General features: G+C 38.9%; 2 protein-coding genes across 2 annotated transcripts; one reads left to right on the top strand and one right to left on the bottom strand.

Moving 5' to 3' along the window:
- The first annotated feature begins 4,511 nt into the window (after window positions 1-4,511).
- LOC143018787 (uncharacterized) lies at window positions 4,512-5,947 on the top strand. The gene is made up of 2 exons (XM_076174366.1): window positions 4,512-4,902; window positions 5,786-5,947. The coding sequence occupies exons 1-2, from the start codon at window positions 4,740-4,742 to the stop codon at window positions 5,944-5,946; spliced, it is 324 nt and encodes a 107-aa protein (XP_076030481.1). The 5' UTR covers window positions 4,512-4,739; the 3' UTR covers window position 5,947.
- A 17,925-nt stretch (window positions 5,948-23,872) lies between these two features.
- On the bottom strand, window positions 23,873-49,288 carry LOC143018519 (putative oxidoreductase YjmC). The gene is made up of 11 exons (XM_076173937.1): window positions 49,196-49,288; window positions 48,392-48,748; window positions 44,447-44,588; window positions 43,047-43,235; window positions 41,083-41,144; window positions 40,860-40,913; window positions 36,433-36,528; window positions 36,074-36,266; window positions 32,831-32,985; window positions 30,532-30,642; window positions 23,873-26,212 (listed from the first exon to the last, which is right to left on the bottom strand). Exons 1-11 carry the CDS (start codon window positions 49,271-49,273, stop codon window positions 26,165-26,167), a joined length of 1,485 nt encoding a protein of 494 aa, XP_076030052.1. The 5' UTR covers window positions 49,274-49,288; the 3' UTR covers window positions 23,873-26,164.
- Between the last annotated feature and the right edge of the window lie 22,801 nt (window positions 49,289-72,089).

The raw sequence follows: 72,089 nt of genomic DNA, 5'->3' as shown, positions 1-72,089 counted from the left end.
GCTTGTTTCCAATGTTTCTAAAGCGTTTGTGCTAGCTTCTATTGTTTCTGAAGAGTTTGTTTCCATTGTTTCTGAAGAGTTTGTTTTCATTGTTTCTAAAGAGTTCGTTTCTAATGTTTCCAAAGCTTTTTTTTTTTCTTCCAATCAGTTTCTAAAGCATTTTTTCTTCCAATGTGTTTGTAAAATGTATGTTTTCAATGTTTCTAAATTGTTTCTAATGTTTCTGAAGTTTGTTATTGTTACTAAAAACATTTGTTTCTAAAAGTTTGCTTCTTCGGTTTCTAAGACGTTTGTTTGTTCCTAATGTTTCTCAAACTTTTCTAACGGGTTTCTAAAACTTTTGTTTCTAATGCATTTCTAAAGAGTTTTTCTAATTTCTAAACTGTTTGGTTTTAGTGTGTTTTAAATTGTGCTTCTAATGTTTCCAAAGTTTGTTTCTAACGTTTCTTATCAGTTTGTTTCTAAAGTTTCTTATCAGTTCGTTTCTAATGTTTCTAACGTTTGTTTCCAATGAGTCTCTAAAGCGTTTGTTTCCAACGTCTCTAAAGCGCTTGTTTATTTCCATTGTGTTTATAAAGAGTTTGTTTGCTTCCAGTGTTTCTAAAGCGTCTGTTTCTTTCCAATTTTATACAACGTTTTGTTTCCAATGAGTTTCTAAAGGTTTTGTTTTCTGTTTCTAAAGTTTGTTTTTCTAAAGAGTTTTCCAATTTGTTTCTAAAGCATTTGTTTCTAAAACATTTGTTTCTTTCAAACGTGTTTCTAAAACGATTGTTAGCTTCATGTGTTTATAAAGCGTTTGTTTCCAATGTTTCTAAAACTGTGTTTATTATCAATGTTTCTAAAGTTTGTTGGTTTCCAATGTGTTTATGAAGTTTGTTTTCAATGTGTTTCTAAAGCGTTTGTTTCCAGTGCGTTTGTTTCTAAGGCGTTTCTAAACAGTTTGTTTCCAATCATTTTATAAAACATTTGTTTCCAACGAGTTTCTAAAACGTTTGTGTTGGTTTCCATTGCATTTCTAAAGCGTTTGTTTGTTTCCAATGTTGCTAAGGCGTTTGTTTCCAATGCGTTTCTAATACTTTTGTTTCCAATGTATTTATACAACGTTTTCTTTCAAACGTGTTTCTAAAGAGTTTGTTTCTAATATATTTTAAAGTTTGTATTTGTTTCAAATGTGTTGCTAAAGCGTTTGTCTGTTTCTAAACCGGGTTTGTTTCTAACGAATTTCTTAAGCGTTTTTGTTTTAAGGTGTTTGTAAAGAGTTCGTTTCCAATGAGTTTCTAAAGAGTTTGTTTCCAATGTTTTCTAAAGTTTACAAATGTTTCTAAAGAGTTTTTATTTCCATTGAATTTTAAAGCGTTTACTTCTAATGCGTTTCTAAAGCGTTTGTTATTTTCCAACTTGTTTCTAAAGCGTTTGTTTCTTTCCAACGTATTTCTAAAGAGTTTTTGTATCTAATGTTTCTAAAGTGTTTGTTTACAAGGTGTTTCTGAAGCGTTTATTTCTTACAAGTTTCTAAAGTTTGTTTTTGTTTCCAATACGTTTCTAAAAATCTTTTCTAAATATTTTGTGTTTCTAAAGAGTCTGTTTCTGTTTCTAAAGCGTTTGTTTCTAAAGAGTTTATTTCTAATGTGTTTTAAAGAGTTTGTTTTTGTTTCTCGTGTTTCTAAAGCGTTTGTTTGTTTCTCGGAGTTTCTGAAGGAGTTTGTTTACAACGAGTTTCTGAAGGAGTTTGTTTCCAACGAGTTTATGATGGAGTTTGTTTCCAACGAGTTTCTGAAGGAGTTTGTTTCCAACGAGTTTCTGAAGGAGTTTGTTTCCAACGAGTTTCTGAAGGAGTTTGTTTCCAACGAGTTTCTGAAGGAGTTTGTTTCCAACGAGTTTCTGAAGGAGTTTGTTTCCAACGAGTTTCTGAAGGAGTTTGTTTCCAACGAGTTTCTGAAGGAGTTTGTTTCCAACGAGTTTCTGAAGGAGTTTGTTTCCAACGAGTTTCTGAAGGAGTTTGTTTCCAACGAGTTTCTGAAGGAGTTTGTTTCCAACGAGTTTCTGATGGAGTTTGTTTCCAACGAATTTCTGAAGGAGTTTGTTTCCAACGTGTTTCTGAAGGAGTTTGTTTCCAATGTGTTTCTGAAGGAGTTTGTTTCCAACGTGTTTCTGAAGGAGTTTGTTTCCAACGTGTTTCTGAAGGAGTTTGTTTCCAACGTGTTTCTGAAGGAGTTTGTTTCCAACGTGTTTCTGAAGGAGTTTGTTTCCAACGTGTTTCTGAAAGAGTTTGTTTCCAACCTGTTTCTACGCTGCTACGGCTCCGACGGCTGTCGACGATTGCTACCAAAGTAGTCTTTTTTTTTCAGGTCAAAGGTGGAATTGCCCCCCCCCCCGCACCACCCTAGCAGGAGTTCAGCCTAATTATCATAGACCAGGAAGAAGGACTTTGTACTGATTTTTTTTTTTTTTTCAGCTGTTACAAAGTGCCTGTGATGAATATTCACCTTCTGCAAGTACCAATACCAGTGAAATTAAGGTGGAATTTGAAAGTGACCATTATGACAGTGCCAGCCATATGATTGATGGCTTCTCTTCCCCGCAGCAACCACTACCTATATCAGAATTTTGTAGACATGTCTGAATATCTTTTGCCTTCCTCTCCCCTTCAGTCAAATGATTTCTCAATTGTCTTTGCTATACAAGTCTGTTTTATTGTACTTTACCATAGTTAATAATTTGAAATTCATGAATCCTTGAAACATTTGCTTGTAAATATGAAGCTTGGCATAGATCAGGAGATGATACATCTATGCACACTTTCTTGAAAGTTTGGGTGTTACTCATTTCAGCCTATAAAATCCACCTTTGTTGCAACTCGAACGTTTGTACTACTAAGTCCGAAGTTTCACAAACCTGCACAGGTTTCCGTAAGGCCAGGAGCGGTGAACAGAGGAACATAAATGAAGAGAGCCATGACCAATGATGTAGGTGTCCAAGTGAGTGGCTGCCCAGTTTGGTTGAAGGAGGTGGCGTCAACCCAGACTGAACCTGTCACAGATGTCTCTGCGTCCCTACCCGAGGCAGTTGCATTGTCTAGTAGTAAGGAGGATCAAGTAGTGGACGACATGGTGGATAACATTATGGACACCAATCCTTATTGGAAACCAGACATGCCAGATATTGGGCACATGAACTTTGAACCTGACAAGTAGGTTTTGACTACCACTTTGACCTTAAACAAACCAAAACAAGATAGTAAAACACGTTCTGTTTGGTCATCTCAAGTTAACTGGCACTGATGTCATTCATCTGAAATTTTCTTGCAGGTTTTTTAAGGTGTTCTTCCTTGATAAATAACTCGATACTTCATTATTTCGGTTTTGTTAATTTGGTTTGTTTCAGATAGTCTGTGACTTTTGAATCTGAGGCTTCACATCAGGAAGAAACTGGTAGTCCCCAAAGTGAAGGTAAATTTATAGTCTGAGTTATGCTTGAAGATCCTTTTTGAAATCTGTCGCATCTGCAGGTCTTCATGCAACGTGACAAGGACACTGAGGACAGCAATTTTTATTGCCGCTGTCTGTGAAGGTCACAAAAGAGAATAGACACCACAGCCTCTACATGGACAATTACCACTAGGAAATTTCTTACTCGCAGCAGGTAAATTGTTGTTTATGGAATGTTACATTGGTAAAGTTATTGTTACCTAAATATGGTAATCTTATAAAGTGAAATCATTCATGTCAGTACATTGTCATGCAATGCCAATAAACATACCAAATCGGCAAATTCCATTTGTAAAATTAGAATACATTTTTTTCAGGTATGGTTTTCCGTGGAGCAAGTCCAGTAAGAACGATCAACACACTTCAAAATACAGGTGTATCTGTGTTCCATTTGCGGACATATTTCACTCCTCTGCAGTCCCTGTACTCGGTCCCATGTGTGAACAATCTTTGGAAAGTGCATCAGGATGACATCCAAGAGAGACAAGTAGAGTACCTGACTCTGGCAGATGCAAGATACAAGATGTTGTTCTCAGGGACACTGCCAAATATGGGAGATAAGGCATATGGGTGTAACTGGATCTAGAAAACCTCAAATTCTGGATGTATCTTTAGTGCAGGGACAATAATTTGAAGAAGAAAAAAATACATGGTGAAAGAACCAGTGTTATTTAATGTTCAGAGTAGGAACTGACACATACCAAGCCAATGCAATTACAATGGCTGCCTAAACTATTGTCATCAAGCTAACTTCAGTTAGTAGTATTGTGTTACTGAGAGACTGTAGACAACCTAGGTCCAGGTGCAAAAAGTTAATAGGCAATTTAAATACATGTGATAAAACAAACCACCTGGCTTTGCAAGAGATTATAAAACATTTTTTCAAGTGGACAAAACATAAATGCTACCCAATTCCATGTAGACGTGACAGAATAGCAATGTTACAGTAATAACAATATTTAAATATTGTTCGTCAATATTATTATTCATGTCACCATGCATGAGCATGTATGTTTTGTCCACTTGAAACAACCGAATAAAGCTGAAGGAGAGGATTATGCTACTGTTAGCCAAATACGTGCCTGAGACAGACGTGTGAAAAACCTGCCATGAATTAAAATTAACATCAAAATACTTCCTTGCATGTAGTTGATAACAAGTTTTAAAGTTTTCATGTTATAATGATATGCGGACTTGTAATGCTTTATTTTTATTTTTCAGTCAAATGAGGTGAAAAAAAAATCTTATTGGATGGAATATGAAGGCTTGAACAGGTCTCTCAATTTCCTGGTCAATGTGAGAAATGTCATCGTGGGTGCACTAGTGACTGGTTTACATTCACAAATAAAGAAGTACAGGAAGACAAAATGGGCTGATATCAAGCATTGGTTCTATTGCTGGCATGTAGTTAAAGGTAATGGTATCAATAACGCAACTGATGGATACTGGTACAATGCACATGTAGACTGTTTTTCTCAAGTCTCCATTTCATTGTTTCACTCCAGCAACTGCTGTAAACAATAATACAATTTCACTGTAAACCCACTATCGGAGAAATAATAACGGAAATAAAGAGAAACTGTATATTTCGACTACTATCTGTAGTCCTCTTCTGCTGAAGAGGACTACAGATAGTAGTCGAAATATACAGTTTCTCTTTATTTCCGTTATTATTTCTCCGATAGTGGGTTTACAGTGAACTTTTATAAATGTGTTATAACATACCAATCTCCAAGAATACAATTATTTGGTCAGTAAGGTTTCTTATCAATATCAATTCAGCTTGAATATCTGTTATCTAGTTTAGGCACAAAGAAGATTGAAGCAGTAGCGGCCAAGAAAAAGAAACTGGTATGTTGTCTGCTTGGGTCCAGTCAATTTCAAATCGTGTGTACTGGATTGCCGCAAGCAGCAATGGGGATGGAAACCTTGTGAAAGCAAAGTAGTCATTATCAACAAGCACGAAGGCCATGGGGAAATGTATCCAACACGTCTGCACGAGCTGAAAGAAGATAGCCCGGTTCACACTGTCAAATATTTCATCAAATTTTCATAATCTCCCCTGTACAATTATATAAAATTTAAGTCTTTGACAGTGTGAACCTGGCGTTTCTTGTCAATTGTAATGCAAAGTGTAGTAAAGTGTTTGACAAGGGACTGGCATATAGAACTGGTTGACTGGGAATAGTAACTATTACCAACACTGTCATATTTTTAGCTTTGCACTTGCTTCATAGATGTACATCTGCTTAGCAATCTTGCACCACTTGACAGCCTGTTTATCATCTTGCTTTCAGGTTCAAAAGCACACAAAGAGCTTGAGCTCGTAGTAATGCAGAAAGAACTTCTCAGGGTTATCGATCAGCTCTCGCCTTGTCAACAAACATCAGCGCTGGAATCGTATCTCAAGGATGTGTGCTTCTTTGCTCCCAAGTCCCAGCACTTTATGAAGCAGTGAAAGGAAGGCAAGTATATCTGTAACTTCAAACATCTCTTGATATAATTTCACTCCAGTAATTCAGGCACAAGAGGGCTGAATTCATATTGAGAATAAAATGTATGGATGGTAATTGAAAATTATCATTGATTTCCACTTTCAGACTACTACTTCCTGCCCTTCATTTAAATGAAAATTCATGTAGAAAGCAGAAAACTGGGGAAAATGGAGAGGCGCAATGGGATGTATCTTATCCCAAACCCAAAACAGGTGTTGGAGTGGCGAAGGAGAAGGTTGATCTAACATGGTGAGTGTATGAAGCATTATTGTGCTACATATTGCATCCTAACTGTGAAACTTCATAGGACTTCCTACTGGAACAATGTGATAGATTAAAAATATTTAAATATTTGGTATTGTTCTGATATGACAAACTAAACAATAAAATGTACAAAACATAAAAATCCATTTTTTACTTACAGAATATGTAGAAATTTTACTTGGTGAATTACTGAGGTTGTGTTCTGAATATCCATCATACAAATTTGCAAGAGATGCCAAACTTCAGTCGGCTAAGAAAGTTACTGAACCAGTCTGTTCCAAGTATGAAAAACAAGAGAAGTCAGACATCCAGAAACAAAGGCCCAGGTTTACTCGTCCAACTCAGTGAATTATTTCATATACCAAGAACAAATGATACTCCGAATATATTTCCAAGAATCTGAATCATTGTTGAAGGGTACATGTATTTAAATATTGTGTAATGTCCATCTGGCGCAGGCCATTTTTTCCTAACTTGGTCTCTGGCACACCCTGGAAGTGGCAGGCAATTTCTTTTGCCCAATTGTTGCCAACACCACTCCAAAATTACGATAGGAAATATACCTGTACAGCCTGAAAGAAATAAAAGCACCAATTTATTATTCATTTTGCTGTAAAATTCATAAATATATGCATTTTTATATTTATTTTTCATACATATTCTAAGATATAATTTTGTACAAGATTAGTAGTATTTACTTCAAAACCCCACAATTTCAGGAAAATTGTTCAAATTAAAAGACCTGGACTAGTATGCAAGTGATTCAACAATGAACAGCATGGATGTAACTGAAATACTGCAATGCTACATGCACATGTAGAGGCCTACTCATTTGTGCGGAGGTTGGTCGTTCCCAATCGCCCCTTGTCATTAATGAATCTATACATAGTTCAAGAGCATATGGATTCGGACAGACCACTGAAAATCCTGGGTGCTTGGTGATGCACTGGCATCCGTTTGACTCGAGGCTTTCCTTTTCTTGGACTTCGCTGTAACCAAAGCAACACAAGCTCTCTCTACCCTTTCGCTGTGGAACACAATGTCCACAGCTGCACCTGAAATAGTCAAATTCATACATATACCAAAGGCTTTTTCCCCCTACATGGGCAGCCAAAAAGAAAAAGGCATAGAAACCACTCCCACCCATTCTATTTCCTATATATTCCACCACCCTCCTCCCTCCCTCCCTCTTATCTTGGCACCTAGATGACGGGTCATCCCTGCATCCTGTCCACTGCCCTGGGTCAGAAGCAGTGTCGCAAGACACAGCACATCCACAGCAAGGCCACTTCATAAATTCGGCGACCCCCCCCCCCTCTCTGTCCCCTCATGCAGAAAAGGAGAAGACGGGGAGAAATCCCTTCGGGCTGCGTCAAATAAAAAAAATTCTCATACTTCCTCACCCCCCATCCCCCACCCACTCCCCCTCATGCATCACAGCATCATCTATACACAACCCCTCTCCATTCACCCCTATCTTCTGTCCTCTCCCGTCCTTCCTCCAGACATTTCACCCCATCCATCAATCTCATCCTAGGGCGCCCCCTCATATTCACTCCTTCCACCTGTGCCTTCCACACTTCTTTTACTAATCTTTCTTCTCTCATTCTTTCCATGTGTCCAAACCATCCTAATACCCTTTCATCAACCCTATCTCCCAGCTCCTTTTCCACCCCTGTTCTCCTCCTCGCCTCCTCATTTCTCACTATCTAGCCTAGTAACCCCTATCATACTTCTCAGACATTTCATCTCAAACACATTCAAACTCCTCTCTTCCTCTCTCATGTTCCATGTTTCTGCCCCGTACAATGCTGTTGCCACAATCACTCCTTCATATAACTTCCTCTTAGCATCCATTCCCACTTTTCAATCCACCAAGGCATTTACTCGCTTCTCTCAATCTACATTCTACCTCCACCCCCACTCCTCCCTCTCCTGTCACATTCGCACCCAAGTATCTAAAACTATCCACTTCCTCCAGTATTTCAACCTTAATGCTCACCTCCAGCCTGCTGTCACTCTCTCCCCTTGTACATCTCATCACCTTACTTTTACCCACATTTATCTTCAGCTTCCTTCTTTCACACACCTCAAACTCTGTCACTAACTTCCTCAATCTTTCCTCTGATCCTGCTACAAGCACAGTGTCGTCAGCAAACAACAGCTGGCTCACCTCCCACTTTTCTCCATTTTCTTTATCATCTCCAACCCCTGACCCACTACCCTTGCACCACCCCATACATGTAAAGATTAAACAGCCAGGGCGACATAACACATCCCTGACGAAGTCCCACCTTTACCTCAAACCATTCACTCTCTCCATTTCTAATCCTAACACAAGCTCTACTACTCTTGACTGCTCTTAACAGCTTTCCTCCTATCCCACATATCTGCAGTACCTCCCACTGTGCCTTCCTGTCCACCCTGTCATAAGCCTTTTCCAGATCCATAAAAGCCCAAAAAAAAACATCCTTACCTTTTCCTATAGCTTTCTCACATATGTCTTACCACAAAGATCTGATCTACACAACCCCTACCTGTCCTAAACCCACACTATTCCTCACCAATTACTCCCTCTCTTCCTCTCCTAATCCTCTCAATCCAGACTCTCCCATAAGCCTTCCCAACTACACTCAACAAGCTAATCCCTCTGAAACTACTACACTCACACTTGTCCCCCTTTCCCTTGTAAAGTGGAACTATACAGGCACTTCTCCAGTCCTCCGGCACTCTACCCTCTCTCAAACAAACATTAAATAACCTCACCAGCCAGTCCACCATCACTGTACCTCCTTTCTTCAGACATTTTGCATGGCATCCATCCAGACCAGGTGCCTTGCCTGCTCTCATCATCTTAACAGCTGCCTTGCCTGCTCTCATCATCTTAACAGCTGCCTTGCCTGCTCTCATCATCTTAACAGCTGCCTTGCCTGCTCTCATCATCTTAACAGCTGCCTTGCCTGCTCTCATCATCTTAACAGCTGCCTTGCCTGCTCTCATCATCTTAACAGCTGCCTTGCCTGCTCTCATCATCTTAACAGCTGCCTTGCCTGCTCTCATCATCTTAACAGCTGCCTTGCCTGCTCTCATCATCTTAACAGCTGCCTTGCCTGCTCTCATCATCTTAACAGCTGCCTTCACTTCATCCTTCCCTATTTCTCCTCCATTTTCCTCACTCATCACTCTCATTTTCTTAGCGCTTCCCACTGCAACTACCTTAACCTCCCTATCCTCCTTCACATCTAGCAACTCCCTAAAATACTCTGCCCACCTTCCTCTCACTGCCTTCTCTTCCATTATCATCTCTCCATCTGCACCTTTTACCTTTTCTTCTCTACTTGATTCGCCTCCTTTTTCTCTTTTAATTTCCTTCCAAAACATCTTTTTATTGCTTTCAAAATTTTCTGTCATACTCTTACCCCATTTCACATCTGTTCTCCTCTTAGCTTCCTTTATCTTATGCTTAGCTTCCCTTCTCTTTATTTTGTACCTCTCATACGATTCCCTCGTCCTAATTTGCAGCCAATCTATGAATCCTGCTTCTTCTCTTCTACACATTTCTTTGCTTCCTCATCCCACCACTCACTACCCTTCCTTCTTTTTCCTTCCTCCTTGTTACACACAATCTTTGCACACCTTATGACTCCCTCCTTGAACCATCCCCATTCCTCCTCCACTCCTAGTTCTACTCTATCCTTTACTCCCTCCCACTCCTCTTTCAGTTTCTTCTTAAACTCACAATCCTTTTTTTCCTCATTTAAGCAGTTCACTCTAAGTACCTTCCTACCTTCTGCCCTTTTCCTCTTTCTCTACCTATTCTCCACTCTCATTTTACCTTCCACCAGAAAATGATCTGATATTCCCCCACTCTTTCCCCTTACAACATGTACATCCTTAACTCTCCCTACCATACTCCTGGTCACCACTATATAGTCCATCAACGCTCTATCTGCCACCCTTCCATCCACCACCCTCTCCCATGTGTACTTATGCTTGACTTTCTTCTTAAACACTGTATTTTCTATCATCAACTCTCTTTCAAGACACATCTCCATCATTTCTCCACTACGATTTTTACCTCGAACTCCATACTTCCCAATCACTCCGTCTATTGGCTCATTTCCTATCCTAGTATTAAGGTCTCTCAATACAACTACATTGACATTTCTCCCTAATCCCTCTATGCACTCATTTCTATCTACCCAAAAAGCCTCCCTTTCCTCTACGCTCTTCTCACTACCAGGTCCATACGCACTTACAAAAACCCACATCTCCCTTCCCAGCTTCACCTTCATCCACATCAACCTTGGTGAAACCTTCTTCCACTCCACTACCCGCTTACTTATCTGTTCACTTACTAATATAGCCACCCCTTCTCTCCCTCGTCCCCTCTTCACTCCTGAGTACCTCCCAGCTACACTCCCAAACTCAGTTGCCCTTTCCTTTCATTTTAGTTTCACTCAAAGCCAGCACATCCATCTTTCTTCTCACAAACATACTGCCTATCTCTTCCCTTTTACTCTCATCTGTACCACATCCATGCACATTAAATTACCCAAACCTTAGGGTACTGGTTGGAAAACTCCCAGACCCTCTTATGCCTTTTCTTTTCTTTTTAGGAGTGTCCCCTTTCGGGACTACAGGTAGTAGGACTCCTAATCCCATCCCCGTCCCGTTTTTTTGTCGCCTTTTACGACTCAAGTGGAAAGACTTGGTGGTAGCATTCTCTTCCCCCACCACAGGGTCGGCGAAAACAGAAAATGAATACTCAGAGAAATGGTACAGGACAGCAACAAGGGGTTGGGGGACAGTATAACGGAGGGACAGTCGTAGTATAAAAGTGTCATCATTTCTCTAAGAACAGAGTTTTCCTCTATCATAGACAAAATTATGTGTGACTCTGGTCCGTAAGGGCGCCCCATATAGACCCTAAAGTATCAACTGCATGCTACTTTGCCACAATAACATGCAGCCAATACCCCAGACGGGAATGTTAATAAAGCCATGCAATGGGATATGGGGGTGGGGGGGGGGTTAGCTGCTGCTTCTGCAAACTACAGGCTACATGGAATAAAGTAAGGGAGTAAAGTATTTTTTTTAGAAGTGCACACCTACACGATATAGCATTACAAAGTTAAATATAAATTTTGTAAATCATAATACATCAACATATACGTTTTTCTTGGCGGAAATTTAACGAGGCAAGTAGAGGAGAAAAGGAAAAATGTGCAGATGGAGAGATAATGGAAGAGACGGCAATAAGATGAGCAGAGTATTTTAGGGATTTTAAATGTGAAGGAGGATAGGGAGGGAAAGGTAGTTGCAGTGGGAAGCGCTAAGAAAACGACAGTGATGAATGAGGAAAATGTAGGAGAAATAAGGAAGGATGAGGTAAAAGCAGGTATTAAAATGAGAACGGGTAAGGCACCTGGGTTAGATGGGTGTCATGTGGATTGTCTAAAGGGTACAGTGTTGGTGGACTGGCTAGTGAGATTGTTTAATGTTTGTCTAAAAGATGGTAGAATGGCGGAGGACTGGAAGAGTGCATGTATAGTTCCGCTTTACAAGTGAAAAGGGGACAAGTGTGAATATAGTAGTTTCAGAGGGATCACTTTGAGCGTAGTTGGGAAGGCTTATGGGAGGGTTTTGATTGAGAGGATTAGGAGTGGAACAGAGGGAGTAATTGGTGAGGAACCGTTTGAGTTTAGGACAGGTAGGGGTTGCGTGGATCAGATTTTTGTGGTAAGACGTATGTGAGAAAGATCTAGGAAAAGGTAAGAATATTTTTTGGGCCTTTATGGGTGTAGAAAATATTTATAATAGGGTAGACCGGAAGGTACTGCGGGAGGTATTGCAGATATATGGGATAGCAAGAAAGGTGTTAAGAGCAATCGAGAGTTTTTATGAGAGTAGTAGAGCCTGTGTTAGAATTAGAAATGGAGTGTGAATGGTTTGAGGTAAAGGTGGGACTTCATCAGGGATGTGTCATGTCACCATGGCTGTTCAATTTATACATAGATGGGGTGGTGCAAGAGGTAAATGCAAGGGTAATGAACCGGAGATTAGAGAAGGGTAAAGAAAATGGAGAAAAGTGGAAAATAAGCCAGTTGTTGTTTGCTGACTACACTGCGTTTGTGGTAGGATCAGAGGAGGGATTAAGGAAGTTAGTGACAGAGTTTGGGAAGGGATGTGAAAGAAGGAAGTTGAAGACAAATGTGGGTAAAAGTAAGGTGATGAGATGTACAAGGGTAATAGGATGGCAGCAAATTGGAAACGAGTATTAAGGAATAAAGGCTGGAGGAAGTGGATAGCTTTAGATACTTGGGGGCGAATGTGGCGGGAAAAGGAAGAGTCGAAGTGGAGGTAGAATGTAGACTGAGAGGAGCAAGTAAATGCCTTGAGAAGTATTGGGGTGGTTTGGGCACATGGAAAGAATGAGTGAAAAGAGATTAGTAAAAGAGGTGTGGAAGGCAAAAGTGGAAGGAGTAAACATGAGGGGGTGACCAAAGATGAGATGGATGGATGGGGTAAAAGGGACATTGGGAAAGTTGGGGGGTGTCTGTTGATGGAGAAGACAAGATAGGGGGTGAATGGAGAATGGTTGTGTATGGATGATGCTGTGATGTATGGGAGTGGGTGGGGTAAGGGAGTATGTATGAAAAGTGAAGAGGCCAAACGCAGAGTATGGGAGTCCAATATATTTTATGTTTTCGCCCTGCTGGGCGAAACGTAAAATATATTGGACTCCCATACTGTGCGTTTGGCCTCTTCACTACAGAGCTGTTGCAGTCATTGCTGCTTTTACTCATATGTATGAATATTTTGATGCAGCCTGAAGGGATTTCTCCCCTTTTCTTTTTCTGCATGAGGGTACGGAGGAGAGGGGGGGTTGCCAATTAAACAAAGCGACCTTGCTGTGGATCTGCCATGTCTTGCTACATCGTTTCTGACCCAGGGTAGTGGGCAAGATGCAGGAGAAGATAGGAAGAAAGAGAAAGAAAAAAGAAAGAGAGAGAAAGAGAGAAAGAAAGAAAGAAGAGGGAGGGAGGGGTGGTGGTGGGTGGGGTTAGGGTGAGTGGGAGTGGATTTATGCCTAACTTTGGCTACCTCCCTTGTAAGTGGGAAAAAGCCCTTGGTATATGTATGCATTATCATTCATGCTACATTAAGGGTGACTTTCCTGGAAGTGACTCCTCAGCCAGGTTAGGTTTGGGAGGCTATGTCCAGTGTGGAAAGTGGAATGTTTATGCAGTTTGCTGCCCTTCTGGGATAAGGCTCAGGTTGCTTTTCATTCTATAAATTCTTCCAAGTTCTGACTCTGTAATGTAATAATTGTGGAGAGTTAATCATGCAACTACTCATTATCACTACACCAGCTTGTTGGAGTGCTGGTATAGTTTGCCTGCTAAGCACCCATGAGTTCAGTCCTTGCTCAGGACTGAAAAGCACCATATCACTGCAAACTGACACCCTGTTCTATTGGACAAAGAGTTGTACAAGTGTGTGTGCATGTGTTTACCTAGTATTTACCTAGTTGTATTATACAGGAAGGGAGCTATGCTCGTAGTGACCCGTCTTTGTATCTCTCAGCATCTACGGTAGTTCTTAAATTCTTGCGACACTGCTTCTGACCCAGGGCAGTGGACAAGGTGCAGGGATGACCCGTCATCCAGGAGGTGCTAAGATAAGAGGGAAGGTGGAGGGGTGTGGAGTGTATTCAGGGATGGAATGGGTGGGAATGATTTTATACCTTTTCCTTTTTGGCTACCTCCCTTGTAAGGGGGAAAGCCTTGGTATATGTATGTATTTACCTAGTTGTATTTTGCAGGAAGGGAAGCTATGCTCCTGGTGTCCTGCCTTTGTATCTCGCAGTGTCTAGTTTGCTCTTAAACTCATGAATGGTTTTTGTGCATATTATTTCATTGTCCAGTTTGTTCCAAGTGTCCACCACTCTATGTGGAAAACTATTTTTCTTCAGATCTCTTCTGTAGCTATGTTTTTTTATTTTCTTTCCATGTCCTCTTGTGCCTCTCCTGTCCCAGTTTAACAAGTCTTCTCTATCGAGTATTTCTGTGCCTTTCATGATTCTGTAGATGGTCAGTAGGTCACCTCTCTCTCTTCTTTGCTCCAGAGTTGGTAACTCCAGTTTAGCCAATCTCTCCTCATATGACAAGTTTGCAAGTGCAGATGCCATTTTTGTTGCTGCTCTCTGGATTCTTTCTATTTTCTTTACATTCTTTTTGGTACTGGGTGACCACAATGTTGCCGCATTTTCTAGTCTAGGCCTTATCAGTGTGACCAATATTTCTTTTAATAATTTCTTCGTCCAAATATGTGAATGCCACTTTTATTGACCTTAGCATGTTGTAGGATTCTACGACAATTTTGTTTATCTGTTTGTCATAGGACAAGTCGTTTGAGATAATTACACCCAAATATTTTTCATATCTCTCCTTCTTTACCTCCTTGATTCTAATCTTATATTGTCCTGATATTCTGTTTTTGCTTTTTCCAAACTCCATTATGCTACACTTCTTAATGTTGAAGTCCACTTCCCATTTCTGACTCCAGTTCCATACCTTATTCAGGTCTTCCTACAGTGATTCGCAATCCTTTTCAGTTTTTACTTTCCTTAACAGTTTAGCGTCGTCTGCAAAGAAGCTCATGTAACATTTCACATCATCATCCGTGTCATTCACATAAATAGCAAACATTATTGGAGCCAATACAGATCCTTGCGGTACTCCACTTATCACCTCTTTCCAGTCTGAATATTTTTCTCTGAGCACTACTCTCATCTTTCTACCATTCAGGAAGTCCTCCATCCATTTTAATAGGTTCCTATATGCTCCAGTTTTTCTAATAATTTTTTGTGTGGTACTTTGTCAAAATCTTTTTGTAAGTCCAGGAGGGCACAATCAGCCCATCTATTCCTTTCTTGCACTATGTCTATTACTCTTGAGTAGAAACATATTAAGTTAGTGGTACATGATCTTCCTTGTTTGAACTCAAATTGTCTTGGGTTTATTATATTGTTGTCTTCCAGGTTTTTTACCCATCTATACTTGATGATTTTCTCACAAATTTTGGGTATAGTGCTTGTTAGTGAGACTGGCCTATAGTTAGTTGGTTCTTCCTTGCTTCCTCCTTTATATATTGGCCCAATGTTAGCAATTTTCCAGTCTTTTGGTATTTTTCCTTCTTTGAGTGAGCGATTTATTGTTATGTATTTTGTCCGTTAGTTCTTCTTTGCATTCTTTTAGAATTCAATTTGCAATTCCATTCGGGCCATGTGATTTCCTGACGTCAAGGTTTAATAGGTGTTCTAATCTTTCTTTTTGTGTTATTGTTATCTCGCTCATGGGGGAGATCGTCTTTCATTACCTTCGTCCCAATATTGAATTGATTATTCATGACTTCAGCCATTTCTAATTCTTCTGTGTATTCTATATTCCCTTGGCGTAGTTTCACCATTTCTTGCTTGTTTTTAAGTTTGCCATTCATGTATCGATAGAATAGTTTAGGTTGCTCTTTGCATTTATCTATGATATCCTTTTCATGGTTACTTTTTTCCTCTCTTCTCACTTTAACATACTCATTTCTATAGTTTATTAAACTTGCCATTTTCCAGTATTTTTTATCTTTTCTCCACCTTTTCCAAGCTCTGTCCCTTCTGTCTTTTACCTCACTGCATCTTTTGTTGAACCAGCATTTAATGTACACTCTCTCTCGCTTCTATCTTGGTACATGCCTATTTACCCCTTCATTGTAATTATCCATCAAGATATTCCATTTCTCTTCCATGTAAAATTTTTCCCAGTTTGCATTCTGGAAGAATTTCTTTAGTTTTGTAAAGTCCATTTTGTTGTACATCAATCTTCTTTTCTTATGCTTTTAATTTCTCTCCATATATATTTCTTCTTTTAGTTCAGTTTCAATGAGTATATGGTCACTCTTTCCAATTGGTGTCTTGTATTGGATCTTATCCACAAATTCAGGTTCTGTTATAAATATTAAATCTAGTTTCAACAGCTCCTCGTTATTTCTGTATCTGGTGCTTTCACTGACCCACTGAGTCACTGTGTATTCCATGGGTCATATCCAGTAGTACATTACCCCCACAAATCGTCTCCTCCTCGCACTGTCATATTTTTCCAACAAATTTATTTGCAAATTGAAGTCCCCCATAATTACCAGATTACCCCCGCCCATTAGTATCTCATTTAATGATTGCCTTGTATCTTCTAACATTTTTGTATGCTCGTTCTCTTTTCAAGTGTTCGTTTTTGGGGGCACATAAGTCACCACAAACTTTCTACTTTTCATGTTCTTGTCTTCGACTTTTATCATGATCAGTTCTACATTGCCTTTGCCTTTGCCCTCCACAATTTTTGTCACATTCAAGTTTTTCTTGGCCAAGAACATGATTCCTCCTCCATGTTTCTAATCCAGTAATTGTATAGTCCATGTCCAACATCGATGGATGGTATTTCGCCCCTTAGTTTAGTCTCCACAATTCCCATTATGTCTGGTTTTTCTTCTATCAGGTAATCATTAAGTTTGTTCAGTCCTGAAATTAATCCATCGATGTTGGTATAGGCCACTTTCAATTTTCTTTCTCCATTTTTTTTTTTTTTATTCACCCATACTGATGTACCATTTCCTCACTTTCATGTCGATTACTCTCCAATGGAATTCCTTGCTTTCTGTCTCTGTTCTCTTTGCATTTTTTTTCCTTTGCTTCATCTCTGTGTCTTTTCTTTTTTTAATTCCTCAATACTCATTTTTCTTTTTATCTTTGTATGTGTGTGTGTGCACGTGATTAATCATGGTTTTAGGATCATGTGTTGGACTCATGATCAACAGCTATTTCCCTCCCGGAAGAGAGCTCAGATATAACCGATCTATGGGTAACGCTGTGACTTTGCATGCACACACACACCCAACTCCCCGCCCACTAGAGTTGGAGCAACAACTCGCAGTGCAGCGATACTTAAATCGTTTCAGCTCTGGCCAGGAATTGAACCTGGACCTGTGAAGTGGCAGCCAGAAATTCTACCAACTGCGCCACGAGTTGTATATATGTGTAAGTACGCGCGTTTAGCTAATTTTACATAATTGTAGTATACAAGAAAGAAACGATGCTTATGGGACCGTCTCTTCCTCCGATTTACCATACATAGCTTCAAATTCATATACAGTATAGTTGCAACTTAACTATATCCTTATTTTCCAATTATTGTATCTAGATTTGAATTCATCTATTGTTCTAGCTTGAGTTATATCACCTCCTCAGCTACAAGCATTTGTAAGGAAAATTGTATTTCCTCACATACTTTAGATGTTTTCTCAATTTATTCTCATGACTTCTTAAAGCCCTCCTATGCCTAATTAATATATTTCTTCTGAAAATTTAGTTTATCACCTTTAGCAACCTGAATACTGTCATCACATCACCTCTTTCTCTTCAATCTTTCAATGTTGGCAGATCCAGTACGTCTCTCCTCGTATAGTTTATCTACCAGACCATACCACTAATGCATACAGTGAAAATCCACTTTAATCTTCTTTTTTTATAGAAAAAAAGTCATGGAAATCCTGATCTATTCAAGACTAGAATGTGTTAGTGTTATGATTCCTATACAGAGAAAATGAGTAAAATCAAGAGAATACAAGAGTAGCAACCAAACTGGTTCCAAGCTTGGCAGATAAACAATATGAATTTTTAATGCAATAGCACTGCCAACTTTGAAATATTGAAGAGAAAGACGTGATATAATCACATTATTCAGGTTACTAATAGGGGATAGACTACATTGACAGAAGAGAGGTCTTGATTAGGGACAGGACTTTAAGAGGTCATGAGAACAGATTAAGAAAGACTACATGTCTAAAAGATGTAAAAAATACATTTTCCATATAGGTGCACAAATACTTGGAATGGCTTGGTGATACAGCCACCACTTTTAATCAGCCCTTAAGTTTTACTTCCCAGGTAGATTTCTTCAGCCCTGCCTTCACTTAGATTTGCTGCTTTCACCATTATATCATTTCTCACAACCATCACTCTACCACCCATTTTGTCCTCTCTTTCTTCTCCAGGTGGCATATCTATTATTCCCTAGCTGTAGATAAATATTTTTTGGAGAGTATGGTTTCTACTAAGCACAAAACATCAGGCTCATTTACCATCAAGTGATTTATTTCAAACCTGGCTGATAGTACACTACATTAGCATAGGCCATATTTACAGTAATACCCTCTTGTCTTTTTCGAAACCACCTCACTACTCCCCAACCAGGTGAAACAACAAGCTATCCTTACAGCACCTTTCCTATCTACCTTTGCATGTGGAGTGAAAAGAGTGGATCACAAAAATGGCTGCTCAGACATACTAGCAGCTGCCAAGCTGTACTACTGCCCTGTTCCAGTAGAGTGATCACTGGAACTGCACTGCCCACACATGTATTGTGACTTTGAACTTCCAAAGAGCACTTCCCGTTTCCACCGTCAGGCCCCATCAGGCCCCATCAGGCCCCATCAGGCCCCATCAGGCCCCATCACCATGAGGCTTTTCTTGGGTTAGTGTGAGGGAAGAATGAAGATATTGTTAGCATAGTCAGAGGGAAAAATGTAATAGTGACTAATTAAACTTTCAGTCATTCAGACACTACCTCACACTTAGCAATGATTTACCAAGTGGAAATAGATTCCAGGAGACCCTGCTTGAAGGAGAGGTAGCAGTTACCTTTTCCTCTAGTTAAAAAATAAAAAAATAAAAAAAATAAAAATTCTTTAATACCCTTTGATGGTCTTGTTTATGAGCTTAATGAAATTGGTGCATTAAAGTCTAGCTTAATAAATGTACCAAGTGGTGCCTACTTGTAGTTTGACTTACAGCAATATGCATTTTCCATCCTCATCTGTAAAGTATCAAAAAAAATTCTGTAGATGACAAATCAAGCTGATCATTGCTGTGACTATGTTACCCTTAAATGTTACAAACTAGTGCTGCTCACCTATTCATTTCCATGCCACTCTATAAAACTGTCCCAATAAGATGAATTTATTTCTTTTAAATGCTGGGTTATTTTCTAGACATCTGGGTAGCATCCAATTTTGAGAAATTTGTGGGAATTTAAATACTTCTCTTTACATGGGCAAAAGTAAGTTTGCAACTGTAAGTTTCCTGGGAACTGCCTTGAACTGTATAAAAAAATTATAACAGGAAATTCAGTTCATTTACACCAAATGAAAAATCTTAAAAAAAAAATTATATATATATATATATATATTATATATGCATATGGAGAAATAAAAGATTAAGTTTTAGGAACTTTTAATAAGCTATATTTGTCAGTGCATTCCTTATCACAAGAAACCATTTCCCTCTAATGTGCTTGAACTGGAATTCCCTTCTGATATGTAAAACAAAGCACCAATATCTAATGAAGGCAAGGATTTATTTAACACTTAAATAAAGCACCATATAAGTGAGCTAAAACACAAGTTAATTTGTACAAAGATTATTTTTCCTAGCTAAATCATGAGAGTTCAGTGATATGGTTGAATCACCTGTGCCTTGTGCTACGATGGCTGAACTATCTGTACTACTCATGCATTGAAATCTCACAATTATCAAAATAAGGACAGTCCACAAATCGATACACATTTTCTAGAAAACTTGGTTGTACAGTACTAAGAAACACAAACCCTTTCCTTACACAACCAAAAACATAATTTTGCTGGTAAGGTCTCACCATGCTGAAGGATTAACAATGTTTTTAATTAGATTCTAATAAGAGCCACATTTCTAGTCACATTTGGAGAGAGCAGATGTACAACCTGGCTCTAGAAGTCGAGAAAAATTACCTACCGGTAGTTCCGAGTGGCAAACAGCGTTGGAGGAGAATGCAAGGTCCTGATCAATGATAATAATACATTTGTATATTCAATATGAAAACTGTGGGAAGCCATACAACAGATCTACAAACTGGAAGGTAATTGGAACTGTAAAATGAAACATGGCAATTGGAGATCAAGGAAATAATTTATATAGTGATTAAAGAAAATTTATAAAGGAGATAGGTAATTTAGATCAACCATGAATGATCTAATAAAGACTAAAAACAGAATGAAAGCACACAAGAAACAGGTAACTGACCAGATAAAATGAGCAAATGGAGTGAAATGACAAAAAAAAAAATTGGGAGTTATAGGGCGATTATAATTCAAAAGAAGAGAAAATACAATGGTCAACAACCACAATGATCCCGAGCTTTAGTGATAAGACATGAGTAAAGACCAGGGGCATATATAGTGTTATGTGTGCACTGCACACCTTCTGCCAGAGAGAAATGTATGGTAGTTATAAATAAATTCAGCAGTAAGCGGGAAAGGGTATTTTATTGTTTTCAGCCCTTTTATAGTAGTTTGTACTATGTGTTGTATAGAAGCACTGCACACCCAATAATTAATTGTGTCATTATGCAGAATAGCATAAACGGTGACATGTGAGGGGAGACTTGAAAATATAGGACTTAGGTGTGCAGATCAACGAACACACACTACTCAAGTTCATCTTTGCTACTGAAATTTTATGCTGGCTAGAGGGTAAAAAGTGTTTGCCATTCATTATATGGGCATAATTAAGACTTGCAGGAATTATAGTACTTAACATGAAACCAAATTTCACTCGATCAAAAATAAAAGTAGTGTAACCTAAGTGACGGATGCTGTTATTGAATGAAACAAACAGAACTCTGACATTCATTCTTTCTATGATGAAGTCATAAACAAGTTTCTATCCCAAAGATGAAGAATAGTTTAATTATAAGTAACTAAGTATATCAACCATTCTACTTTGTAATTTAAGTAAGCTAATCAAAATTAATCAATTTCATTATTCTAAATTTACATATAATTTTCTTTATTATCTAATAATATATGTTCAAAGTTTAATTGCACACACACACATACCGGCAGCTAAATATGTTAATTATGGACAACCACTGTTCACCACACCCAGTGATAGAAACCACCATATGCCCCTGGTAAAGACTAGGACTTACCACACTAGAAGAGAGGGGAGAGGTGACTTGATAATGATATTTAGATTAGAAAAAAGTACAGAAAAAATGGAAAGAAGACATGCTGGTAAGGGATGAAAAATCAAGAAATCATAGTAAAAAAAAAAATAATAATAATAAAAAAGCATTTGTTCAAGCAAAATTTTAGGAAGTCTACATGTGGATTTATGTTGCATGAAAATATAATCCAGGCCAAAATCATAAAGTTAAAGTTTGATAGTAAAGGCAATGCAATGGGACTCCATGAGCAAAGCTCCAATCCTATGTACTACAAATACACAAATATTTGGACAGGACTTTAATCATGGTCACTGGTCACCAATCTTGAAATGTAATAAAATGTATATACTACCTTCACAACCACAATATCATTTCGCAAGGCAGTGCTGTACGGAGTAGCTTTTCATCTTTCTTTGTCCAAACATAATACAGTGGTACCTTGGATTTCAAACTTACTTCCTGAAGTTCTGAAAAGTTCAAGCTCAAAAGCAACTTTTTCTCTGAATTTGAACATCAGACAAATGCAGTAAACTCGTTTTTTCTTTCCTATCTATACAACCAAGAGCTTCCCCCCTTATAAGGGAGGTAGTCATGTAAAGGCATATACCTACTCCCACCCACCACCCTTTCCCTCCTCTCAGCTCCTCATGGATGATGGGTCATCCCCATATCACCCCACTACCCAGGTTCAGAAATAATGCAGCAAAGCACAATACATCCACAGCAAGGCTGCCTCACTTAATCAGCAACACTGCCCCCCACCCCCCACACACACACACGAGGGGGGACAGAGAGGAGGGTTGCCAATTAAGTGAAGAAGCCTTGCTGTGGATGTACTGCATCTTGCTGCATTGCTTTGACCCAGGGCAGTGGGCAGGATACAGGGATGACCCGTCATCCATAAGAGCTAAGATGAGAAGGGGAAAAGAATGGTGGATGGAGGTGGAATGGGTGGGAGTAGGTATGCGCCTTTGATTTAGCTACTTCCCTTATATGGGGGAAAAAAGCTCTTGGTATATAGATAAATAGGAAAATAAAAAAATTATAAAAATAAAAAAATCCTATATTCTTTAAATTTCAATTCTAAGAAAATAGTTAAATCCTTCTAGGATATCATATTTTCATTAAAGTATACATGCAGAATGTAGTACCATGTAATACAGCAATCTTTGTTTCAGTTCCCTAAAAAGTTTTACTATTGTGGGCAAAACTCTATAGATATTTCAGATTCCACATTGTTTGACCCTCCTAGGTTCTTTGAGTTCTATGGTACCACTGCACATCTCTAAAAACTATTCATAGAGGTACAAGGCACAATTTTGTCTTTAACTAATTTGATATGTATATGTACAAAGGCCTCAATTCCCTTTATATGGGGTTGGCCTACCCAGAGCAAACACTCACACCAAGAGTGACACTGCCCTCCCACCTCAGTAGCTTGGCAATAAATGGTTGCCTGCCCCTACCACACTAAATGGGTTAAATTTATTTTGACATGGCATTTCTCATTTACCACAGGGTCCAACAGCCAAAGCTAGTTTACCCCCATTTCATCATAATGCAACACTGTCTATATTCACTCAACTATAGGGTAAATACAGAGAACAACCATTCAGATTGCATTATTAATCCCCTTGCAATATTTCTCCATACAGTGATATCTTGAATTTTCCCTGCCCTAATGACCTTGTGTATCCAAAATTCTTTCCGCCCATACATCTCATTTAAAGTCTTCCTGCCAAGTTCACTCAACTTGTTCATACTTTCCACACTTTTCATAACTCATTTCTCATTCTTTCAATATGACCAAACATCTCAACACTTCCTGATCCACTTTACAGGACAGCATTTTCCAAATACCTCACCTCCCCATTTCTCACATTATCCATTCTGAAAACATCTATCAATTTTCTCAAATACCTCATCTTAAATACAATATTACTTTCAGCCACTCTTACATTCAGTCTTTCCTCCACTCAGTATAGTAGCAATATACATCTGTAATAAATCAACAAATCTGCCTCCTCTTCCACACTGGCTGCAACATAGCAACATCAATGAAACAGTGATGGTATACAACCATGGACACTGTTATCTATCTCTTCATATTTCCAAAACAAAAAAATTAAGCATACAAATAATGCTATATTATTTAATTGTCAATAGACTTATAAAATGCTTCAATTCTAATATCATCAATCAATCTACCTCTTCATTCTCTTACAGAAACCCATAGCCACTGAACTCTTTAATCATTTACATACGAAACTGTACTGTTCTCAATATTGTACAAATTCTTAACAGTATAAAATGGTACATTGTGTTTTCTATGTAGAGATTGTACCAGAGGCATATGTTACCATGCCACTTTTGTGCAGATATACATTCATAAGAATACACAAATTTATAATTATGGATATGGAGAGACCTATTAAAAAATATTTAAAGATGAGGCCACACACTATCCTACACTATAAATACGTACACATGTGCAAAAATTAGTGCACATCTGTCAAAGGATGAACAATATTCAGAGTACAATTCAGGTAATTTATTGAATTTCAAAGTATGCGAGGAGGGCAACTAATTGTAACTGGTTTTATGGATCTAGAGGTGTTTGATAAGAGCATGTAGGGAATATAATAGATAATATCACTGTGTTGAATAGGCAGTAGTAGTTTTGTGGCAGTGACAAATTTTTATAATGGTGTTGGGTCTTATGTTACACTAGAAAATACAGAAAGCAAGATGTTTGAGGTGAATATTGGTTCAAGGTAGGGGTGTGTAATATTACTTTGGCTATTTAAAAATAAAAGCTTTCAATATTACACACAAATTTAAGACTAGATCTATGGAAAATCAAATGTGTCACAATCCAAGTGACCAAGAGAAAATTCTGTGATTCTCATTAAAATATCAAGAAATTATGTATTCATTCATGACACACAGCGAGTACATTATACTTCCTCCTACCCTGCATAATGTACAGACTACACAAGTTTTAAGCAGTTGATATCCAAGGGATTGCAAAAATCCCTAGAAACCAGTGCTGCAACATTCTTTTATGAATGAAAACTAATATCCAATTAAATAAAGAAAGCAGACTACTTTAAGCTTCTACTATCTTTCCTTTATCAACTATGACCACCTCTTTGGTGCAATATTACCAGGGTAAAGAAAAGGAGAGGGAGAGAAAAACTATGCTTTTCCTAGAATCTTCCAATACCCTTAATTTGAGAAGTATTGGCATACATCATGCAGTTTCTGTTTCCCAATTAACAACTATGTACTTCCACACTAATTTCCTTCTTACTGTCAAAAAGGACAATATTTTAGTGTCGAACATTTTAGGATGCACTTTAGTGATATAATTCTTAAAATATGTTCATGATTAAAATTATATATTTAGCACTCTCCCTACAGTTCCTATACAACATACAATTCATAACTTAAGTTTCCTCATATAAAAGAAATTCAACCAATAAAAACTATTTGAGTACATTAAACATCTGACCTATACAAAACCAATAAAAAAAAATCCAGAACACACACTGTACAAGTTTACAGATGACCAAAATTTACATACATTTGTCAAATCAAAAACAATGTAATTAGTTTCAAACTTCACAAACAATGTACATCAAACTGATACATTTCTTCATCCTTACTTGGTTATGTAGGTAGTGACAGAATTTGAGCAACATAAGTCTATCAAGCAGCATTAATATCCAACTCAAAATTGTGTGTGCTATCTATACATAATACTGTGCTAATATAGTCCATATCAGTGCGCCACAAAATTTTATGATTTTTCTGTTACTTCATGTAGTGCAATCTTAGGAATACATTTTTTTACAATAATAAAGATATTTAATTATCCAATATAAGAGCTATTTTGTCCGAGCATTTCATGTACACACATCAATAAGTATCACTTAAACAAAATTATACCATGGTTGAAAATTGTGCATTATATCAATGGTAATGGTGTTCATGACATTGTATAAATGCTGTGGAGCATATTCATTTTGTACTGATACTTTACATAAGAAAAGTAAGTATGGAAATGGGATATTTACATATTTCTCTGCTAGTAATCCCCAAATATTTATTTTTTCAATGTTTAGAACAAAAAGTTCCAAAATCTAGAAAAATCCCTGATACCATAAGGACTTACTCTTGCATATTTTTTAAACATGTTTTCATTTCAAATACTGGAATTCTCACAATTCTTGAGGTTCCAACCAGAGAGAAATATCTGTCATTGTGATGAATGGATATTCTCTTTCCATTTCTCTCTCTCTGTCACTCAAAAGTATCTAAGGTGGGGGTAGAGGTGGGAGATAATGAGAAAGGGATGATTTGTCAAAAGAATGCCTAGGCATATACAGAAGGAAGGAGACTGAGTAATATTGAAAAAATGGATGGGTAAAGTTATGTCTGGAAAAAGAAAGTGGTGAAGGAAGCAGATGTGCTGGTGGCGCATGATTTGGGTTAGGTGACACTGTACATGGGAAAATGGAATGAAGGGAAGAGGAGCTACAGGTGAAGAAGAGGCACAGGATGAGGAGGAAAAATAGAACAAAGAGGAGAGCAAGGAGACCAAGAATGAGTTGAGGAAACTAGTCTTACTTTAACGATCTATTGATTGAAGTTTGGATAAGCCTATCAAGTTAAGCTGGCATCCCATTTCATGGGAAAAGTATGATACTTATACTGAACAATTTCTTGAGCAACAGAAAAAATCTTAAAATTTAATGTTTACATTAACTTCTAAACACCCAATTCAAACCATTTGTTCTTTTTGCAACCAGAACTTCTGACATCTTTAAACTGACTCCATGGGTTTCACTTGAAGAACTTCAGCCAGCTTCCACTGAAAAATAGAAATGACAACCTATCAGTAAAATACAGTAGAGTAATGAAGGTAGGAGCACATGATCTACTGGGCCAGAGGATCACTCTTTTCACTCTTCTGCATAACTCCTAAATATCTCCCTTTCATATATTCCAGTTTTTTTCACACAAGGTCAGTACACTGGCATCTGCCCTCCCACTTCTACTAGCCAGCAACACAGAAACCAACCCAAACCCTTGCAATTGCCCCACATGCTCTAAAACCATAAACTATGCACATGCAGCCATCAAATGCAACACATCCCACTTAATATGTGCAACACTTACCAACACAAACCAGTACATAAACAACTGGAGGTGAAACTAACACATGACAACACACACTCACAAACACACTAATTATCACAAACATGCACATCCTACCAACTACATCAACCCCCCACTAGGCTTCACCCTCAACTCAACAAACCACATACTGGTAGGTGATCTGAACACACATCATCCAATCTGGCTTAACACAAACAGCAGATCAAAGAGGTCACAAAATACTTCAACAACTCACCAACCTAAATATCATAAACTCCAGGAACAACCCCACTAGACAACCTCTATGTGCAACAAAGTTCCATAGATTTGGAAAAGGAACATATAACTGTAATAACTATATCAAAACCACATAAACTACAATAAAACCTAGCTTCCAATAGACCAATCTCACTACTATCTCCCATACAGAAGCTGATGGAAAGCCAAAAGACTACCTGCCGAAAGAAACTTACTGATAACCAATCTACCCACCTCCCCAAACCAACACAATTTCAATGAAGGTCACTCCACCAGCACACCACTCTCAAACATCACAAATGCTGGAAGGATTTATCAAAAAAGCACTACCAGAAAGAACAATAATGGTGGCACAAGGCAATTGCTGTAGGTCCCACTCACATACTCTAAAGATCACAAGAGACACATCTGCAACAATAACAAGACATGGTTAACTAGCTTACCTGACAGACAGTGTGTAACCCAAAATATCTAAATGTCTGTGCAATGGAGTCCCCCAAGGATCTCCCCATACTAGATCCATAGCACAATACCCAAGAACTCACCTATGCCTATGACCTAACAATAATCCAGTATAGCAGGTGCAAAATAGCTGCCAAGAATACCCAAACACACTTAGACAAGCTAGAAGAATAGCTGAGGAAAAACAGAATATGGGCCTCCCTTCAGATATCATTGGTCACATTGCTCACTCCAGACCACCATGAATCAAAAAAACATCTAATCATAAAATATGATGGTCAAACTCTTCCAGTGGAGAAAATCCCAAAAAAGCAAGGCCACTTTTTAGCCCATACATCAAAATTCTGACAGTGAAAATCAACAAGAAAATTAACATACTAAGACCAGTAGTAAGTACAGGCTTTGGACAGCAGAGGAAAATCAATTAGTCTACAATCAGTTCTTAAGAACCATATTCTACCACACTTCCAGTGTGGTTCTCAACAATCTGAAAATAAACACCATACAAACTATACAAAACTAGGCATTAAGAAAAACAATAGCTTGTGCCAAATCCACCCCAACAGATCTGCATACAGAAGCCAAAAATTTCCCAAAACATCAGATGAAAACAACAGGTACAGAAACCTATACAAGTGCTTTGAACCCTACTCACCCACCTCATATTACACAAGCAACTGAATGAGTAAAAAAAAAATAAAAAAAAATAAAAATAATAAAAAATTGCTGTACCATATTACTTGAACAGCCTACAACAACCTACCACATGCACAACACAACACATCCATACAAAAACATTTACACTAAGATAATAAAACAAGCACTTCAAGATCAACCATTAAACTCCTTACTCCATCAAACCCCTCATGACATTAGCTACAGAAAAAAACCCTCCCAAGAGAAGCAAAAACCAGTCTCGCACAACTACATTTAGGTCACCATCAAGCACTAAAACAATACAGTCGAACCTCGAAAGCCCAGACCCTCGTATGACCGGTCGAAATGAACAAAGGGCCGACTTTTCAAGCAAAGTTCCCTATTTGTCCGGTAGGTGGCAACGATGGCCGTACACATGTACTCAAACCCGGCCCAGTCAAGCCGCCACCAGGGCTGCCGTTTCGTAGAATTTTGTAACAAAACGTAGTAAAATAGCGGCATGTGGCAACTGCACAAGGACATGAGGAAATTTTTTCTACATAGCGGGCTGTTAAAAACATTCAAAAACTCAAACTTTTGTTTAAAAATCATAGAACTAGTTATCAAATAATAAATGGTACATCAAAATATGACTTTTATTAGTAATTGTGTTACTCATAATATATTATATTATACCCCAAAAGATACGTTTTTACGGTGTAGAAAAAAAATTCTACACTAAAGTTTCAGCTTTCTTTTAGAACCAGGGTTGCCGTTTCGTAGAATTTTGTACCAAAACGTAGTAAAATAGCGGCATGTGGCAACTGCACAAGGACATGAGGAATTTTTTTCTACATGTCAGCGGGCTGTTAAAAACATTCAAAAACTCAAACTTTTGTTTAAAAATCATAGAACTAGTTATCAAATAACAAATGGTACATCAAAATATGACTTATTGGTAATTGTGTTACTTATCAAATATCATACCCCAAAAGATACGTTTTTACAGTGTAGAAAAAAATTCTACACTAAAGTTTCAGCTTTATTTTAGCAATAAAAAAAAAAAAAAATTATATCTTACTGAATATGTTAGGGCATGGAGGCCTTATATACATACAAGAAAAAAAAAAAAACAACTAGAACCACCATTTTGTCATAGTTTGACAAGTATATCTTGCTATGAAAGTCTGCACACGCCCGAGAAAAATGTATGCCCCGGTATGGTAACACTCCCATTCTACACAGCAGTGTAGAAAACGCAGCAACCCTGGCTGCCGCCACTGTCCCGCATGCATACCTTCCGATATTTACAGTGTACGTAATAAAAAAATACAGTACAGTACACTGTATGTATAGTACATTTACATGCCTGTATTACAGTTATTATTACAGAATTATTAGTATTATAGTATTATTATTACAGTATTGTTATTATTACAGTGTTAGAGTATTATTCTTATGTGTTTCTATGCCATATACATTACCTATACATATACCGCTACGAAAATCTACGGGTGTTAGGGCGACATTTTCGATGACCGGACTTTTGGCATGACCGGACCGCCCTTCCCCCCAATTAGTCCAGGCTTTCGAGGTTCGACTGTACTATTGACACAAAACTAAAACAATAGACCTGACTACTCTGTCCCAGATGCAACCATTATAGAGAGGGTTCAAAACTCACCATCCTACATGCGACTCCAAATACAGATTGACCTCTCATTAATGGACGTTAATTAGCTGTTTGCGGTGTTTTCGCTGTGTTTTTGGTGCTGTTGTTTAGTGCGTGCAATCACTATGCCATGCAAAAATCACTCCAAATCAACGGATTATTCACATCAACGGACACCATTACCCCCTTTTTAGTCCGTTAATGAGAGGTAGTACTGTACTTATAACTATCCATTTCCTCCAGCCCCTTTCCTCTAAGACTTACTTCCAACTTGCTGTCACCCTCTCACCTTGTACATCTCATCACCCTCCTTTCACCCACATTTACTTTCAACTTCCTCCTATCACATACCTTCCCAAACTGTCACTAACTGCCTCAGACCCTCCTCCGACCCCACCACAGGCACTGTGTCATCTGCAATTAACAACTTCCCTCTATTATATCTAACCATCTCCAATCCTCTGCCCATCACCTTCCCATTTACCTCCCTTAACCATCCATGTACACCTTGAATAGCCATGGTGACCTAACACAGCCCCACCATCACCTCAAAAACTTGCTCTCTCCATTCCCAATCCTAACACTAGCTCTACTACTCTTGTAAAAACTCTTGACTGACATTAACAGCTTTCCCCAATCTCATATGCAAAGCCTTCCAAGATGCCTTCCTGTTTAACCTGTCATAAGCCTTCTCTAAATCCATAAAGGCCCAAAAAAACATCCTTAACTTTTGCCAAAAACTCACAAATCTGACAGGCAGTTGGTATTATCATCTATCCCTCAGACCCAATGCTGTGCCCAGTATACTAGTTTTTCTTGTGGTATGCTAAAACAAGTAAAATACATTCAAGCACCACAAACCACTAAATCTATTAACTTCAGCATTGTGGGTTGACTCTAAACTTAATTTTCTTGTCATACTTCTATTCTTCTATTCCAAGGTGAACTTAACCTACTAAATTACTACATAAACACACACATACACAAGTAAAGCTTATACTTACCGAGTCCTTTACTTGATTGATATGGTACTCAATGAACCCTTGTTTGTCCACCTTTGCCATATGACTCCTCTCAGGATCACCATGAATCAAGACAGGCTTTTCAGGGTCACTCTGAAAGATACAGAATAATATCACACTCAATACAAGAATTAGTTAAAGGGGTTTTGTCATACTTATCCAACAAATTATTACATACTATGCATGCATACACACAGAATGGATATTTTAGGAGTGCAAAGAATGACTGACAGACATGATTGATAACCTAATAATGTATTTATTTAAAGAAAGAAAAGTGTCACAACACTGGAAAAGGCTGATGTAGTGCCAATTCATAAAGGAGGAATTATGGAGAAACCATTTAACTACAGACCAGTATACCTGACCAGAATGATTGCAAAACTGTGAGAGAAATATTAACAATAAGAGGGTTAATTCCTTGAAGAGATTTATATTGTCGTAAAGGATGGAAGAAAATGGCAGTTTTTCTAAAAAGTTCTCTATCAGAACACGAAAATATGGTTTTGAAAAAGGCAAGATGGCAATATAGCACAGTAATCACTACAAGAAAATTAAAAGTAGACTGCTAATGTATATGGTTTACTATCAGCCAGGTTGGAGACAAATGATTATTTAATAGTATGAGCCAGATATTTTGAGCTTAGTAGAGACTAGACTCCTAAAAAGTGTTGATCTACAACTGTGTAGTCACAGCTATGCCACCTGGGGACAATTCAGAGAAGATAAAATGGGTGGTGGGGTAATGGTTCTGATAATTCAATCAACCTGGTCTCAATCAATCAATTCCTGGTCTCTCTCCCAGAAGAGCCACAACCTTCCAGTAACTGGCAACAGTATGGTTGTTACCATATTTTTTTCTATGGCACTTATGTCTGGGGGTTATTGGGGGTTGTGCTGTTATATTGTTGGGGTTGGGTTTGAGGAATGACTTAATGGTGGAAGCAAACCTGAGTAAAGGCAAGGATGAAACAATCCACCTAAACATTAGAACTAATGGGCTGTATGGAAGACCTCATGGAGGCATATGTCCTTTACAAGGGAGGTAGCCAAATCCAAAAGGCATAAATCCATTCCCACCCATTTTATCCCCACATACTCCACACCCATTTACCCCCCTTCCCTCACTCTTTTCTTGGCTCCTCCTGGATGACAGGTCATCCCTACATCTTACCCAGTGCCTTGGGTCAGAAGCAATGCAGCAAGACACCACATCCACAGCATGGTTGCTTCATTTAATTGGCAACCACCCCTCTCTGTCTCCTCATGCAAAATATCATTCACACATACTCCCTCACCCACTCCCAAGCATCACAGCATCATCTATAATCAACCATTCTACATTCATCCCTATCTTCTGTCCTTCTCCTTTCCTTCCTCAACAGACATCCCCCTCTTTCCCAATGCCCCTCTCATCCTTGGTCATCCCCTCATGTTCACTCCATCCAACTCTGCCTTCCGCATTTCTTTTATTATTCTTCCTTCATTCATTCTTTCCACGTGTCCAAACCATGCCAACACTCATCAACCCTATCTCCCAACTCCTTTTCCATCCCAATCTCCTCCTCACCTCTTCATTTCTCACTCTATCCAGTCTAGTAACCACTACCATACTTCTCAGACATTTCATTTAAACTCTTTCTCTCTTATGTTCCATGTTTCTGCCCCATACAGGGCTGTTGGCACAATTACCCCTTCATATATATATATATATATATATATATATATATATATATATATATATATATATATATATATATATATATATATATGAAAGGCAGAGGGAAAACACATAAGTAGAACAAGTGTTTTCCCTCTTCCTATCTTACAACCTGTTAGGATGTCTTCACAGTCTAGGGAATGACAACAACACAAATTTCTTCTTTCTGCCTCCCTTAGGCTCCAAATTTCTGCTTCATACAATGTTACTGGCACAATCACCCCTCCATATAATCTTCCCTTTGCATTCATCCCCAAATCCCTATTTCTCACGACACTTTCCAATTCCCAAGACACATTTACATGCTTCCCTCCTTCTACATTTCACCTCCACCTCCATTCCCTGGTACACGTGCCCATAAATAAATACATAAAACTATCCACTTCCTCTAGTCTCTCTCCTTTTAGACTTACCTCATCACCTTATTTCTACCCATAATTCCTCCTCTCAATACCCTTCAAATATTTATCACTAACTGCCTTAGACCCTGCTCTGATCCAGCCACAAAAGCAGTGTCATGGATATATATATATATATATACTTCTAAATAAAGAGCTTTACTGGTTCCAAGTTTCGGCAGTGATCCATGAGGTCACTCATGCGGTCCTCAAAGCCAGGAGCAAAGAAAGATGGGTCGATAGCCACAAAGCATTGGCCTAAATCAGCTTCTCGGCCTGTGTCCATCCACCGTCGTACATGTGGTCCATAGTGGCCACCTGGAGGAAACAATTATTTGCTTCTTTACTACATGACCTAAGATTTTATTGTGTAGTGGTCTGAGGATATTCAGAAATAGTCATATTTAGCTTTTACTCAAGGGTGATTGATGTGCTACAACAGTGACAATTGGGAAGACTGTTCCTAGGTCTGAAGAAAGCCTTTGACAAGGTACCTCACAAAAAACTTGTGGAAATTGAAATAAACAGGACTTAGAGGGAATCTCCTTGAATGAATGGTAAGACTTCCTTAAATACCTGGCACATCAGGATAATATTAAAGGGTAGAGGGAAATTCAAGCAGGAAATGCCGCTGGGCACCTGCTACATTTCTGATTTATGTAAAGGAGGTGATGAACCATTATATAAATCTGTTTGCAGACAAAGCAAAGATCATGAGGAGGAGATTAGGCATACTGAAAACTGCGACAGGAAAATCACTACAGGCTTTATGATTTGAGCCAAGCATCATCAATCATCATCATCATCATCATAATATTAAAGGGTAGAGGGAAATTCAAGCAGGAAATGCCGCTGGGCACCTGCTACATTTCTGATTTATGTAAAGGAGGTGATGAACCATTATATAAATCTGTTTGCAGACAAAGCAAAGATCATGAGGAGGAGATTAGGCATACTGAAAACTGCTACAGGAAAATCACTACAGGCTTTATGATTTGAGCCAATCATCGTCGTCGTCGTCGTCGTCATGATGATGATGATGATGATGATGATGATGATGATGATGATGATGATGATGATGATGATGATGATGATGATGATGATGATGATGATGATGATGATGATGATGATGATGATGATGATGATGATGATGATGATGATGATGATGATGATGATGATGATGATGATGATGATGATGATGATGATGAAGAAGAAGAAGAAGAAGAAGAAGAAGAAGAAGAAGAAGAAGAAGAAGAAGAAGAAGAAGAAGAAGAAGAAGAAGAAGAAGAAGAAGAAGAAGAAGAAGAAGAAGAAGAAGAAGAAGAAGAAAATCCATGGGAAGGAGGGAGATTGAATTGGGCAACAGGGGCTAACACCTGAGTTACTTAACCAGATTGTTAGAAAGACAAAATTCTGACAAACATAAGACTGACATTTCATTCCATAAATTTTTTTTATGAAAAAACTTGAGTAGCTAATTCACTCCAGATAAGTTGTAGGGGTGTAGTTTCCATACAAAAAGACAAAAAATTATACACTCAAACCCTGATTTAAGGAACTAACTGATGAATAAATTTGTCCATTACTTGAAAATACCCCTTGAAAAAATCATCTGCTTTACCATATATAAAGGTAATCTTATTGTGAAATGCAATAACTGTTTCATTTACATAGTCACTACATAGTCATATATGAATAAGACTTTTTCCACTTATAAATAAAAGAAATGATCAATGCTCATGGGGTCCTGTTTCTTACTCTCCAATTATCATATCTCGCTTCAAATTTATGTATGGTTCCAACTTGGAACATCCTTATTTCCCAATTATCATACTTTAATTTGAATTCATAGATTGTTTCAGCTTGGGCTGTATTGCCTTCCAAAATATTCCAAACATCCGTATGTCAAACTATTTTTACAATCTAGATTGGAGAAGACAGAAGATATGGGTGAATGGAGAATGGTTGTGTATGGATAATGCTGTGATGCATGAAAGGGAATGGCTGGGGGATGGGGAGTATGTGTGAATGATATTTTGACGTAACCCGAAGGGATTTTCCCCCGTCTTCTCCATTTCTGCATATGGGGACAAGAGGGGTAGAGGGATCACCGATTTAATGAAGCAGCCTTGCTGTAGATGTGCTGTGTCTTGTGACACTGCTTCTGACCCAGGGCAGTGAGCATGATGCAAAGATGATCCATAACCCAGGAGGATCCAAGATAAGAAGGAGGGAGGGGGGTGGCAGGAGTGGAGTATATGGGGATGGAATAGGTGGGAGTGGATTTTATGCCTTTGTTTTTTGGCTACCTTTCTTGTAAGGGGCCTTTGGTATATGTATGTAAATTACTTTTCATGACCTTTTATAGCCCTCCCATCCCTACTTATTAGCCCTCTCCTGCCAATGTAGTGTATCCCTTCTAGCAACCTAATACTGTCATAAAGTCATCTCTTTCTCTTTAATCTTTCAATGTTGCCAGATCCAGTGCCTTTAATCTCTCCTCATATAGCTTATCTGTCAGACTGGGAACTGGTCTTGTTGCTGCCCTTTGTATTTTTTCAATTTTGTTTATATCTTTTAACTGTATGATGACCATACCACTGATGTATATTTCAAGTCTGGGACAGATTAGGGTTCCTGAGTTTTTTCAACATATCTTTGTTCATATACTGAAAATCCACCTAAATATTCTGCAGCAGTATATACATCTCTCCCACAACAGACTGCTGCAAAACATTGTGTGTGTCTATAAGGTGCATTACCATAGATTATCCCAGTCATAAGCTTTGAGCTCTCATTCAGGATCACAAAATCAGCACATCGATTCAAGACCACAGTGAATCACTCCATTCACTATTTCTGTGTCAATGGCTTATGGAATAGGAGGGGACCAATTACTGGTTATGAGCTCTCTTCACATGTAAAGGTGGAGATAATACAAAGCAAACAGATCTTGGGCCTGGTCCAGAAAGCAAGTGTCAGCCTCTCACAGCTACCTCCAGTTGGAGGTGTGTTAACACGTTTTGAAGGCTAGTGGCAGAGAAATTATTCTCTACACCGTCCATCTTACAAGACAACCATTTCCAGATATCTATCATTGCCCCACTGGGGATGAGCTGACAGTATTGTCGAGAAAGCAATTAAGTGCAAACTTCATATGGTTGAAATACAAAGGAGAAAAAGGGATACGAGGAATAGGAATGAGAAGGTTGAAACTGTTCCTCTCCCATACCTAGCTATTCTGTTTTGTGGATAAAGACCAATTAGTTGGGGGAGGGGAGGTTACATACTTCATCCTTGGTCATGTATTGGGAGATAGATCATGACTTATAATTAAAACAATTTTCTTGGTAAAATAACTTCTAGCTTTGAAATAATAAATTATCAAATATTGAAATAAACTGACCAGAGAGGATTCCACAGAAGATTTCCACTAGCATGCCAAGACCATAACCTTTGTAGCCAGACTGGATCTCAGGACCACCCAAGGGCATGAGGGCACCATTCATCCCCTCAGCAGCATTTGTGGTCATTTGGCCTTTCTTGTCTATGGCCCAACCCTCTGGAATTGGTTCTTCTTTGCGTCTTTGAACTTCAATCTATAATAGACAAATGGCACTAGCTTATAAAAAGTATCATTTCATTCTACCTAATGCAACATCTCATTAAAAATATAAAAACTAATGTCATTGCAGATTTCTTTATAAATCAAGACTTCTAATATTGCAAAATTCCTAATATAATCAAATAAAAAACTAATCAAACCTTTCCAACAGCCACTACACAGGTAGCCATATCCAAAACGTAGTCATCTCCTTTTGATGGGGCAGCCAGGGAGATAGGATTTGTACCAAGGACAGCCTGGAGAGGAAAGAAAATGTAATCATTAGTAGAGTATAGGAGGCATATGGCCAAGTGGACTTAGGATGCCAGCATCTGGAAGCAAAAAGCTAGACAGATAGCAGTTCAAGTCCCACTAGTCAATGTGTAATAGCAGTAAGGAAAAAGGTCTTGATCCCAGAGATCCAACAAAGGCAATCATGCCAAACCATCTCACTGAATAGTTAAGTGCAATCATTCAAGTTCAAACCACCAAAGGAATGCGGAACCTTCTTACACCTGCATGATAGGATTTGTTCATTTACACAATGTGAACTCCACATATGTTTGGATTTCCACCTCTGTGGGTGGGAATATAATTTCTTAACAAATTAGATACCATTATTCATTTGTATATACAAAAATCTATTCATCCTTATGAAGGTGCCAAGTCAAAACACACATAGATCATAAACAAATGATATGGTTTAACATCACAAACTCCTCCCTATTGTAAGGTTAGGGCAGTGCTCCTCACGGAGGACTTTGTAGCGTGGAATTTAATAAACCATGCCCTTGGTTCAACTTCTCAGGTGGCAACATTCGAACCACCACCCCCTTGACCTTCGCCACAAGTAACAACGCCCTAACCCGCTCAGCCAGCGAGCTTTAGATATTTATATGTATGTTTGCATCTGTATGTATGTATGTTTACTGCCACTATGACTACTTTCTGGTTGTATATATATACATATACCAACAGCTTTTTCCCCTTTGCAAGGGAGGTAGCCAAAAAACAAAGGCATAAAATCCACTCCCACCTATTCCGTCCCCATATACTCCACTCCCATTCACCCCCTTCCCTCAACTCATATCTTGGTTCCTCCTGGATGATGGGTCATCCCTGCACTTCACCCACTGCCCTGGGTCAGAAGCAGTGTTGCAAGACACAGCACATCCACAGCAAGGCCACTTCATTTAATCAGTGACCCCCTCTGTCCCCTCATGCAGAAAAAGAGAAGACAGGAAGAAATCCTTTTGGGCTGCATCATATTATTTTTCACACATACTCCCTCACCCCCCTATCCCCCACCCACTCCCTTTCACACATCACAGCATCATCCATACATAACCATTCTCCACTCACCCCCGTCTTCTGCCTTCTCCCATCCTCCTTCAACAGACCTTCTAATTAATTCCTTCTACAATTTGTTGAGTAATGCCTGAAATTAGTATGATGGAGGAGTGGTCACCCTTGAAACCTTGTTGGTTAGGGGAGGTGGGCAATTTTGATTCATTTCCTTCTGCAATCAGTCTTTCCATCACTTTGGATATGGTGGATAGTAACAAGTTTGGTCTGTAGGATGACGAGTTTTCTAGTGATCCATTTGTTTTTATGATATAGATCACGTGTGCTCTTCTAGAAACATCCCAAGTTATGGACTGACTGAATAATATAACCACTTATTTTGTTGACACTCAGATCTATACAACCTCAGGAACCAGTGATGAGCAACATTCCCACTAAGCTGTGTGGATGTGCGTGTGCACATTTTACAACTAGCACACAAAGAAAAAATGTGCACACACAAGGTTTTCAAATTATATTAAAATCCATTCAATAAAGAAGATCCACCCAAACATTAACTTACAAATTTTCTAAAAATATGGTAACTTGGCAACAGTCAAACCAATAATTGCTTTGGTAGAGGTAATATGTAATACAAACTTACAAATTGTTCATATTTGCTCAAATGATCATATGGTAACTCACATGGGTGCACACATACTTTTCAGAGAAGGCAAAGTTTGCACACGTGAAAATTTCTACACACACTCACAGCAAAAAATTACAGGGAACATTGGTGATGAGTACCTGTAAGTGAGATGGAAATAGGAGAATCCACTCCCTGCCACCCACCTCCATCAGGCCCAAGATTATTTTATCAACTTCAACTAATTCTCTAATCATACGAGGGCCACTTACCCTTAAACTGACTAGTATCAGGTTTCCTTGTTCCCTCATCCATAGCCCTTCCAACAGTCACAGATGAGACCCCACATTGTTGTTTTGATACCAATCAATTCCCTCATTTCAACCATCAATATATTTGAAACTCGCTGTAAAGAAACACTAATATGGTCTGGGAAGCCATTAACAAATGTCAATTTCACCATGTTTTCCAAACCATTTGCACTAAACTTTGCTAAACCGGCCACCTAATTCCATTGGCAAAAACATTAACAGGTTCTTCCATCCATTTCACATAAACTAATTTCTTAAATCCAACCAATCCATCATCAATAAATGCAGTCTGTAATTTTTCCTGAATTTTCCCTGTATCTGCCTGATCTCCATCATTCAACTCTAAATATAATGCTAATGCTTCACCTTCTAGATACATACATATACCAAAGGCTTTTTTCCCCTTATATGGGGGGTAGCCAAAAAGAAAAAGGCATAGAAATCACTCCCACCCATTTCATTTCCCATATATTCCACTCCCCTCCACCCTCCTCCCTCCCTCCTATCTTGGCACCTCCTGGATGACGGGTCATCCCTGCATCCTGTCCACTGCCCTGGGTCAGAAGCAGTGTCGCAAGACAGCACATCCACAGCAAGGCCGCTTCATAAATTTAGCGACCCCACCTCTCCGTCCCCTCATGCAGGAAAGGAGAAGACAGGGAGAAATCCCTTTAGGCAGCATCAAATTTTTCTCATACATACTTCCTCACCCCCCATCCCCCCACCCATTCCCCCTCATGCATCACAGCCTCACCTATACACAACCCTTCTCCATTCACCCCTATCTTCTGTACTCTCCCGTCCTTCCTCTCTTTTGTAAAGCCTCTTTCACCCCATCCATCCATCTCATCCTAGGACGCCCCCTCATATTCACTCCTTCCACCTCTGCCTTCCACACTTCTTTTACTAATCTTTCTTCTCTCATTCTTTCCATGTGTCCAAACCATCCTAATACTCTTTCATCAACCCTATCTCCCAGCTCCCTTTCCACCCCTGTTCTTCTCCTCACCTCATTTCTCACTCTATCTAGCCTAGTAACCCCCATCATACTTCTCAGACATTTCATCTCAAACACATTCAACTACTCCTCTCTTCCTCTTTCATGTTCCATGTTTCTGCCTCATACATTGCTGTTGGCACAATCACTCCTTCATATAATCTCCTTTTAGCATCCATTCCGAGATGTCTATTTCTCATTACACTTTTTATTCCACCAAGGCATTGACTCACTTCTCTCAATCTACATTCTACCTCCACCCCCACTCCTCCCATTCCTGTCACATTCGCACCCAAGTATCTGAAACTATCCACTTCCTCCAGTTTCTCACCCTTAATGCTCACTTCAAGCCTACTGTCACTCTCTCCCCTTGTACATCTCATCACCTTACTTTTGCCCACATAAGGGAATAAAACTAGCCAAATCTGTTATCCCTGCAACTTTGTTACTAAAGTTATCCTTTTCAACCATGAAACTATGTTACCTTCATCAGTAAACAGGTTAATCATGTCCATAGTAATTTTAAAGACCATGGTTAATCTAACCTTCTAAAAAAAGGCCTAAAAAGCCTGTTCTAATGCTTGATTCACCTTGTCAATATATTGTTGTAATCAAGAGTCAATAAAGAGAGCCACATGCTCTCCCTCAACATGAAATTATGATAACTCACAACAAAACTACAACCTCTAATTCTGACAACACAACATGACAATACATTTCAGTGAGCACGACCACCCAAGAAAATAAACACTGCCGATAGTACTAATAAACTATTTAGTGCTAAATGCACTACAACTACTATAACCTGGTGATCCATACTGCCCAACACCATGGGGGTGCAGGCTTCCAGTAACTGAAACTTGAGGTATTCTTTTGAACACCTGTTTTCCATTCACTTCCGCTTTTCATTCTAGTTTCACTCATCGCCAGTACAGTGAGACCTCTCATTAATGGACGTTAATTAGCTGTGTTTGCTGTGTTTTCGGTGTGTTTTGGAGTGGTTTTTGGGTGCCATAGTGATTGCACGCACTAAACAACAGCACCAAAAACACCGAAAACACAGCAAAAACACCGCAAACACAGCTAATTAACATCCGTTAATGAGAGGTCTCACTGTATGTCCAACCTATTCTCTTATGTCACTGCAGTCTTTTTTCTTGAATCCATGCACATTCATACAGGATAGTACACTGGTAGCTGGCTTAGCTAGCCAAGCCTTACTACTTCAATCTTTTCTTCATATCTAGCCAAATGCCCTCTCATACCCTTTAACTGTCTTTTATGAGATGCAGGAAATACTGACACCAACCAACTTATACACTGACAAAATAATAATTTAAAGGTATTTACCTCTTTGGATCTGGTAGGAGCAACTAATGGCGAAGTGTTGGTAAAACTCATTCCCTGTCGAAGGAAAAGTCAGATTAAGGGTAACGAAATAATCCAGTTTTGTATCAGAAATGAAAAAAATATTCTCTTAATATGTGGCTTCTTAAATTCTTCTCAAACAATTCTATTTTATATTAACTCAAAATGGATCAAAACGGGCTGAATAAATCCATGATCACCGTACCAAGAGTCCTTGTTTGCTTGCCCTCATGGAGTACCAGCCTGCAATGCCATAATGGTTGCTTCCTGGAATATAATAGGATGCAACATTCACTTTCTTTTGATAGCAATGGGCAAGGATGCTTCACTCACAATACCTAGACACCTCATTTTGCAGGTAATGTAGTTGAGCAAGAGGCATGCTTCATCCACAAAAGCACTATTAGAAAACCATAATCAGACAGAATTATTGTGTGGTTATCAATCAACTAATTGTTGCCTCAAGTTGCACTGACTGGCAACCTGCAGCCATACAGCAGCTAGCAATAGTCCTCAAGCCCCCCCACAGATTTGTCTAGGAAGAAACCCGAGACTGATGTCTGACATCTCCAGTTGAAAGTAGTACAAGGGGAGTTGTTGCTAGTTATCAGCTCTCCTTGTGGGTGGAGGAAATACAAATGAAATTGAGGAGGACAGATTTTGGGCCCAGTCCAATGACCAAAAGTCAGCCCCTCGGGTTAGGCCTCCAAATCATAGAGAGGAAGATGATGGGGTCTGAAAACAGGGTAGCAGGAGGACGACTTTCTCCGACTTACGAGTTAAACACCAAATGAAGACGAAGCCTTTATTTGTACGTTTCGCTTATCACAGCTTTTTCAAGTACAAGTTGAGATACTTGACCACCTTATGCAGGTACATATTGTTCTTGTAAAGTTATATCCACTAACACAATCTATCCCACTCTGAAGTATCAGTAGATTTCCACGTTCACTACCAGCCTTGGTTCTCCTCATTCAGTGATCTAGCCAGTGAATCAGTCTAACTTTTCTATCCTAAATGACCTAAGGCAGCTGGTTTGGCTCCCTACCCATATTCCTGATCATCTTGGAGATATACACACCATCCTAGATCTCTTCCTTACTGCTTATTCATCTTAATATTATGTTAAGCTTTTTCTATCAGTGGGACAGCTCCAACCATAATCTCATTTCTCTCACTTCTATTGATTTACTACTGCCTTAAGATCCACATCAACACTGATATCTATAGCATTTTGGTGTTACCTGAAGCATTTCCATATCAATTTGTTCTGTTTTCTTTAATCCTTACTGCTTCCATTCTCATTATCTCCCACCCATTCCCCCCAATGGTTGCAGAACATATCACAGAGATCTTCATTTTGGATATGGAAACATATTCTGCACACTTTTTCTAAAACTAAATCTGACACCCTGATTTAACCAAATTCGCATGCTATCCAAGACAGAGGGCTTACAAATGATACCATGCCTTTCAAATTCCTGAAAATCATAAACTAATTACTTCCAGATACATGACTTCTGGTATCCCACAGGATCCTATCACCTTTGCCTTTTCTCTAATACAATTCTCATGATCACTGCTCTTCCAAACTCAATAACTGCATGCCTCACCTCGTAAAAGAATCACACACCACTAAATTTTCTGAAATACCTCACCATTTCTTCTGTAACATTACCTTTAGCAAAAATCAACCAGTATGCTCTTTCTTTCCTTCCACTGAAAGGCTCTGAAACTCCCTTCCCCCTGATGCTTTTTGTCCTGCATCTGCCTATGATTTGGACTCTTTCAAACAAGGAAACAAAGGACAGCACTTTCCCTACATAGCTACTTGACTAAAGAACTCTTAGTTCTCTTCTTCCTGGAGTAACCTCTGCGGTCTTTTTACTTTTGTACTTTGTTTTGGCCTTTCTTTGCCACTCTTTGAATTATGTAAACAAAAATATTATAATCACTGTTAAACAAGTTTACTAAACACGAGTTTCTGTAAAATAATTGTTGCAGACTGTGTGTTAGGGAAAAAGGTGGACAAGCATTATGCAGGCTGCTCTACTTGTTTGCTATTTTGTTGAAAAGTCCACTTTTATACTCATGTGTACAGGATGACACCTAGTTTTAAGAAAGATTTTTCTAAAGCTCAAATGTTGAATAGTAGGTTAATACACTCACCTCGAGCACACACCCAGCCTATTCCAGTCTCCTTGGCCTTTGCTATTGCCAGATCCATTGCAAAATTGCCAACAACAGGACCTAAACCATTCTGACCATTGACTAATGCTGTGGAGACACTTTCCTTTTCTATGACTGGATCTGCACCTGCTGCCATAATCTTTGTGTGGCCATCTCTCACATACATCTCTGCAAGACAACAACTTTGTTAGAGAAAGCATCCCCTGTAAAAGGATAATGACATCTTCCTTCAAAACAATACTGATCTACTTGACTTCACTAATACTTCTTTACTTACTCTCTTCCTTCGAAAATGGGTCTGTTAACTAATCACACCCTCCCATTTTGATTTTGATGGCTTAAAGGATTCCCCTGGTGATGGCACATAAAGACACAAATTAACTAGGTATGATAACTGGTAAGAGACAAGTCTCCATAAGCATTGCTCCTTTCTTAGATACTACAATCAGGTAAATAAAACACTTGTTGGTGCCACCAACTTGCTGGTGTAGTAGTAAACAGGGGGAGAGTGGAAAAAAAAAAGTGAGAAGATAGAAAAGAGTGTGGAGAGAGAGAAAAAAGAGTGTGGAGAGAGAGAAAAAAAGGGTGTGGAGAGAGAGAAAAAAAGAGTGTGGAGAGAGAGAAAAAAAGAGTGTGGAGAGAGAGAAAAAAAGAGTGTGGAGAGAGAGAAAAAAAGAGTGTGGAGAGAGAGAAAAAAAGAGTGTGGAGAGAGAGAAAAAAAGAGTGTGGAGAGAGAAAAAAAGAGTGTGGAGAGAGAGAAAAGAGTGTGGAGAGAGAGAAAAGAGTGTGGAGAGGAGAGAGAGAGAGAGGAGAGAGAGGGAGAGAGAGAGAGAGAGAGAGAGAGAGAGAGAGAGAGAGAGAGAGAGAGAGAGAGAGAGAGAGAGAGAGAGAGAGAGAGAGGAGAGAGAGAGAGGAGAGAGAGAGGAGAGAGAGAGAGAGAGAGAGAGAGAGAGAGAGAGAGAGAGAGAGAGAGAGAGAGAGAGAGAGAGAGAGAGAGAGAGAGAGAGAGGAGAGAGAGAGAGAGGAGAGAGAGAGAGAGAGAGAGAGGAGAGAGAGGAGAGAGAGAGAGGAGAGAGAGAGAGAGAGGAGAGAGAGAGAGAGAGGAGAGGAGAGAGAGAGAGAGCGGAGAGAGAGAGGAGAGAGAGAGAGAGGAGAGAGAGAGAGAGCGGAGAGAGAGAGGAGAGAGGAGAGAGAGGAGAGAGAGAGAGGAGAGAGAGAGAGGAGAGAGGAGAGAGAGAGAGGAGAGAGAGGAGAGAGAGAGAGAGAGAGGAGAGAGGAGAGAGAGAGAGAGAGGAGAGAGAGGAGAGAGAGGAGAGAGAGGAGAGAGAGGAGAGAGAGGAGAGAGAGGAGAGAGAGGAGAGTAGTCTTGTGTGAGTTACCAAGTCTGTTCATTCCATGGCTGTAGTGTCCTCGATAGTCAGCAGCCAAGAGCACATCTGCTAGACTGGTAGCATGAAACTTCGGAGTACCAACTGCAACCATGCAGTCTACCATGAATCGGTGAATCTCTTCCTTTTTAAACTGTAAGAGGAAAAAAGAAATGAATACCATATGCTGCCAGAGTGCAACCAGAAAACAGAAATTATACATTTCTTCTATTGAACCATCAACTGCAGCACACTGGTAGAGATGAATACTGAATCTAAGCAGCCAATAGTCAGAGTAAAGAGGTAACCTCTGCTCTATGAAAAAACTGAAATACTCAGCCTCGCACACAATATATACCCCATACACGTTAAAGACAACATGGTGAAGACATCATCATCTCTTCATCCATTCAGTGAAAACCCATTTTGATGATCTGCAACAGTCTACAAGTCTTCCCCAAAATCTTACTAAATCATCAGTCAAGTGATGGATTGTCTTTTATAAACAGTCCAAAATCGTTCTCCTCTTTTGTCACATGTAATTGATGTTTCCCAAAGAAGAGTTCCAAGACTATCTTTTTGAGCTATTGCCCTTTCCAATATTCTGCAACTTCTGGTACTGAAGTCTATTTTCCATTCTTGGTTCCATGTAAATATAATGTCTAAGATATTTTTATAACAACTGACAGTCCTCCTTGTCTTTCATTCTTCACATCATCTGCAAACATGTTGGCATAGCTTGTACCTTCTATCATGTTATGAACATAGATAAAAAACATAACAGGTACTAGCACCAAAACCTGAAGGTCTCAGCTGATCACTGTTCCCCATCCTGACATTTTATCCTCAACTACTGTCCTCATGTTCCTTCCCTTCAGAAAATCTTCTATGTATTTAACCTCCTCAATACAAATCAAATTCTCACGTGCAGCATCAGATGCCTAATGTATGATGCATCACACTACTCACGTTTTACAATACCAAGTCACTGCTGTATTACTTGTTCTCTTTCACTCTGAGTAATAATAAACACAGAACATGTGATCAGATCAGTCCATAGAATACGGGGGTTACTCAACTACAACTACAAAATAAATATAATCAAGACCCCAATGCCGGCATTTTCATATACAGTGAGTCCTCCTTATATGGTAAATCTTTATCCAGTAAATTCACAGTTACAGTATTTGGTAATTACTATCCTCGATTCTATTTACATTAAAAAAATTCACAGATACGGTATTCACTTGTGTTTTGAAGAGGAAAGAGCAGGGAGAAGGTACATCTGCCATATCCTATTATTACATGTTATAATGGGTTCAGTATACGGTAACCTAAATTTGCGGTAAGGTTTTCAGGAATGTATATGTACCGTATAACGAGGACTTACTGTACCCACTCGTGCCTCATGACACTTACACAGGTGTCATCATATCGAAGAGGTTAAGTAGTTTACCTAACTCCCCAATATGCTCCAGTTTCCACTATGATAACCGAGGTACTTTATTATGCACAGTCCACCCAACCCTCCCTTTCTTGCAGCATTCCATTCACTTTTGAGTAAAAGGTTTGATATACATGACCTTTCCAATCTAAAGTGATTGTCAAAAAGTTCATCTCTTCAAGACATTTGACCCATTGATCTTTTACAATCCTTTCACAATTTCATTTTTGTGCTAGTCAATGATACCGGTCTGTAATTTTGTCTCCCTACATCAACTTTTGTGACTCAGTACTACATTAGCCCTTTTCTAATCCTTTGGCACAATTTCTTTTTGTTAATGAACACACAATGACACTACAAAGCTCGTCTTCCAGTTGTTCAGTACATTCTTTAAGTATCCAGTGTGAGATCCTGTCAGATCCTGAAGCTTTCTTCACACCCAAGATTGAGCAATTCCCTCAAATTTACATTTCTATTTCCTAAACTAAAATTATTCTGTTGACCAAATGAGAATCACAGTATGGACTTGCAAACATACTAAAAGCTATCATTTATAACTGTAATGATTATGATTTACAGATAGATGAACTTTATAACACATAGCTTCCTGTCACTATATCAAGTAGAAGAGGTGAAGCAGCAATACCCAGATAAACCTTGACATGGAGATAATTTGGAAATTAAATCTAAACTACGTGCAACTACTAACTTCATTTGTAATGCAAATTATAACTTACTCATTACTTGCCCCATGAAAATAAAAAAAAAAGTACCATCTTGTTCCCCATTAGGCTTATTGTCAAGCTCTTAGCTGCATCACACATTCTACTGATGAAAAATAAAGCATTAGTTACCATAAGAATAAAAAAGTACTGTCTTGTTCCCCAGTAGGCTTATTGTCAAGCTCTAAGTTGCATTGTACATTCTACTGATGAAAAATAATTAAAGCAATGTATCTATACTAGCTAAAAACCAGCATTTACATATTTTCTGCTAAATCATTTCACGAGGGCAACTTTCTACATTAAAACATTTGGAAATCTACCAATTACAGTCCCTCAATCCAAAAAGTCATATGTTCTCTGTGCTGAAAAGTTAACGAGAAACATATTTACCGAGGTAGGGTTCAAGTTTATGTACTTGAACTTGGGCTTCGTACATAGTTTCAACTACATTCAAGTTTAAACAAGTACATTGTATTTAATCAAAAGTTTTATACTATATATAGATTCTAGTGAACTTTGTGACATTACTATTGGGTAAATGCACTTATGTTAATTTTAGTTATAAAACTACAAGGTGTATTAATATAGAACAAGGGACAAATCTTTAATGCCCATATATTTTGTATCAAATTTAGTTTTATTACTGATATGAGAGATATATGGATAGCCTTTTGCACTTGCAGCACAGGGAATATTATTGATTCAAGTAATTCATAAAGCATATGTCCTTGTTTTGCAATTCTGTGATAAAAGCAGTGATGTGCTAATAAAGGTAAAATTTCTATTTACTTTTCTATATCGAATCTCATTTTTTAACAATGTACTCATCAATGTGTATATATGAAAAAACTTTCATGCTTTTTGAATCTGTGACAGTAACTTTTTCTTATTGCATAAAGTACTTGTACTTAATTATAATGGCATGTACTTAGACTTGGACATAAATACCTAGCAAAATTACTATATTTGTACTTGAAAAATATCCAGATACTTAAGTACAGTCACCTGTACTTTTACTCAACACTACTATTTACTATGTGTCACATTAAAAAATTATACAATTACATAGGAACACCTCTCATACATGGTGAGAAATGTGGGTATTTGTTCAGATAGGCATAAGAAAAGGTCCTATTTGCAGACATCCCCCCTCCCATTCCTCCAGTGCTAAATACATTTCATTTGAAAATACAGTAATGACCCATGTCATCAAAAATACGACCTTCACTACCCAACCCAGCAAGAGGGTTTCCCTAACTTAACATAGCCATTACTACCATCTATTCAAACCATGCCGTGCCTGAGCCAAACATTGCTATGAAGTTCCAATTACAATTTGATGAAACAAAGTTGTTTTAGAATAAGCTGCTGATTACAAATATGGAAGAGTTCTCCATTATTTGTATATAATACCATGAAAAAATCCCAAAAATCCTAACCAAATTTATTTCTCATTCTGTCTGGAACACAATTACAATTGAGAATAGGTTCAGTGTCATCACTGTTGGGACTATTCTTCGTAGAGACCAAAGATTCCATTGTATAAATCCATTAATGGTAATCATGTCATTAGTATCTACAATTGGAACAAATAACCCTAAAAACAGTCGCTTATAACTTATTCAGTTTGCCTCGTCCCTCTACGATTTCTTTCGGTCACCAGAACTGGCAAACATCATATACCATATCAAATAGCAAAGAGCATAGGACTCCTTAATAACTTTGCTGAGCGTCGAACTGAATAACTATAATAATAATAATTGGAATTGCACAATCAAATGGACTTACCTGTGTACCCAAGTCTTCGGGTGCAGTGATGGCGTTTTTCTTCTCGAAATAATCTGCCATTTCGATATGATTACAACGGTGTTGAATCCTTAAAAATCCTTTGCTTGTTAGTGGGATGACTCGCTTGCAAAGTGGAACTCCGTTATACACAGAAACTTTGTTGCGAGGTTGGAGCGAGGACTCCGTGTTTATCCCTAGCCGACAGCTTGCGTGGTAACAACGTCGACTTCTGAGCGTCTCCCCCGTTTGTCCTGCTACGAGGATTTGCTGGTTGAGTGAAGAGGTTACCACACTCATGTAGCTACCACGCATTATAATTTGCTCCGCCCATCTCCATGTTGCAGGCAATAATGACATCTGTAAATAATTTCAATAGAGACGTGTATTCTTTGTTTACATTCAGTTCTGTTTCTTATGTGTCCGAATATATCCGAATTGTTTAGATTCATTCATACGTATATATAAAAGTGGACAAATAAGAATATGTAATACCAATAGTTAATTTCACACATTTATCATTTAAGTGTGATACACACCAAATATTTTACACATCTTTATACAGGAAAACAATGAAAAATGCAAAAGCCAGATTGTTTAAGTTTACTAACTAGTAAACAAATTCTATTTCTCAGACACCATAGATATTAATAAAAAATAAAAAAAATCGCTATTAGCATTATTTATCATCATGTGGGGACTGCAATAATTCAAACAGTTAATGGAAGTTCTAGGTTAAAACTATACTTATTCATGGGTTCACGAAAAACGAATAATTGATATTTTTGTAAAAACAATGGTACTTGCCGCGTATCTAAAACAAATGTTCCTATATGTTCCTGTTATCGCAACTTCTTTCAGGTATGACCCGGCAGTGCTTAGCATCCCTATCGTATACACCTGGAGGGGAGTTAGCCAAGGGGTTAACATGTAGGAAATATTCAATGTGTTAGTAACTTTAGTGTTTTTATTAGATATTTCTAATATTATTTTGTTGAACTCATATAAAGATAGATAACCCCCTGACCTTTCAATGTCTTACAAATATATTTTGTTGGTTAGTAATATTTGTTAAGAAATTATTAAGATGGTAGGGCATTTGTTTGACAGTATGCCAGAATTCTGCATATTGTATGTTTTGTTAGTGTTGGACAAATTATGTATTTTCAGACATTCTCTGACTGCGAAAGAAGTATAATTTATAAAGATAAATAAAATAGTATCGATATAATTATTTAATGAACTGTGAACTTGGTAACGCGTCCCAGGTATCAGTAAGATTTTGGCTCGACAAGAACGAATCAGTCCGACACACATTGCCGGTGTATCGTGCGTGCAGCTTTCTGTCGTATGTGACCGGATGTAGTCATTACCTGCGCTCGAGTGGCTAGACCTTCGGTTTTAGGAAGGACAGTCTTTTGCAATCTCACCTCAGGTGTTCATATAGATATAATAGAATTCCATCAAGCACACTTTAAGTAACACCGCTCCGTTACACACACACACACACACACTCAACCCTCGATTTAGCAGACCAAATAAAAGTGTGTCCGGTAGTAACAGTGAAATTCCGGACGAAGTCCGTAAAATAAAAAGTTGTCCGATAGGTGTCCAGTAGTAACGTATGTGCAGGCCGAAACCTAACGGCGTGGTTCAATTTCTTCTTTATATGCAATGTACATCATTATACATATGTACTGTAGCTTTTTATTACATATCTAATACGTATGTGAACGCCGAAACCTAACAAACAATTTGACTTATGTCCGGTATCCAGTATTGGTAACGGACGGACATTTTCAAATAATGGACAAGGATCTGCGGGCATTTGTCCGTTAAATCGAAGGTTAAGTGTACATACTTTTTTCGATTTCGGTATTCCCTGACCCCTGTGGTCAACTTCTTTCTAACACCCCTGTAATCAGGTGTAGGCAGTCCAACGGCTCATCACATTTGGCTACAGGGACTACAGCTGCTGCCTAACAACAAAAACACTTTTTCGGTTCCCTAAAAATTGTTTAATAAACTCTGAAGGTAATAGCACCCCAAGTTTAGAAACATGCAGTGGTGTTGTGAGCTCCGCATTAAGTGGAAGATTAAGAAGATGGGCAGGGCGGTGGGCAGGGTGCAGGGATGACCCGTCATCCAGGAGGTGCTCAGATGAGAGGGAGGGTGGGAGGGGTGTGGAGTGTATTTAGGGATGAAATGGGTGGGAGTGTTTTCATGCCTTTCCCTTTTTGGCTACCTCCCTTGTAAGGGGGAAAAAGCCTTGGTATATGTATATATATATATATATATATATATATATATATATATATATATATATATATATATATATATAATTAGTTCACAGCTTTGCGCATGAAAACAATTACAAGCCGTGGACTTGCTATTAGTGAACGTAAGAAAGAAGAGTAAGAGTTTATAGTGTTCTATAGGGAATGTTTGGGATAGGACAGTCTCGTGGTCATGGGAACAAACTGAAAAAAAAACAATAGGATGGGAATTGGGAAATAAACATAGGCATAGCTCCTCGAAGTCCTTGGAAGTGAAGTTATGAAGGATCCCCCTTTTCCAGACCATGTTGTTTTTTTACCGAATCATAGAACATGTAAGATATATGTTGTTTTCTTGCACATGCAATGGGGAATGTCTTTTCTGTTTGCATTAGAATGTTTGTAGTGCTGTGGCCAGTTCGGAAGTCTGTCAAACATTAGAGTTGGTATGGGAGCATTTTTTTTGGGGGGGGGGGTTACAGAAACAGTTTGTAAATCTGATTGGGCGGTCGTTGTTTGGAAAAGTTTTGTCTGGTTTGAGGAAGGGGACGAACATGGCCTCTCTTTAGGATGTATGTTGGGTGTCTGCCGTCCACATTCGATTGAAGAGGTTTATATGATAATAATAATAATAATAATAATAATAATAATGATAATAATAATTTGATACAAAGAAAGTCGCTGTTTGGATGTGTCATATCATGCCAGGGTGTATGCTATGGTAGGGTTACACTAGTCAACGGAATGCTTTAAGTCCAACCATTGCAATCGTGCATCCTATAACAAGTGGCTACACTCGCGTACAACCGTACCGTTTAGAGATGTTTCCACCATTTACGTAAAAGCAGCTACACCATGCCCAACCCTCTATCCAGAATGAGTAACTCTCGTTAGCAGAGTCTATGTTATGCCAGTTTCTCAAATATTTTACTCCAAATAACTTTGAACGACTTGCGATCTCTCTAAAAATGCATATTCAACAATCTTTACATCTCTTTTGTATATATACACATACGCGCGCACACATAAATTATCGAATATTAGGCAGAAGACTTGCCATCCACAGAAAACTGTAAATGGAGGTCTGACTCAGTGGGAGATTATATTATTAATTTTTCTTTATATAATCGAGATGCCTCATATCCCGAAGCGCCTCTTGCGGCTGTATCTTCTATATTAGATTATGAATAACTTCTGTATTCCACTCCATCACAGCAAAAGTTGTAGATAACAAGCAACTGGCGAGAAGAGTTTTCGTACGTAAAAAAACGAGCAATTTTTACAACAGCGGGAATGATTACTGCCACAATATATTTTCTATAATTTTTATTTTCTATTTCAAGACACTTTTATACTATTGAATAATTGTCACTTATTACTGAATAAGTTGTATGTATATATACATATATATATATATATATATATATATATATATATATATTTATATATATATGTATATATATATTTGCAGAAACCACCGGGAAATTGAAAAAAAAACAGATACCGAACGTTTTCGTCTATTTAGACATTTTCAAAATGTCTAAATAGACGATAACGTTCGGTATCTGTTTTTTTCAATTTCCCGGTGGTTTCTGCAAAAATAGTTTATCACGTGTGTTTTGTGATTTCTTTGCATATATATATATAATTCCACCATCTACATTTTATCAAATTTGGCAAAAATCAGTTTTGTCTTCATTTCACTGCGTCGTCTGCTATTCGAAACATTCCGCCCGTGCGCTTCGGGAAAGGTTCGGGGAATTCCGCGTTCGTGACGTCACAGTTGCCAAACAAACAATATTGTTATTCTGAATATCTAGACTTCGGAAAAGTGGTATGCGAGGCGCAATTAAAAGTGAATTTTCTGAATAAATTCTTCTGTAATAGGTAAAAACTTTATTTGTATGCTTTTAAAAAGTACTTTTTCGATGATTTTTAGTGAATGGTATATCTGTTGATATCTGACCTTTAAGGCGTAGTTTGGCTGTAGTGGCTTGGAGAAAAGTGTGGAGTGTATATTGCATTGATAAGATGCATAGGCAGACGAGGATTGCTGTACCTCATCGTTTGGATTGGGTAGGGAGAGGATGCCATATATGTGGTATACCTTCTAGGTAAGGGTATCCTCGTTCTTAGCTGTGTTTCTTGTAAACAAAAGCATCCGTGCTTGTATTGCTGGAGAAGAATGCACACATTTTCCTCGGCAATCTTATTGTATGATGGAGTGCATTGTTATTCGGTTTGGTATGATGTAATGGATGATTTGGATTGTGAATCAATGGGGAGTGGCATATATATCATTGACTGCTGGCTCGTTGCAGTCAAGGGTTCCTTAATGTACTTGGGTGTTGCTTGGGAAGCGAGGTGGGAATGGATGGGTGAATCTGAACCTGACATGTATTCATTCATTACAGTCGTGTCTGGTAGGTGGAGTGTGCGGTCGAAGAGGCTTGTATAAAGTTTGAAGTTGGTATCGAGAGAGTATGGACTTCTGTTCGTAACCAGTTTCGAAACTGCGTGTGCTCCAGTGAGTATTGTGGGTGGGTGCGATTTGCTTCGGTCGTTTGGAGAGGGAATGGTTTGACGGCGCATATCGGATGGGAGGTTTACTGGTGTGGTGTAATCTATATACGTACTCCATTACACCTCCTCCGGTTTCTTCTGGAAATCTGGGTCATTTCTTGGATTTTTAGGGTTGCGGATGCTGAGTTGGGTGAGGGAGGTGGTTGGATAAGTATCGGGGGGGGGGGTTGTAGTGGATGGAGGGGTTGTGGTTGCACAGAAGGTTCTTGTTCTTCACAAGGGCGAAAGGATGAGTTGAGGATTCTAGTGGTTCAGATGAGGCCGTGTAGGAATTTGTGTAAGGAGTTTTTGTATCATATAGGTGCTCCCTCTTGGTGTGGCCGTTCGGGTGGAATTATTGTAGGGGGTGGTCGTTTGACAGATTGTAGTGTTTCCGCGTATGTTACTCCAGGTTTGATCACCCTGGGTCGCATTTGTCTTCAGGCTTCTCTGAAACTGATATGTTCCGACTCTCCAAGACAGGACTTTTTACAAATTAGTATACTTTAAGGACTTAAAGGTGTTGCAAGATGATTTTGGTTGAATTTTGTACATTTGGCCAGCTTTGAGCACGGGATATGATGTGCGGGGGATGAGCAGTATACACAGCCACCTTCTAGGAGGCGACATCGTTGTCTAGTTTGTCCAAAGCACTGGGCAAAGTGGAGTGGCCGTGAATAGTACTTCTCCACTTAGGTAACCTACAGCTTCGCGTGTCTCCTTACCTTCTTCTGTGTGGTATCGTAGTGGTAGAGTGTGGACTACACCTGCACTGGTGTTAAATGTTTCATGTGCTTTCATCAAGGCTGGAGTATTTTCTAGGATTATTAAGGCTCTGACTTAGTCATATTGAGTTCTTGATGTTCTATTGTTTGGGTCCTTGGGACCACATATCGCGGGGGTTCCAATTTTGTCTTCAAATTCATCAAATAATTTTATGGGACATTTCTTTACTGATTCATTAGTCGATCCCAGGACCAAGAATTTTGAGTAGTCCAAATCAGGATCCATTTCGTCTCAATATGCTTCAAGTTGGTGGTTGGTAAGGATGTGTAGGTGCAGGAAAGCAAAGTCGCTTAGTGAGATCGGGGTTGCAGTTACTGAGTGTGGTGCTTGTGTCTGTTAACTAATAATGCCAACAGCGGCAATTTTATACCCTCTGTGGGGAGGGTGGGCAATTGCCTCTGTATTACCATTCTAGATTGTTCTTGAGTTTGGAGGAACGCTCTTCGTTCCGTTTACAGTTCAGTGTTGCGGGCGGAGAAGGAATAAACAGAGGTCCCGTTTTGGGAGGACCGTTGCTCCCTCCCTGTAATTGTTTAGTTATCATTATTCATGCCGCGTTTGGTTGGCATTGCTGGGGCAGCTCCCCAGCCAGGTTGGAGGTAGAGAGTTTAGGACACTTTCTCTAGCCCTTTCTCCGTGTGGGGTGAGAAGAGTTCATCGTGAATAGGGTTGCTTGGTCGTGTAGGCTGCTGCCCAGCTGGGCTGCTCTCTAGTCCCCACACAGGGTAACCACTGGGCTTACATTGCCTGCTATGTGGGTTGTGAGTAAAGGCTTCCAGAGATCGTCATCTCCTGTACTGTAATTCTCAGACATGACCTTACGTTCGGCATCAACTTCCGGGTGTGAATTAACTTTGGAGCATGATGAGGCCTTCTCAGTGACAGCAATGATAATGCAGAAGTTTGTTTCCCTTCAGCCTGCTCTTCAATCCCACTTCGAGATTTTGGCTCCCTCTTCTTAGGAGACCAGACGAAGTGGGCTGTAAGACCTCGAGACGGGATTCCTAGCAGGTAGAGGAAACCTTACCCTCAGAGTAGAATCGGGGAGTGTCAGGGATACATCGTTACTTGACAAACATAACCAAATTGTGGGTGAGACATACAAACTATTGAATGTCTTTTTACTCTGTAGACAAGGAGCTGATCAAATAAACACACACACACACACACACACACACACACACACACACACACACACACACACACACACACATATATATATATATATATAAATATATATATATACATATATATATATATATATATGCAGCCATGGCATCGTCTCCGCAAAAAAATGAAGAATATAAACAAGATCGAAAGGATACACAGACCAGCAACCAAATTGGTTATGATATATGTATAGACTACCACATACAATGCTGCAGTGGGAATCAGAAAACAGGGACATCAGTGGCAACTTACTGAAATGGAAAAAAGACTAAGAGGGGAGATTAATGAGACCAGAAATCCTCACGAGAAGTACTCAAGATGGGAAAAAGTGACAAGAGGTGCGCCAGATATGTTCTTTATGTAAATAAGTGACCTGGTACAAGGGATGTATTAGTAAAACAGATGTTTCCACAACATGCTAAAGTAGAAGTGCACTTGGGCCTACGAGGTTTGATAAGAAAAGGAAAAGGAATTCAAAGGCGGCGTATATTACGTGGTACAATTGGGAGAGAGGCAAGGCAGGATCCCCAAGTATGAGGAGAAATAAATGAGTAGGCAGAGCCAGAGAAGATCTCTGATGTAACATTCTAGAGGGATGTTCACTATAAACCCACTATCGGAGAAATAATAACGGAAGTACAGGGAAACTGTATATTTCGACTACTATCTGTAGTCCTCTTCAGCATTCTGCACAGTTTCCCTGTACTTCCGTTATTATTTCTCCGATAGTGTGTTTATAGTGAACATTTACAAATGTGTTATAACATACCAATTTCCAATTCTAGAGGGACATAAATCTTGAAGGTCACACAAAGAACACTTGAAAAAAGTGTTTCTGGGCAAGCCTACGAATTGCGTTTAATCACAATAATGTGGCTTGGGTGGAAATATTAATATCATATTACCTCGGACCTAGCTCAGAATGTTGCATGAGTTTAGAACCCCTACAGAAAGAGCTGAAGAAGGTCCGGATTCCAAACCACAAGGTTCACCATACATTGAGGAATGGGGGGGGGGGGCTATTGAAGATGACAATAATAGAGGAAAGAAGTATGGAGGGTGTATATGACCATTCAATACAAATGTATCCTAGGAAAGAAATAGAATAAAAAAGAATTGTTACACTATAGATGGGTAAAACCAGAAAGACGAGTTCAAAGAAGAAAGATAATAGGTGACGCGTAGTTTCAGAGTGACATAGTAAGAAGATAACTTCTAATTTGCTCAACAGCAACAAAGGCACAACTCGCACGCGTCATACAACATCTTCAAGCGGTGTGTGCCCAGAAGAAACGAACTTTCGCTATCAATTACAATCAATTGTTCAGATATAATGAGAATAGACTCACAATTACGATATAGGTTATATGAATATATCTATATTACACGTACATGAGTGTAAATTCTTAATATCTTTGTGTAGCATAATTTTCTTGTCTTCCTCACCTTGCAGTTAACAGAAGGGTCGTGTCGTCTGGGAGCGTGTGAAAACTGCAGATCGAATGCGTAGCATTTCGTCCGCAATAACCAGCGCTTCTATCCTTGGGGACAGTATCTCGCCGAACAGGTGGAACGATTAAGGTGGGCAAAGAAAACGGGAGCAGCAGAAAGGACCTGTAAAAATTCAAAGTGATGAGTATTCTAGGATTTCTTTTCTTGTGGGAATCGATTTTCAATCATAAAAGAACGATGTGTGACTAATGTGTTAAGGTGTCACAAAATCCTTGGTATATTGATTGCACCTGAAACTTGTGCATTTGGTAACCCAGCGCGCGAAGTGGAGATCGATGAGATTCGTGTTCGTCAATAATTTAATCAATTGTCCTTGGCTCGTGTCTCCTGCAATATCCACCAAACCATGACCACTCTTCTGGTGTTACTAGCATAGGCTCTCGCCAACGCAATGTCAGTTTTATTGGCCCTCTCATCGTGCCACAAATGAATCATAGCTCAAGTGAACTGAATCAACAAATCCCTAACTTTTTTATGGTTTAACGTCACACACTCCCCCCCCCCCTATCGGGAGGCTAGGACGGTGCCCCTTATAGAGGGCTTTGTAGCGAGGAATTTAATTAATCATGCCCTTGGTTGAAGTTCGCCGGTGGCAGGATTCGAACCGCCCTCACCTCGACCTTCGCCTAAAAAAAAAAAAAAAAAAGTGTTCGCTCGAACAAGTGGTAGGATCCCCCACTCCCAGTTTGGAAAGGGTTAATGTATCCAAGTACTTGACTTAACGTGATAAAAAGCTGTTTTAAGGTCTAGCTCTCCCTAGGGCCACTGAATGACAGCAGATAGGAGTGGCATGCAAGAGGCACTTTGGGAGTCTGGGCCCAGTGTTGTGTATTGCGTTAGGACCACGGGAGTTTCGCGTGGGCGCTCATAAGCCATGTCAGGCACCAATACAAGATGTTGTTGTGTTTGTTGAATATTACTAACATGAACTCCTCTTCTCACTTCAGTAAAATCACCGGGCGACAGGTAGAATAGATCCCACAGTCGAAACGCAGAAAAGTTACTAACGAACTGCCAATAAGCCGTGATCGACTTTGTGAATACAAGCTGGCCCCTATGACTGGATGGCACTCTTCAGAGATTTCGTCCTGGCTAAGCCGGACGTTTTTATTCAGGTAAAGGGTGGATCTTGCGTTGGAGGAGCCAAGAAATACAATATAGCCGTAATAAAGTTGATTACATACAACCTACATCGTACACTGACTTTACTTACTACATCAGAGCATGGATATGTTAGGTACATCACGTCACTAGATAAAGCTACTTAGAGAAAAAGCGCCCAATCAATATGAAGAGTTCCGCAGTGCCCCCGACAAGGAGCCCACCACTCTTTGATGCCGCGGTGGGCCACAACCCCAACCTATTTGTGGAAGTCTACAACAAGTAATGGGAAAAAATTGTAAAGGAAGTTTGCTTGGATAAGGGTCATGTAAGCAAACCTCATTTAGCCTTCTCATTAATACGATATATGCATCATGGCTGCCGCTAGGCAGTTTTATTCAGCCAGGGGAAACCACATACTCAGAGAAAAGAGGCTAACGCTATCTCGTTCAACAAATTCCGCTGCTATTCAAAGCCATTTCATTCATCCGAGAGAAACTCTTGTATAAAGAACGTGTTGATCATCTCTTAGTATGGTGAGTATTCCCACATTCTTCTACCGTATCATATAAAACCACAATATATAGAATAAGAAATCTAACTATACGATCAGTGCGACTGGAAGGTGCAGAGGGAAAAATAAATATCAGGTCCTGATATTCAACAAAATTACGGTTTGGTTTTCTCCACTAAGACGACGCAAGAAGGAGTTATCTGGGAAGTTATGCTAGCAACTATAGGGTCAATGTTATTTGAAAACGAAAATTCCTGGCTATGCTAGTGAGAGAGAAGTTTAAAGAAGTTTCAGCAACGTGATATTAGAAAGGAGTCAACCAAACACGACGCCTCAAGCAGAATGACTGTCTTCTGCCGACGACGCCTGCTGCATCTTGGATTAGACTAAAGCATACCGAGTTAGTCTGGCATCTGACCTTGAATGGCAGACGCGTTAGTGAGAGAAGTTGCCATATATCAAAGCTAAGCCACAATTATCTCGTCCCTGCACTTACTTCCGAGAAAAGAAAGGCACAAGTTTGGATGTATAGGACTAACAGTGCACATGATGCAACGGAAAGGTGAAGAAACCTAGGACCTTTTCTCCTGCTCTACGGTATTGATTTTGCCTAAAAGGGCAAAATACTGTAGCTGGGGTTCACCCGGATACACAACCGAGCGCTGACATCTTCATACATCAACCCCCTTGACAACCACCAACTCTAATTAGAGAAGCCAGCTTCTGTCTCACAGAAACACGAACATTGTACTGCAGAAAAGTGTTTAATGGGTAGTATTGATAGCCAATGGAATATGAAATTATAGATAACAAAATACACACACACACACACACACACACACACACACACACACACACACACACACACACATATATATATGTATATATGCACTGTACACACACATACACAAATGAACACAGATGCACATACACACAGATGCACACACACATACACACAGATGCACACAGATGCACACACACACACACACACACACACACACACACACACACACAAGACTTACACGCAAACACACACGAACAAATTAAGGTGTGCGTGTGCATATAAGGTCACAACATTATCAATAGACCAGGCAATATATGAGCTTTGAATTCTCACTCGGTAGTGTAATAGTTGTCGATCACTAGACCAACACATGATCCATGATAATGAATCACAAACACACACGCACGCGCGCGTACACATACACACACGCGCGCACACACACACACATACGCACACACACACCGACTCGGTGGCATAGTTGGTAAAGCGCTGAACTGGGAAGCAGAAGTGCTCCCAGCACCCAGTTCGAATCCTGCCCAGGGCCGAAATTATTTCGGTATCGCTGTGCCTCGGGTCGTTACTCTGACTCTCGTGGGCGGGGAGTTGGGGGTGTGTGTGTGTGCAAGGTCATAGCATTACCCATAGATCGGACCTACGAGCTCTGAGCTCTCTTCCAGGAGGGAAATAGCTGTCGATCACGAGTCCAACACGTGATCCAGAGACCAAGTGAATACACACACACACACACACACACACACACACACACACGCACACACACTTAGGTACTCGCACCCACACCTGCTTGTTGTAATGGTATCGTGCTCGCCTACTAACTCATCCTTAACCGTCCCCATAGTGTACAGTATTTCACTTCAATCAGCTTTATCACCCAAATTGTTCTCTTTCTGTCTTTCAGCGTTATCTAAAGCATACATCTCTCCATTTCCCTTTGCGAATTCCTTAGTTCTATCTCCATTATCTTCGTCAATTTCAAAGTCTTACACCCAATGTTATGTGGGATTCACCACGGTCTTGGATCACGTGTTGGACTCGTGATCGACAGCTATTTCCCTCTCGGAAGAGAACTCAGAGCCTTTGTAATTATGTACATTTGGTATTATACACTGTAACATTTGCGTTTGAGACATATAGGCAGAACTTCTTATGATGTTCTTATATTCACCAAACCTTTTCTAAGCAATTGTTATGCGCCTTCGTACTCTATTTTCGTAATTCTTTGCCAGTTTTAGCACCTGGCCTAAATAATTGTATCTTTATGCACTTGAATTACAGCAGTACTCTTCTTATAAATGTTTTCTATAACCCAAATGTGTTCGGTTGCACCCTGTTTGCAAATGCAATTTAGTATTGCCATTTATTCAACGGAATTAAAGGCCTTTTCATAATGTACAAACACTAAGAATATGTTTATTGTATCCTGTCTTTTTCTTGACCAATTAATTTATTGTTTGCAAATGGTCTATGATCGAGTATCCAATTCTAAAGCCTGTTTGTTCTCTTGCCTGGTTTTCATCTACAGTTTACTTAGTCTATTTATGAGAATATTGGAAAATTTATATACATTTGATAACAAATTATTCAGTCGATAGTTACTAAGATGTTTCTTGTCTCCTTTTTTGTGAAGTAAAATCACTATAATATTGCACCATGATTCACGAACGTTTCCATTTCGTATGCACTGGTAGTTCAACTAATCTACAATGAACTTTCTTCTCTACGCCTTTTAGAAGATCTCTCGATACGGCATCTTCTCCAGAAGCTTTTACTCTTTTCGTAGTTTTTAAAGCAAACACCTCTTAAATTGTGATTCCTGGTAAACTTCTAACGTCTGCAAATTTATTTACTGCCTCTGTCACAGTATTTGACGAATAAAGCTCTTGGTATTTTTTTACCATTCTGTTTCTGTATCTATAAATCTCTCCTCTGTTTTTCGAGTATATCATCTGCTGCCTCCCTCCTCATCTGCGCCATGCTTGTTCAATTCTCTTCCCTTCCCAAATAGTTCCTTCTATATGATCCAAGGTTCTCTTTATTTTCTTAGATTTCTGCCTTTTATTGATAAAATTGCTCAGATCAGCTATCTCTATTTCGTTCCTCCTGATATAACTCTGCATAATCCATCTTTCTTTTAAGTCAGTTGTAAATATGGAGTATATGTTTTTTATTATGACCTTTTAATCCGTTTTTAATGCCCAGATGAAATTCATTCTTGTTATTTTTAACTTTTGGAATGCTTATTTTTTCTTTAAAACTTTATTTCTCTCAGATCTGAAACTAAATTTAGCTATGCAACCTAATATTCTACTGTCACTACCTATACCCATTTTATTCATAACTAATATTGTTGATGTTATTACTCTTATATTTCAATATGAAGTCTATTTTGTTCTTTGTTATTTTATTTGGGTTTCTTCAAGTCCATTTACAACCTGCACACATTTGAATAATTTTTTCATTATGATGCAGTTCTCTGCAAAATTTACAAGCTAGTCGCCTCTGTCATTTATCTCATTAAATTTTCCATTGGATGAGTCACCTCTCATATTCATCCCCACTCACTGAATTCACCAGTTACCAACGTGTTTTTTCTTTTTTTCCATTACCCTATTTAGATAATTATAAAAGTACTCAATTTCATCACCTGAGCTCTATGAAGTTGAAGCATAGACTTGAATGTTTGTATAGTATACGTTTTACTTACTCGTAATCTGATAACAGTTCAAGTTATTCTATTTGATACACTGCTGAATTTTATTGTGATACCAACAACCTCTCCTTATTTGTCAAGATTGTTACGTCACCAGATCTTTCTTTCTCTTCACCTTTTTATTAGAATAGGTGTTGACTGTCTCGAAGCTGCATGAACCATTCTTCCTCCCTTCGGACTTCACTCAGTCCCACGATGTCTCAGTTAATGTTCTCCAGTTCTTCCATCAGATTCTCCAGCTTGCGGCCTTTGCAAGAAATTTCATGTTGTAAATGTAGATCTTCATATTGTCTAGGTTGCTTAATCCCAAAGACTTAGATCTGCTTGGACAATGCTTACATTAGGTGACACACTGCCCGTAAGCACAGGAGACAAATCGGTTGGAACTTTCGACAATGATCCAACAGGAACGCCCGTAAAATGTTGGTTGTGCTGTCATGGATGTTCTGAGACTGTGGCAGTAATCTCATTTCCTTACTACCCAGCTTCTGGTGATATATTATGTCATGTAACTGTTTACTGTGTTCAACTGTTTCCTCGTTAGATTGTAAAATTTATAATTCTGAAAATGTATCTCTCTAGTCGGAACGTCAAGTAGAATTAATAATATTGGAAAACTTGTTTTGCTCACTATCCTGAAGCAAGGTCTATCGTCAGGAAAATTGAGAGCATCAAAAAGATTAATAACTGTGAAAATGCTGTAGTGTTTGACACAGTGAATTTATATATATAAATATATATATATATATATATATATATATATGTGTGTGTGTGTGTGTGTGTGTGTGTGTGTGTGTGTGTGTGTGTGTGTGTGTGTGTGTGTGTGTGTGTGTGTGTGTGTGTGTGTGTGTGTGTGTGTGTGTGTGTGTGTGTGTGTGTGTGTGTATTGTATATGTGTGTGTATCTGTTGAGGAAGGGAGAAAAAAGAAGGTAGGGGTAAGTGGAGAATGGTTGTGTCTGGATAATGCTGTGACGCATGGAAGGGAATGGGTGTGAATGATATTTTGACGCAGCCAGCCCGAAAGGATTTCTTCCGTCTTCTCTTTTTCTGCATGAGGGGACGGAGTGAGGCGGGTCGCCGATTAAATGAAGCATCCTTGCTGTGGATGTGAGGTGGCTTGCTGCATTGCCTCTGACCCAGGGCGGTGGGCGAGATGTAGGGATGACCCGTCATCCAGGAGGAGCCAAGGAAAGAGAGAGGGAAGGGTAGTGAATGGGAGTAGAATATGTGGGGATGAAATGGGTGGGAGAGGATTTATGCCTTTGATTTTGGCTACTTCCTTTGTAAGGAGGAAAAAGCCATTTTGAACAATCAACTACACAGATCAGAACGTCAGGGCCTATCCAATTTAACAAAATTATTATTATCATCATCATCATCATCATCATCATCATCATCATCATCATCATTATTATTATTATTATTATTATTATTATTATTATTATTATTATTATTATTATTATTATTATTATTATTATTATTATTATTATTATTATTATTATTATTGTTATTATTACTTTTATTATTATAATTATTATCATTATTATTATTATTGATATTATTATAGATAAAAAAAATGTATACTGGGACTAGATTTCCTTTCTCTTACAACTTCTAATAATGACAAACATAAAAACTAACAGGTTTCCAAGAGCAATTAGAATTAATCAAGGCCTCCATTCCCATGCTTCTCGCAGCCGCCCCACGCCTCTTGACACCGAAAGCTGCCCAACAACAACAACGACAACGACGACGACGAAGACGCATCCTTCCCATCCCACCCCATCCTCGAACACATCCCCTGTCTGCAACCCACACAGTTCCTTGCCGACAACCCGACACTTCTGCTTGCATTTGAGCCCAGTTCTATCTCCCTTTCGGCCCCACCCAGGCCCGGCTTAGTTGCTCCCTGTCAGCTTGGGCTTCACCCGTCTCCATGCGTCTTGGCTAATGGTTCTCCCTCTTTCTCTCTCTCTCTCTCTCTCTCTCTCTCTCTCTCTCTCTCTCTCTCTCTCTCTCTCTCTCTCTCTCTCTCTCTCTCTCTCTCTCTCTCTCTCTCTCTCTCTCTCTCTCTCTCTCTCTCTCTCTCTCTCTCTCTCTCTCTCTCTCTCACTCACGATAGAATTCCCTCAAGTGATACGTTGAACAATTATGACTACCTGGTATGTAAACAAGGCAGCTTTCTAATCTACCGGAAATCGTGTTTCATATGTAGAATTCTTAGGCTCACTTAAGATAAAATCAATGGATACTTTGGAAAGTATACATCGAATGTTGTCGAAATTGTAGTTGCTGGGGTACATGCGCCAGAAGTCGTGCACATCGCCTGAGAGTTCGCATACCAGTTCGAGAACCATTGGTACAAACTACTATGCATAATCCACCGACCCCTCCTCTACGCTCACCCTGATCCTTATATTTTTACCCATGCAAGTGCTCGCTACCCAACTCATTCTCCCCAACCCTTTCGTCCCTTTTCCCCTCCGAGGTAATACTGTATTTCCGATGTCCACAACTCACTCCCATATAACAAGAGCGAATCCTCTCCAATCCATTTTTGACGAAAATCTTCCCTAATATCTAAACCCACTTCCTTAAACCTCACCGCCTTCTCACGCACGCACCGGTTTCTACCGGTTTATGTTCCACTCACACCCCCACCTACTTTCCCACTCCGACATCATCCAATCTACTTTTAATTTGATCGTCTACAGGCTCTTCGCCGGTTTTCATCATTCTTCTCGTCTTGTTCCCGCCGACAGTGGCCCTGCCCTAATTATATGCATCTACATAAACGATACCACTGACTCACACAACTCATCTTCATTGTCTTACACCAGTACAATTGTGTCGCCAAATGCCATGTTTCACGCATGCGCTCTCGTACACACACACACACACACATACACACACACACACACACACACACACACACACACACACACACACACACACACACTTCAGCGAATGGACGGCTTGGATGACGTTCTGAAGAAAACTGAAGTCTGTGGATCCCAACGCAAAGAGAAGTGCCTAGTGTTTTTACAGGGTGGGGGGGAAATTGCTCGTGGAGTAGTGGGAAAGTAGGGAAAGAGGAAAAGGGGAGGGATTACTGAGGGAAATGGAAGGAAATGAGGAGGGAGTAGACTTGGCCCAGCCAGACAAGCGAAAGGTAAACAAAAGACTGAGTGAGGATGAAATGTCTAATAAAAATGTAAAGATTAGAAGTATAGAGAGGAGCAATACAGTAGAAAGTGACGAGAATATGTTCCAGGGATTTAAAGAGGGTGGGGGGGACACAACCCCCCCCCCCCCGACTGATAAGACTAGAGGAGAGAGTTGATAAGGTGATCGAGGACTTGGAACGTAAGTTAGGTAATGTTGACTCAATTTTCCAGAGAATTGAAAGGTTGGAACAACTAGAGAAGGCTAACAGAAACTTAACTGAAGAAATAGAGGACCTAAAAAGACAGTTAGGAAATGTAAAGGAGGAGAATGAGAAATTGAAGAAGAATAGTAATGAAAACAGAGAGAAAATAGCTAAAGAAGCTAAAAATTGGAGAACAACCCAAGAAGGGAATAAGGTTTCATTCACTGACATAGTCAAACAGCAATTGAAAGAACATAATGAAGACTCAGTTATTAAAGTGATGAGACAGAAGGAGAATATAGTAAGAGAATTAGCTGACAAAAAGAAATGTATAATTATATTAGGAATGGAAGAGAAACATAACCCAGATAGAACCGCAAGAATCAAGGAGGAAAATGAAAGAGTAAGCAGTTTATTAAAATTAGTCCAGGAAGATGAACCAGAAATTATAAAGGAAATTGAGGAAAAATTCAGACTCGGAAAATATAGTACAGATAAGACCAGACCAATTAAGATTAAATTCAGGTCACAAACAACGGCAGAGAAAATTCTATCCAAAACAGGGAAACTAGCAACAAATGATCAATATAAAAAGGTATGGATAAAAAGAGAAATGAATAAGGAGGAAAGAGAGGCAGAAAAGCAGAAAAGACTTGAAGCTAAGGCAAAAAACGAGGAAAGAACGGAGTCAGAGAAAGAGAGATTCTATTGGAGAGTAGTGAACATGAAAATAAAGCAGTTCGACATACTAAAGAAAAACATAAGGGAAACAGAGAACACAATGGAAGTGGCAGAAAACTAAGAGCGTCTTACACAAATATAGATGGATTGATAACAGGATTGAATGAACTGAATGATTATTTGAAAGAAAAAGAACCGGACATAATGGGAATTGTAGAAACAAAATTAAAAGGCCCACTACCACCCAACAGTGTAGGACATGATGCATACAATTATTGGATTAGAAACAGAGAGAAAAAACAAGGGGGTGGAGTTATGTTCCTGACTAAGAAGGATATAAACGTGAAAGGTGTCATATATGGAAAGAATACAGTAGAGATGATTATGATAGAAGTGGAAGACCGAGATAAGAAGAGCAGAAAATTTGTGATCAATTATGTGCCTCCGAAAACAGCCTCATGGGAGGAGAGTGAACATAAAAGTATGTTAGAGGACACAAAGATAGCATTAACTAAAATAATGGAAGACGGAGGAAGAATAGTTATGATGGGCGACTTTAATTGCAAAGAAATCTGCTGGGAAGAAATGACAGTAAAGAGTGGTGATGACTCATGGGGAAATGCTCTACTTGAGATGATTACTGACCATTCAATGACACAATGGATACAAGAGAACACTAGGTATAGAAATGAAGAAGAACCATCGAGGCTAGACTTAATAATTACATCTGAACCTAGAATAGTGGACAAGATTGAATATAAAACACCAATAGGTAAAAGTGACCACATATTGATTGAACTGGAACTTAATGAAGAAAAATATATGAAAAGAAATGAACAATATAGAAAAGGAAGAATGATGTATAAAAAAACAAACTTTGATAAAATAAGAGAATTCTTCCAACAAGAAAACTGGGAAGAAATATACAAAGAAGAAACATCAGTGGAAGAGAAATGGAATATTTTGACAAAAATTTACAAAAAAGGAGTGGAAAAGTATGTCCCAAGACAAAAACAAGAAAAAGAATATGTAAAATGCTGGTACAACAAAAGTTGTAGGGAGTTAAAAGACAAAAGAGACAAAGCCTGGAACAGATGGAAAAAAGACAGAAGGCCTGAAAAATGGAAAATATATACTGGTTATAGAAATGAATATGTACAAAAGTGCAGAGAGGAAAAAAGAAAATATGAAAAAGATGTTATAGAAAAGTGTAAAGATCAACCAAAACTATTCTACAGATTTGTAAACAATAAACTGAAAAACAAACAAGACTTGGAGAAATTAAGACAAGGAGGAGTTGAATACACTGAGGAAATGGAATTGGCAGAAATTATGAACAAACATTTTAAATCAGTGTTTACAAGGGAAAATATACAACCTGAAGAGATTGAGTGGAAAGAAAAAGTCCCCCCTATGGAAGAAATAGAAGTAACAAAGAATGAAATATTGACACACTTGGGTAATTTTGATGTCAGAAAATCGCATGGGCCAGATGAAATAGCAAACTGGATTCTGAAAGAATGCAGGAATGAACTGGCAGACAAAATACATAGCATAATAAGCAGCTCCTTAAAAGAAGGAAAAGTTCCAGAAGATTGGAAAAAAGCAAATATAGTACCTATATATAAAGGAGGAAATAAAGAAGAACCTACCAACTATAGACCAGTCTCTCTAACAAGTACAATAGCAAAAATTTGTGAAAGAATTATCAAAAGTAGATGGGTAAAATACTTGGAAAAAAACAACGTACTAAATCCAAGGCAATTTGGATTCAGACAAGGACGATCATGCGTCACCAATTTAATATGTTTCTATTCAAGGCTAATAGATATAATACAAGAAAGAGATGGATGGGCTGATTGTGCATTTCTAGACCTAAAAAAAGCTTTTGACAAAGTACCACATAAGAAGTTGCTTAAGAAATTAGAATATGAAGGAGGAATACAAGGTAAATTGCTAAATTGGATGGAAGACTTTTTGCAAGAAAGAAAAATGAGAGTAGTGATAAGAGACCAGCACTCAAAATGGAATGAAGTAATAAGCGGTGTCCCGCAGGGAACAGTTCTGGCCCCAATAATGTTTGCTATATATATTAATGATATGGATGATGGAATTGAAAGCTATATGAGCTTCTTTGCAGATGATGCAAAACTACTGAAAAGAGTGAAAACTGAAGAAGATTGTGAATCACTACAGAGAGATCTAAATAAAGTACAAGAATGGAGTAGGAAGTGGGAGATGGAGTTCAATACAAAAAAGTGTAGTATAATGGAATTTGGAAAAAGCAAAAACAGAATAACAGGATCATATAATTTGGGAGAAGAAGGAATAAAAAAAGTAGAAAATGAGAAGGACCTGGGAGTCATTGTTATGAATAATATGTCACCTGAGAAACATATAAATAAGATTTTTGGAGAAACTTATAATTTAATAAGAACAATCAAAGTGGCATTTACATACCTGGATGAAGAAATGGTGAGGAAAATCCTAATCACCCTGATAAGACCAAGACTGGAATATGCAGCAACGATATGGTCACCAAGTACAAAAAAATGTATAAAAAAACTTGAAAGAATACAAAGAGCAATTACAAAATTGGCACCAACACTCTCAAAACTATCATATGAAGAGAGACTACAAAAACTTAAACTACAGACACTAGAGCAAAGAAGAGAGAGAGGAGATTTGATAGCTATTTACAGAATCATGAAAGGCATAGAAATTACTGATAGAGAGAATCTGATAAAATGGGATGACAGAAATACAAGAGGACACGGAAAGAAAATAAAAAAAGACAGCTATAGAAGAGATTTGAAAAAGAACAGCTTTCCTCACAGAGTAATAGACAGTTGGAACAAGTTAGATGAGAAAGTGGTGTGTGCAAAAACAATACATGAATTTAAAAATAGTTTAGATAAAATGAGATATGAAGACGGTACCCCACGAGCATAGCTCCCCTTCCCGTAAAATACAACTAGGTAAATACAACTAGGTAAATACACACACACACACACACACACACACACACACAGCAACCAAACAGGTACCCAGTCTGCCAGATAAGTCATACGAGGATCTGCCAATATTGAAAGATCGAAGAGAAAGAAGTCACTTGATTAGTGTTCAGGTTGCTGAAGGAGATAACCTACATTGGCAGAAGAACTCTCTTTATACGAGTTGGGAGAGCGTTAATAGATCATGAGAACAAAATTAGAAAGACTTTAAATGATGTAATGAAATATTTTTCCAAACATATGCATTGGAATATGTTAGAAGGCAATATAACCCAGGCTGGAACAATACATGAATTTGAATCTAAATATGACAATTGGAGAATACGGAGACCTAACGCAAGTTGGAACCATACATGAATACATGAACTAGGCACCATAATTTGAGAGTAAAAGACAAGATCCTCTGAGCGTTGCTCCTCTCGTGTATATTAGGTAAATACAAACATACATACACACCCTACCTCCTCATCCTATTTTCCAAAACTACCCCACTCTTAACAGTTCTGTCCCTTGTAAATCCTTGCCACGGGACAAGTTCTTAGGGTGACCTTCAGACTGCCATAAAGGAAGAAGAAAAAAAAAAAGATGAAAGCATCGGCGCTGTTGCTCATGCAGGACTCAGTCCACAATATTGGTAACCCGTTTTGCAGAAGCGGGACAAACAGTAAATCTACATTCTGAAGGTTCATTTACGCGAGTAGAATAAAGAAGAAAGTCAAGTATGTAGAAGTACGTATTACAACATGGGATGTGTGGTAAGTTGCTTGTCAGCATGGAGGATGTAAGCTGCCAAAAATAGAACCACTGCTTGCCTAACTATATAACTTGCCTGGCAACTTGGATTCTACTTACCTTAGCAATTATTTTAGTCAAATACGTGTTTATAAACGGCCATTACCATATAGGGACCTAGTTGCATACTTGATTTACTTCCTATCTTATTCCGTGTAAAAAATAATGATAAACCCTGGCAACGTTTCCAACGCAGTAGACCTCCTAAGCCCTAAGGGCATGTAACCCACCGGCAGCCTGAGTTCGAATGGCGGAGAAGGATGCCAGGGGTGGTGAGGGCAAATCTCTGGGGCTTCCTGCCACAGATGTGAGGTTCCCGTTGTGGAGGAAGCAATCAGAAGTGTCATGATTGCAGACAAGGGAATGCATCCGCAAGTCGTGCTGTACTCCACACTGCAACCTAGTGCAGTGAGTAGTGTAATAAAGCAATACAGAGGACACTGCATACAAATTGTATTGGCAAAAGGCAGTCAGTTTTATGCAGTCATGGACTGGACCTCGTCTCGAGAGTCAGGCTTGTAACCACGTTTTAGATCCCCCCGTATATAAGCCCCCCCCCCCTACAAAGGAATATAAGGGAGATGCAAACAGGTCCAGCCCTATACTCAGAAGCTACTGTAGTCAGAAGAAGCCCCATTAGTGAAAAGGTCCAGTAGTCAAAAGGCCCACTAGTAGGCCTACTAGTCAGAAAGTTGGTAAGATATACCGTTTTTTGTTTGTTTGTTTTTCTGAGGAAAATGTTCACTGTTTCATCCCTACGAATATAGAAAGTGTAGTTGAGCATGTTGAAATTCCAAGCAGAATATAGATGGTCTCTGATTTCAGTGAACCAATTTCTAAATATGAATACAAAGTACTTCCTTATTGTATACCCTGAACGCCATTTGAATTATGAAATATACTTCATATAGATATACTTCATAAAATGTACTAAATAAAATATACAAAATATACTTCATAGTATATACTAACCTAACAACCTAATCTAACCCAAAGTTTTGCAAATTGCCGCAGTCCTTTTTATACAATACCATAACTAACATTGAAAAAACTCTGACTACTGGGCCTTCTGACTAGAGGTACCTCCCCCATGTACCTCCCCCCCCCCATGCTATTTGCATGGGGGGGGGGGCCCATGCAAATAGCAACAGACCTATTGGTGTCCTTACGGGGCTCCTTGCAAATTGAGAGGGGGAGGTGTAAACAGTGGAAACGTTTTGCCATTGACTTAATTGAAGTGAAACAAGTTTGATTGGGGCTGGACTCCATATATGTATCTAACCTTTTTTATATGTGTTAGTTGTATTTGAACTTACAATGTGAACAGGTACTTTGATTCAAACATTTACAATGTTCATATTAACGTAGCCATGGAATATTATGAAGCCTCCAATTAAGCTACCCGCATTCTACGTTTGGATAAACTACATAAACTAAGTTTACTTATATGCTCTCCATAGGTTTATTACGTAAACAAGGTATCATTTTAATGATTATACAATGTACCCTTTCTAATTTGTGTATGTCTTTTATAATACGGGGACCAAAACTGAACACAGTATTTGAGATGAGGTCTTACAATAGAATGATATAGAGTGATTATTACTTTTTCAGTCTTGCGTTCAAATGTCTTTCCAATAAATTCTATTTGATGGGCAGTTTTTATACACTGGAAGGTCGGTTATTCTTAGATACTATGACGCCTAGGATTTTTTCTTTATCTGATTTCTGAAGCTGATTACCGTTCGTGAAATAATCATTACAATTGTTTATATGTAAAACTTTGCGTTTCTCCCTTGAAGTGTTAAGAAAGATTATGAAATAATACATACATACATATACCAAAGGCTTTTTCTCCCTTACACGGGGGGTAGCCAAAAAGAAAAAGGCATAGAAATCACTCCCACCCATTTCATTTCCCATATATTCCACTCCCCTCCACCCTCCTCCCTCCCTCCCATCTTGGCACCTCCTGGATGACGGGTCATCCCTGCATCCTGTCCACTGCCCTGGGTCAGAAGCAGTGTCGCAAGACACAGCACATCCACAGCAAGGCCACTTCATTAAATCGGCGACCCCCCCTCTCCGTCCCCTCATACAGGAAAGGAGAAGACGGGGAGAAATCCCTTCGGGCTGCGTCAATTTTTTTCTCATACATACTTCCTCACCCCCCATCCCCCACCCACTCCCCCTCATGCATCACAGTTTCATCTGTACACAACCTTTCTCCATTCACCCCTGTCTTCTGTCCTCTCCCGTCCTTCCTCTACAGACATTCCTCTCTTTTGTAAAGCCCCTTTCACCCCATCCATCCATCTCATCCTAGGACGCCCCCTCATATTCACTCCTTCCACCTCCGCCTTCCACACTTCTTTCACTAATCTTTCTTCACTCATTCTTTCCATGTGTC

Source organism: Oratosquilla oratoria, chromosome 35 (genome assembly GCF_046742065.1).
Source record: "Oratosquilla oratoria isolate Oo_2021 chromosome 35, ASM4674206v1, whole genome shotgun sequence".
Lineage (NCBI taxonomy): Eukaryota > Metazoa > Arthropoda > Malacostraca > Stomatopoda > Squillidae > Oratosquilla > Oratosquilla oratoria.
The sequence above is the reverse complement of the archived record's forward strand: the minus strand, read 5'-3'. Positions and strand labels throughout refer to the sequence as shown.

Excerpts from the sequence above, each read along its gene's own strand:
- LOC143018787 (XM_076174366.1), top strand. The coding sequence starts at position 4,740 with ATGGAATATGAAGGCTTGAACAGGTCTCTCAATTTCCTGGTCAATGTG. Across the intron at positions 4,903-5,785 it reads TTGCTGGCATGTAGTTAAAG|GTTCAAAAGCACACAAAGAG; the intron begins GTAATGGTATCA and ends TCTTGCTTTCAG.
- LOC143018519 (XM_076173937.1), bottom strand. The coding sequence starts at position 49,273 with ATGCTAAGCACTGCCGGGTCATACCTGAAAGAAGTTGCGATAACAGGA. Across the intron at positions 48,749-49,195 it reads ACATTTGTTTTAGATACGCG|ATGTCATTATTGCCTGCAAC; the intron begins GCAAGTACCATT and ends AATTATTTACAG. Across the intron at positions 40,914-41,082 it reads CAAGCAAACAAGGACTCTTG|GGAATGAGTTTTACCAACAC; the intron begins GTACGGTGATCA and ends TTCCTTCGACAG.